The 72,089-nt window shown below is 44.7% G+C and overlaps 1 protein-coding gene across 1 annotated transcript; it reads left to right on the top strand.

Annotated features, from left to right (window-relative positions):
- The first annotated feature begins 18,170 nt into the window (after positions 1-18,170).
- LOC125374908 lies at positions 18,171-57,381 on the top strand. The gene is made up of 7 exons (XM_048386675.1): positions 18,171-18,858; positions 23,331-24,416; positions 44,172-44,274; positions 47,891-48,036; positions 48,496-48,689; positions 54,523-54,793; positions 55,054-57,381. Exons 2-7 carry the CDS (start codon positions 24,284-24,286, stop codon positions 55,500-55,502), a joined length of 1,296 nt encoding a protein of 431 aa, XP_048242632.1. The 5' UTR covers positions 18,171-18,858; positions 23,331-24,283; the 3' UTR covers positions 55,503-57,381.
- The last annotated feature ends 14,708 nt before the right edge of the window (positions 57,382-72,089 follow it).

Here is a 72,089-nt window from a genome sequence, read left to right as displayed (position 1 = left end):
ATGGCGAACTAGCCCTAACCCTAACGCTAACCCTTATGAAGGTATAAGTTGCATTTCTTACGGGCCCGAACCCTAACCCTTATAAAGGTATAAGATGCATGACGAACTAGCCTTAAACCTAACCCTTAAAAAGGTATAAGATGCATGGCGAACTAGCCCTAACCCTAACGCTAACCCTTATGAAGGTATAAGATGCATGACGAACTAGCCCTAACCCTAACCCTTATAAAGGTATAAGATGCATGACGAACTAGCCCTAATCCTAACCCTTAAAAAGGTATGATGCATGACGAACTAGCCCTAACCCTAACGTTAGCCCGACTGAAATGCAGAAATGCTTTAGTGATAATTATGTTCTGGTTAGTGTTTGTTAGGAGACACGATTCAGACGGCACAATCCCCCCATAGAAACTCCACCCATGTTCTGGTTAGTGTTTGTTAGGAGACACGATTCAGACGGCACAATCCCCCCATAGAAACTCCACCCATGTTCTGGTTAGTGTTTGTCAGGAGACACGATTCAGACGGCACAATCCCCCATAGAAACTCCACCCATGTTCTGGTTAGTGTTTGTTAGGAGACACGATTCAGACGGCACAATCCCCCATAGAACTCCACCCATGTTCTGGTTAGTGTGTGTTAGGAGACACGATTCAGACGGCACAATCCCCCCATAGAAACTCCACCCATGTTCTGGTTAGTGTTTGTCAGGAGACACGATTCAGACGGCACAATCCCCCATAGAAACTCCACCCATGTTCTGGTTAGTGTTTGTTAGGAGACACGATTCAGACGGCACAATCCCCCATAGAAACTCCACCCATGTTCTGGTTAGTGTTTGTTAGGAGACACGATTCAGACGGCACAATCCCCCCATAGAAACTCCACCCATGTTGTGGTTAGTGTTTGTTAGGAGACACGATTCAGACGGCACAATCCCCCATAGAAACTCCACCCATGTTGTGGTTAGTGTTTGTCAGGAGACACGATTCAGACGGCACAATCCCCCCATAGAAACTCCACCCATGTTGTGGTTAGTGTTTGTTAGGAGACACGATTCAGACGGCACAATCCCCCATAGAAACTCCACCCATGTTCTGGTTAGTGTGTGTTAGGAGACACGATTCAGACGGCACAATCCCCCCATAGAAACTCCACCCATGTTGTGGTTAGTGTGTGTTAGGAGACACGATTCAGACGGCACAATCCCCCCATAGAAACTCCACCCATGTTGTGGTTAGTGTTTGTTAGGAGACACGATTCAGACGGCGAAATCCCCCATAGAAACTCCACCCATGTTCTGGTTAGTGTGTGTTAGGAGACACGATTCAGACGGCACAATCCCCCATAGAAACTCCACCCATGTTCTGGTTAGTGTTTGTCAGGAGATACGATTCAGACGGCACAATCCCCCCATAGAAACTCCACCCATGTTGTGGTTAGTGTTTGTCAGGAGACACGATTCAGACGGCACAATCCCCCCATAGAAACTCCACCCATGTTCTGGTTAGTGTTTGTTAGGAGACACGATTCAGACGGCACAATCCCCCCATAGAAACTCCACCCATGTTCTGGTAAGTGTTTGTTAGGAGACACGATTCAGACGGCACAATCCCCCATAGAAACTCCACCCATGTTCTGGTTAGTGTGTGTTAGGAGACACGATTCAGACGGCACAATCCCCCATAGAAACTCCACCCATGTTCTGGTTAGTGTTTGTCAGGAGATACGATTCAGACGGCACAATCCCCCCATAGAAACTCCACCCATGTTGTGGTTAGTGTTTGTTAGGAGACACGATTCAGACGGCAAAATCCCCATAGAAACTCCACCCATGTTGTGGTTAGTGTTTGTTAGGAGACACGATTCAGACGGCACAATCCCCCATAGAAACTCCACCCATGTTTTGGTTAGTGTTTGTTAGGAGACACGATTCAGACGGCACAATCCCCCCACAGAAACTCCACCCATGTTGTGGTTAGTGTGTGTTAGGAGACACGATTCAGACGGCACAATCCCCCATAGAAACTCCACCCATATTCAGGTTAGTGTTTGTTAGGAGACACGATTCAGACGGCACAATTCCCCATAGAAACTCCACCCATGTTCTGGTTAGTGTTTGTTAGGAGACACGATTCAGACGGCACAATCCCCCATAGAACTCCACCCATGTTCTGGTTAGTGTGTGTTAGGAGACACGATTCAGACGGCACAATCCCCCCATAGAAACTCCACCCATGTTCTGGTTAGTGTTTGTCAGGAGACACGATTCAGACGGCACAATCCCCATAGAAACTCCACCCATGTTCTGGTTAGTGTTTGTTAGGAGACACGATTCAGACGGCACAATCCCCCATAGAAACTCCACCCATATTCCGGTTAGTGTTTGTTAGGAGACACGATTCAGACGGCACAATCCCCCATAGAAACTCCACCCATGTTCTGGTTAGTGTTTGTTAGGAGACACGATTCAGACGGCACAATCCCCCATAGAACTCCACCCATGTTCTGGTTAGTGTGTGTTAGGAGACACGATTCAGACGGCACAATCCCCCCATAGAAACTCCACCCATGTTCTGGTTAGTGTTTGTCAGGAGACACGATTCAGACGGCACAATCCCCCATAGAAACTCCACCCATGTTCTGGTTAGTGTTTGTTAGGAGACACGATTCAGACGGCACAATCCCCCATAGAAACTCCACCCATGTTCTGGTTAGTGTTTGTTAGAAGACACGATTCAGACGGCACAATCCCCCCATAGAAACTCCACCCATGTTGTGGTTAGTGTTTGTTAGGAGACACGATTCAGACGGCACAATCCCCCATAGAAACTCCACCCATGTTGTGGTTAGTGTTTGTCAGGAGACACGATTCAGACGGCACAATCCCCCCATAGAAACTCCACCCATGTTCTGGTTAGTGTTTGTTAGGAGACACGATTCAGACGGCACAATCCCCCATAGAAACTCCACCCATGTTCTGGTTAGTGTGTGTTAGGAGACACGATTCAGGCGGCACAATCCCCCCATAGAAACTCCACCCATGTTCTGGTAAGTGTTTGTTAGGAGACACGATTCAGACGGCACAATCCCCCATAGAAACTCCACCCATGTTCTGGTTAGTGTGTGTTAGGAGACACGATTCAGACGGCACAATCCCCCCATAGAAACTCCACCCATGTTCTGGTTAGTGTTTGTCAGGAGATACGATTCAGACGGCACAATCCCCCCATAGAAACTCCACCCATGTTGTGGTTAGTGTTTGTTAGGAGACACGATTCAGACGGCACAATCCCCCATAGAAACTCCACCCATGTTCTGGTTAGTGTTTGTTAGGAGACACGATTCAGACGGCACAATCCCCCATAGAAACTCCACCCATGTTTTGGTTAGTGTTTGTTAGGAGACACGATTCAGACGGCACAATCCCCCCATAGAAACTCCACCCATGTTGTGGTTAGTGTGTGTTAGGAGACACGATTCAGACGGCACAATCCCCCATAGAAACTCCACCCATGTTCTGGTTAGTGTTTGTAAGGAAACACGATTCAGACGGCACAATCCCCCATAGAAACTCCACCCATGTTCTGGTTAGTGTTTGTTAGGAGACACGATTCAGACGGCACAATTCCCCATAGAAACTCCACCCATGTTCTGGTTAGTGTTTGTCAGGAGACACGATTCAGGCGGCACAATCCCCCCATAGAAACTCCACCCATGTTGTGGTTAGTGTGTGTTAGGAGACACGATTCAGACGGCACAATCCCCCATAGAAACTCCACCCATGTTCTGGTTAGTGTTTGTTAGGAGACACGATTCAGACGGCACAATTCCCCATAGAAACTCCACCCATGTTCTGGTTAGTGTCTGTTAGGAGACACGATTCAGACGGCACAATCCCCCCATAGAAACTCCACCCATGTTGTGGGTAGTGTGTGTTAGGAGACACGATTCAGACGGCACAATCCCCCATAGAAACTCCACCCATGTTGTGGGTAGTGTGTGTTAGGAGACACGATTCAGACGGCACAATTCCCCATAGAAACTCCACCCATGTTCTGGTTAGTGTTTGTTAGGAGACACGATTCAGACGGCACAATCCCCCATAGAACTCCACCCATGTTCTGGTTAGTGTTTGTTAGGAGACACGATTCAGACGGCACAATCCCCCATAGAAACTCCACCCATGTTCTGGTTAGTGTTTGTTAGGAGACACGATTCAGACGGCACAATCCCCCCATAGAAACTCCACCCATGTTCTGGTTAGTGTTTGTCAGGAGACACGATTCAGACGGCACAATCCCCCATAGAAACTCCACCCATGTTCTCTGGTTAGTGTTTGTCAGGAGACACGATTCAGACGGCACAATTCCCCATAGAAACTCCACCCATGTTGTGGTTAGTGTTTGTCAGGAGACACGATTCAGACGGCACAATCCCCCATAGAAACTCCACCCATGTTCAGGAAACAGAAATAGAAATGTGCACAACTTGAGAAGTTTCTCAGCTTTGAGCGTGATCTTGATCAATACCAACGGTTCAAGTCATGGCTGCTGGCGCCGGTTTGAAGATTTCAAAACAGTTTACCGGTTAAGTCGCTCTCAGTTCTAATATGGTATAGTTGGGGTTAAAAAGTTCCCAGGGCTGTGAATATATCAATAATGTATGACGTCAACGCACCCGCTTGTACTGCATTATTCAATTAACTGCTTATTACAGATTGTAGAATGAATTTACTTAAAGATGTATCCGTGTCTTTTTGAAATTATGACAGTTATATTTAATAGTACATCTATAATGGCAGATAATAATGGTTCTGTTGCAAGTTGGATCTATGATATGATTGGTAATCAATGGCGCGGGGCGGGGCGGGGCGGGGCGGGGCGGGGCGGGGCGGGGCGGGGCGGGGCGGGGCGGGGCGGGGTGATTTGGTAAGTAAGCTGGCACAGTGTTCGCTCATGACTCCAAAGATTCGTGTTCGGTTCCCACTTCGGTAAGATTCGTGACGACTGTTGTCTCCCCGTCGTGATGTTGCTGGAATATTGCTTCACCAAGCGTACAACGCACACACGTGGCAATAACATCAGGAGATAGGTGAAGCCTCTGCCAGTGGTCGAAAATGCAGGTTGTCAGTTCCATGACAACCGGGGGTTCAAATCTCTTATTGATTGCGACAGCAGTTCTCAAATAGTAAACGTCTAATTCTCTTTCTCTTTTGGCCGCCAAAGCGGTGCTGTTCCCAACTCACTCGCCGCCTCTAAGTCTGTTTCACATTGAATGTTGTTGTACGTTCATGAAAAGCGACCAACGCGTTTACCGTTAGAGTCGAGGACACCTGGTGCCTCAATGGTCTGCAGTGACATCTGTTACATTGTTGGCTCACTTAGATATTGTCCGCCGCCCGTCCGTTTGCTGACCTAGACAGCGCCAATGTGAGTTTATGTGATAGGTCTTCGTCCGCCGCCCGTCCGTTAGCTCATCTAGACAGCGCCAATGTGAGTTTATGTGATGGGTCTTCGTCCGCCGTCTGTCCGTTAGCTGACCTAGACAGCGCCAATGTGAGTTTATGTGATAGGTCTTCGTCTGCCGTCGGTTCGCTAGCTGACCTAGACAGCGCCAATGTGAGTTCATGTGATAGGTCTTCGTCTGCCGTCGGTTCGCTTGCTGACCTAGACAGCGCCATTGTGAGTTTATGTGATAGGTCTTCGTCCGCCGTCCGACCGTTAGCTCACCAAGACAGCGCCAATGTGGGTTGACCTATAGGACCTAAATACACGGTGTGACCATGGGTAAAAACCCACTTCAAAAGCAAATATCTGATAGTATTAGCTCAACTATGTTGTTACAGTCACATCTTACAAGTTTCTCGTGTCACCAATGGGACAGGACACGTTCACCTTTTCGCGAACACCCGGTGTCATCATCATTGGAATAATATAAACGGAATCTACAATGGAAAGGATTTTGTCGCTTTCATTTCTATGTATAGAGACAGACCAAACTTGGAAGAACGTAATTCCCCTTCTGGTCCCTCTGTCAAGCATCCCCTCAAATCCACTTCCCTGGAATCAGCCACATGTGAGCTGTCGACGTGTTTGATCCTGTAGAGATGGTCAAGTCAAACCAGATGTTTCTCCGTCACTGCGGCTCCGTCTTTGATCTCCGCGACACATGTTGGATTCAAATCGTTGCCTATCGGTGCAATCCTTGGGGAGTGATCTTTGGGTTAATAACATAACACGCTGGTACACGCGTATGTTTTGTTGAACTCTATATACAGCTACAAACGAGGCTTTTGTGGCAGGGTTACACGTTGGCTTGAGTGATAACGATTTTTAGTCAGCATACGAATAGTTCTTTAGGCACAGTGTTGATTGAGAGTGACTGGATTACCGTCCTTTTTGAACATTATTTAATGTATATCGCGGCTGTCAATTTAATGTAGGGGAAAGCACATGGGAAGATGTGGATGTGACTGACACTGATGGTTTACCTAACTGGAAGTGACTCACACTGATGGTTTACCTAACTGGAAGTGACTCACACTGATGGTTTACCTAACTGGAAGTGACTCACGGTGATGGTTTACCTAACTGGATGTGACTCACACTGATGGTTTACCTAACTGGATGTGACTCACGGTGATGGTTTACTTGGCTTGATGTGATTCATACTGATGGTTTATATTCCCGGATATGACTCAGACTGATGGTTTATTTGGTTTGATGTAACTCACTCTGATGGTTTACTTGGATTGATGTGACTCACACTGATGGTTTACTTGGCTTGATGTGTCTCAAACTGATCGTTTACTTGGTTTGATGTGACTCAGCTGATGTTTTACTTAGCTTGATGTGACTCACACTGATGTTTTACTTGGCTGCACGTGACAAACACTGATTGTTTACTTGGATTGATTTGACTCACACTGATGGTTTATGTGGCTGGAAGTGAGTCACACTGAAGATTTACTCGGCTGGAAGTGACTCACTCTGATGGATTACTTGGCCGGATGTGACTCACTCTGATGGTTTACTTGGCCGAATGTGACTCACGCTGATGGATTACTTTGCTTGATGTGATTCACGCTGATGGTTTACTTGGCTTGATGTGACTCAAACTTATGGTTTAAATGGCTTGATGTGACTCACACTTATGGTTTGCATGGCTTGATTTTACCCGCGCGGACGGTTTACTTGGCTAATTGACTCACACTTATAGTTTACTTAGCTGGATGTTACTCGCACTGATGGCTTACCTGGCTGGATGTGGCTCACACTGATTGTTGACTTGGCTTGATGTGACTCACACTGATGGTTTATATTACTGGATGTGGCTCACACTGATTATTTACTTGGCTTGACTTGACTCACACTGATTTTTTACTTGGCTTGACTTGACTAACACTGATTGTTTTTGTGGCTTGACTTGACTCACACTGATTGTTTACTTGGCTTGATGTGACTCACACTGATGGCTTACTTGGCTTGATGTGACTCACACTGATGGTTTATATTCCTGGATGTGGCTCACACTGATGGTTAACTTGGCTTGATTTGACTCACACTGATTGTTTACATGGCTTGACGTGTCTCACACTGATGGTTTACTTGGCTTGATGTGACTCTCACTGATGGCTTACATGGCTTGACTTGACTCACACTGATGGCTTACATGGCTGGATGTGACTCCCACTGAGGGTTTATTCGACTTGAAATGACTCACGCTGATGGTTTACTTGGCTGGGTGTGACTCAAACTGATCGTTTACTTGGATTGATGTGACTCACTCTGATGGTTTACTTGGCCGAATGTGACTCACTCTGATGGTTTACTTGGCCGAATGTGACTCACGCTGATGGATCACTTTGCTTGATGTGATTCACGCTGATGGTTTACTTGGCTTGATGTGACTCAAACTTATGGTTTAAATGGCTTGATGTGACTCACACTTATGGTTTGCATGGCTTGATTTTACCCGCGCGGACGGTTTACTTGGCTAATTAACTCACACTTATAGTTTACTTAGCTGGATGTTACTCGCACTGATGGCTTACCTGGCTGGATGTGGCTCACACTGATGGTTTACTTGGCTTGATGTGACTCACACTGATGGTTTATATTACTGGATGTGGCTCACACTGATTATTTACTTGGCTTGACTTGACTCACACTGATTGTTTATGTGGCTTGACTTGACTCACACTGATTGTTTACTTGGCTTGATGTGACTCACACTGATGGTTTACTTGGCTTGATGTGACTCACACTGATGGTTTACATTCCTGGATGTGGCTCACACTGATGGTTAACTTGGCTTGATTTGACTCACACTGATTGTTTACATGGCTTGACGTGTCTCACACTGATGGTTTACTTGGCTTGATGTGACTCTCATTGATGGCTTACATGGCTTGACTTGACTCACACTGATGGCTTACATGGCTGGATGTGACTCCCACTGAGGGTTTATTCGACTTGAAATGACTCACGCTGATGGTTTACTTGGCTGGGTGTGACTCAAACTGATCGTTTACTTGGATTGATGTGACTCACACTGATGGTTTACTTGGATTGATGTGACTCACATTGATGGTTTACTTGCATTGATGTGACTCACTCTGATGGTTTACTTGGCCGGATGTGACTCACGCGGATGGTTTACTTGGCCGGATGTGACTCACTCTCATGGTTTATTTGGCCGAATGTGACTTACACTGATGGTTTACTTGGCTTGATTTGACTAACGCTGAGGGTTTACTTGGCCGGATATGACTCACTCTGATGGTTTACTAGGATTGACATGACTCAAACTTATGGTTTACATGGCTTGACGTTACTCACTCTGATTGATTACTTTGCTTGATGTGACTCACGCTAATGGTTTACTTGTCTTGATGTGACTCACGCTAATGGTTTACTTGGCTTAAGTGACTCATGTTGATGGTTTACTCAAAGTTACGGTTTACATGGCTTGATCAGACTCACACTTATGGTTTGCATGGCTTGATTTTACCCGCGCGGACGGTTTACTTGGCTAATTGTCTCACACTTATAGTTTACTTAGCTGGATGTTACTCGCACTGATGGCTTACCTGGCTGAATGTGGCTCACACTGATTGTTGACTTGGCTTGATGTGACTCACACTGATGGTTTATATTACTGGATGTGGCTCACACTGATTGTTTACTTGGTTTGACTTGACTCACACTGATTGTTTACTTGGCTTGACTTGACTCACACTGATTGTTTATGTGGCTTGACGTGACTCACACTGATTGTTTACTTGGCTTGATGTGACTCACACTGATGGCTTACTTGGCTTGATGTGACTCACACTGATGGTTTATATTCCTGGATGTGGCTCACACTGATTGTTTACTTGGCTTGACTTGACTCACACTGATTGTTTACTTGGCCGGATGTGACTCACTCTGATGGATTATATTCCTGGATGTGACTCACACTAAAGGTTTACTTGGCTTGACTTGACTCACACTGATGGTTGACTTGGCTTGATGTGACTCACACTGATGGTTTATATTCCTGGATGTGGCTCACACTGATTGTTTACTTGGCTTGACTTGACTCACACTGATTGTTTACTTGGATTGATTTGACTCAAACTGATGGTTAATATGGCTGGAAGTGAGTCACACTGAAGATTTACTCGGCTGGAAGTGACTCACTCTGATGGATTACTTGGCTTGGTGTGACTCACGCTGATGGTTTACTTGGCTTGTTATCTCACACTAATGGTTATCATGTCTGGAAGCGTCTCACACTGATGGTTTACTTGGCTTGATGTGACTCACACTGATAGTTTACTTGGCTTGGTGTGATTCACGCTGATGGTTTACTTGGCTTGTTATCTCACACTAATGGTTATCATGTCTGGAAGCGTCTCACACTGATGGTTTACTTGGCTTGATGTGACTCACAATGATAGTTTACTTGGCTTGGTGTGACTCACGCTGATGGTTTACTTGGCTTGTTGACTCACACTAATGGTTATCATGGCTGGAAGCGTCTCACGCTGATGGATTACTTGGCTTGATGTGACTCACACTGATGGTTTACTTGGCTTGGTGTGACTCACACTGATGGTTTACTTGGCTTGGTGTGACTCACGCTGATGGTTTACTTGGCTTGATGTGACTCACGCTGATGGTTTACTTGGCTTGGTGTGACTCACGCTGATGGTTTACTTGGCTTGTTATCTCACACTAATGGTTATCATGTCTGGAAGCGTCTCACACTGATGGATTACTTGGCTTGATGTGACTCACACTGATGGTTTACTTGGCTTGATGTGACTCACACTGATGGTTTACTTGGCTTGGTGTGACTCACGCTGATTGTTTACTTGGCTTGTTATCTCACACTAATGGTTATCATGTCTGGAAGCGTCTCATACTGATGGTTTACTTGGCTTGATGTGACTCACACTGATGGTTTACTTGGCTTGGTGTGACTCACGCTGATGGTTTACATGGCTTGATGTGACTCACACTGATGGTTTACTTGGCTTGGTGTGACTCACGCTGATGGTTTACTTGGCTGGAAGTGGCTCTAACTGATGGTTTACTAGGCTTGATGTGACTCACATTGATGGTTTACTTGTTCTAAACATATTATACTGCTGAAGTAACAATTCACGAAGGACATTACAGTGAATAAGTAACATACTGGTTGTATATACGTTTAGAACACAAAAATGAAGAACTGAATGAAGGTATTCACAATTCAATGAAAATTGTCTATTAAGTGAATTTCGTATCCGTTGTCTTTAATAAACCTTTCATCACTATAATATTAGTTCCGCTGACATAGATATGAATAAAGTACATAAACTCTATATTTTATTATTAACAATATTATGAAAATTAATCCTTTCACCACATTTCCTGAGCTGCACACAGCGTCAGCAGAACAGGGACACATACGTGCACAGGGACGACATAGATACATTCTGATGTAAACTGCTTCATACGTCCGAGGCGGTGGGGTAGCCTTCGTCACGCAGAAGGCCCGGGTTCGATTCCAAACATGTGTAAAATGGGTGAAGCCCATTTCTGGCGTTCCCGCCGTGATATTGCTGGAATATTGCCAACACGGCGTAAAACAATACTCACTTACACACACCCTCTGTCGCATAAGGACACACTGCCGACTTGCTATCGATCCGTTCAAAGTAATTAAAGATGTTTTGCTCGGTAGTAATAAAAAGGAGGCCCAATCAAGGACACTATCGTCTTAAAAGTTTTTATACAGCTCAAAGAACACTTTCTTCAAGCCCTTGGCATTAGCTTTCGTTTCTCAAAGACAAAGGCTGTATTTTCACCGTGCCACTATAAAGTATATATGTATTGGAGGTCGATAACAATCAGAAGCTATATCGTAAGAGGACACCAGTTGACAATGTGGTCAGGTGTCAAGAGTGCGCATGCGTGGATGTTTATGCTTGCGTGTGTGAGTGTTGGTGTTGCTGTGTGCCTTCGTTATATCTGCATATACCTTTGTGTTTTGTCCATTAGTTTTGTTTCCATCGGTTTTATGTCCATCAGTTAGTATCATGTCCATCAGTTAGTATCATGTCCATCAGTAAGTATCATGTCCATCAGTAAGTATCATGTCCATCAGTTACTCGTAGTTTTGTTTCCGTAAGTTTGTTTCGTTTTGTTTTGTTGGAAGGGGTCGCCAAGTAGTCTTTGGCATTGGTCGTTTCCAGGATGGTACTGGTTATACCTCCTGGTTACACTACCTGGTTGTACCGTACTGTTTATGCCTCCTGATTATACTTCATGATTATATCTCCTGGTTATACCGTACTGATTATACCTCCGGTTATACCCCCTGGTTATACCACCTGAGTATACCTCCTGATTATACCTCGTAATACCTCCTGATTTTACCTCCAGATTATTTCTCCTGGTTATACCTCCTGATTATATCTCCTGGTTATACCGTACTGATTATACCTCCGTATTATACCACCTGGTTATACCACCTGAGTATACCTCCTGATTATACCTTGTAATACCTCCTGATTTTACCTCCAGATTATTTCTCCTGGTTATACCGTACTGATTATACCTCCTGATTATACCTCCTGATTATATCTCCTGGTTATACCGTACTGATTATACCTCCTGATTATATCCCCTGGTTATACCACCTGAGTATACCTCCTGATTATACCTCGTAATACCTCCTGATTTTACCTCCAGATTATTTCTCCTGGTTATACCGTACTGATTATACTTCCTGATTATACCCCCTGGTTATACCCCCTGATTATATCTCCTGATTATACCTCGTTATACCTCCTGATTATACCTCCTGATTATATCTCCTGGTTATACCGTACTGATTATACCTCCGTATTATACCACCTGGTTATACCTCCTGATTATACCCCCTGATTATACCTCCTGATTATACCTCGTTATACCTCCTGATTATACCCCCTGATTATACCTCCTGATTATACCTCGTTATACCTCCTGATTATACCTCCTGATTATACCCCCTGGTTATACCCCCTGATTATACCCCCTGATTATACCTCCTGATTATCCCTCGTTACACCTCCTGATTATACCCCCTGATTATACCCCCTGGTTATACCTCCTGATTATACCTCCTGATTATACCTCGTTATACCTCCTGATTATACCCCCTGATTATACCCCCTGGTTATACCTCCTGATTATACCTCGTTATACCTCCTGATTATACTTTGTTATACCTCCTGATTATACCTCCTGATTATACCCCTGATTATACCTCCTGGTTATACCCCCTGGTTATACCTCCTGATTATACCTCCTGGTTATACCGTACTGATTATACCTCCTGATTATACCCCCTGGTTATACCTCGTTATACCTCCTGATTATACCCCCTGGTTATGCCTCCTGATTATACCTCCTGGTTATACCCCCTGATTATACCTCCTGATTATACCTCCTGATTATACCCCCTGGTTATACCTCCTGGTTATACCCCCAGATTATACCGCCTGGTTTGTCGGCACCATGTCACGTGGGAAATATATTGGACCTGTATCACTTAGCGCTGTCATCCCATATCAATTCAACATTGCGTTCAAAGCCACTTTAAGCCCACAGTAGGGACAATATGACATTTGGAGGGAAAAGAACATTTTGGCTTCAGATTTAGTGAAAGTATAGTGAGTCAAATTAAAAACTTCACATTTTTTGATATACAACGGACAAATGTAGCAGAGAAGGTAATTTTTCATCATTAATGTCCAAAGAAGGATACTAATGAACGGTGGTAACCATAATTTGTTCGGTATTCGGTAATAACATCAACAGTTTAAATCATAAGTCCCAAGCACGAGACTCTGATGGCACACAAGTTCAGTGGCATGTATGGCCACCATGTGCGTTGACAACTGCCACACAACGCCTCCGCATGGACCTTGTGATGCTTGTGAACACATGATTGGGAAGACGAGGCCATTGTTGCTGCAAAATGGTGCCAAGATCTTGCAAATTCTGTGGTTGGTTCTGGAGAGTGCGCAGACTTCTGCCAAGAACATCCCAGACGTGTTCGATGGGATTGAGGTCGGGAGACCTTGACGGCCAGTCCATGACGTTGACTCCCGCATTCTGAAGGAAATTCCTTGTCAAAATTGCTGTGTGGAGTCTGGCATTGTCGTGCTGGAAGATCAAACCGGGTCCATGTGCTGCCATAAAAGGCAGAAGTTCTGGTGCCAGTACCTGGTCGCGGTAAGCAGCAGCGTTGAGGTTGCCACGGATGACAAGAAGCCTGGAACGTGCATTGCCACAGAAAGCACCCCACACTTCCGCCTTGAAATCTGTCAACTTCCTGTACACAACACTGGGCGTAACGTTCATGACGGCGCCTCCACACCCTCGCCCTACCATCAGCAAATCGAAGATTAAATCGGGATTCATCACTGAAGACGACTTGATTCCAATTCCTCTGAGTCCATCGTAAGTGTCGCTGTGCCCACAATAGACGATGACGTCTGTGTAATTGAGTCAGAATCGGCCCGCAGTATGGCTGTCGTGCTTGAAGGTGAGCAGTTCTCAGACGGTTTCGAACAGTTTGCGCACTCAGTCTACCCCTAAACAGTTCATTTCTAGTTGATGTAGCCGTCAAAAATCGGTTACGGAGGTGACGTAAGACAATCTGACGATCCTCTGCATGTGACGTCACACGTGGTCGACCTGGCCGAGGGCGATCAGCGGTGGTACCCGTTTGCTGTAGACGCGTCTGTAAATCATAAACAGTCCGTCGACTACAACCCATCGTCCTTGCGACTTCAGCTACGGACGTTCCCGTCTGCAACATGCCGATGGCACGTTCACGTTGCACATTTGAAAGGCGTGGCATGACAAATGGCCGTAAAGACTTTTGTTTTCTTGTGTTTTTCTTTTTTGGTTAATGACTGCTAACAAGTATGGCTGAAAACACGTGCGGTATTATGGCCACATGACCAGTTGCACGTGAAAAACCACTTTTGCCACTATAGTGCTGTGCACATGATTTTGATCGATTCACCTGCACAAAAACGGGTGTTATCTGAAGACAATACGTGGCCATTACTGTTTAAATACACAGTAAGGGCCCACAATGATAACTGGTCAAAATGTTAAAATTTTAGGATTGTGCAGTTTTTAATTTGGTTCAGTATATAATCATTGTTCAATGGCCCCTCCTTTCAAAGCATAACATTTGTATGTCTCTGCGCGCTGTCCAAAGGCAATGTCGTGTCTCCTTAAACAGTTACTAGGACACTAGGTCATATCAATTTGTCTTTTTGTTGACAGTTTCTACCACGAATATGAACGAGAAGGTGAGATGTGTTTCTGTGTTCATCACTGCAAGTGTTAGGCGCTGTGGTGTTGCTGAATTGTCTGGTCCATCACGGGATTGTCTGGTCGATTCTTTACAAGCCGCCTTCGTATGGCAGTTGTACTGAGGGGAACTGCTGTGTACTGCTATGTATTGCTGTGTATTGCTGTGTACTGTTGTGTATTGCTGTGTACCGTTGTGTACTGCTGTGTACTGTTGGGTACTGCTGTGTATTGCTGTGTACTGTTGTGTACTGCTGTGTATTGCTGTGTATTGCTGTGCATTGCTGTGTACTGCTGTGTACTGTTGTGTACCGTTGTGTACTGCTGTGTACTGCTGTGTACTGTTGTGTACTGCTGTGTATTGCTGTGTACTGTTGTGTACTGCTGTGTATTGCTGTGTACTGCAGTGTATTGCTGTGTACTGTTGTGTACTGCTGTGTATTACAGTGTATTGCTGTGTACTGATGTGTATTGCTGTGTACTGATCTGTATTGCTGTGAACTCATGTGTACTGCTGTGTATTCTGTGTACTGCTGTGTAATAATGTGTACTGCTGTGTACTGCTGTGTATTGCTGTGTACTGATCTGTATTGCTGTGTACTGCTGTGTACTGCTGTGTATTGTTGTGTACTGATGTGTAATAATGTGTACTGCTGTGTACTGCTGTGTACTGCTGTGTACTGCTGTGTACTGCTGTGTATTCTGTGTACTGCTGTGTACGGCAGTGTATTTCTCTGTACTGCTGTGTACTGATGTGTACTGCTCTGTACAGCTGTGTATTGCTGTGTACTGCAGTGTATTGCTGTGTACTGTTGTGTCCTGCTGTGTACTGATGTGTACTGCTCTGTACTGCTGTGTATTGCTGTGTACTGCAGTGTATTGCTGTGTACTGTTGTGTCCTGCTGTGTACTGATGTGTTCTGATGTCTACTGCTGTGTATTGCTGTGTACTGTTGTGTACTGCTGTGTATTGCAGTGTACTGCAGTGTATTGCTGTGTACTGTTGTGTACCGCTGTGTATTACAGTGTATTGCTGTGTACTGATGTGTACTGCAGTGTATTGCTGTGTACTGTTTTGTACTGTTGTGTATTGCTGTGTACTGCTGTGTATTGCTGTGTACTGTTGTGTATTGCTGTGTACTGCAGTGTATTGCTGTGTACTGTTGTGTACTGCTGTGTATTACAATGTATTGCTGTGTACTGCAGTGTATTGCTGTGTAATGCAGTGTATTGCTGTGTACTGCAGTGTATTGCTGTGTACTGCAGTGTATTGCTGTGTACTGCTGTGTACTGCAGTGTATTGCTGTGTATTGCTGTGTACTCCAGTGTACTGCTGTGTACTGCTGTGTACTGCTGTGTACTGCAGTGTATTGCTGTGTACTGCAGTGTACTCCAGTGTACTGCTGTGTACTGCAGTGTACTGCTGTGTACTGCTGTGTACTGCTGTGTACTGCTGTGTATTCCTATGTACTGTTGTGTACTGCTGTGTATTGCTGTGTACTGTTGTGTACTGCTGTGTATTGCTGTGTACTGCTGTGTACTGCTGTGTACTGCAGTGTATGGCTGTGTACTGCAGTGTATTGCTGTGTACTACAGTGTATTGCTGTGCACTGCTGTGTACTGCAGTGTACTGCTGTGTACTCCTGTGTACTGCAGTGTACTCCAGTGTACTGCTGTGTACTGCAGTGTACTGCTGTGTACTGCTGTGTATTGTTGTGTACTGCTGTGTACTGCTGTGTACTGTTGTGTACTGCTGTGTATTGCTGTGTACTGCTGTGTACTGTTGTGTACTGCTGTGTACTGTTGGGTACTGCTGTGTATTGCTGTGTACTGTTGTGTACTGCTGTGTATTGCTGTGTACTGCTGTGTACTGCTGTGTACTGTTGTGTACTGCTGTGTACCGTTGTGTACTGCTGTGTATTGCTGTGTACTGTTGTGTACTACTGTGTATTGCTGTGTACTGCAGTGTACTGCTGTGTATTGCTGTGTACTGTTGTGTACTGCTGTGTACTGTTGGGTACTGCTGTGTATTGCTGTGTACTGTTGTGTACTGCTGTGTATTGCTGTGCACTGCTGTGTATTGCTGTGTACTGCTGTGTACCGTTGTGTACTGCTGTGTATTGCTGTGTACTGCTGTGTACTGTTGTGTATTGCTGTGTACTGCAATGTATTGCTGTGTATTGCTGTGTACTGCAGTGTATTGCTGTGTACTGCTGTGTACTGCAGTGTATTGCTGTGTACTGCTGTGTACTGTTGTGTATTGCTGTGTACTGCAATGTATTGCTGTGTATTGCTGTGTACTGCAGTGTATTGCTGTGTACTGCTGTGTACTGCAGTGTATTGCTGTGTATTGCTATGTACTGTTGTGTACTGTTGTGTACTGTTCTGTACTGCTGTGTATTACAGTGTATTGCTGTGTACTGATGTGTACTGCAGTGTATTGCTCTGTACTGTTGTGTACTGCTGTGTATTGCTGTGTACTATTGTGTACTGCTGTGTACTGCTGTGTATTGCTGTGTACTGTTGTGTACTGCTGTGTATTGCTGTGTACTGTTGTGTACTGCTGTGTATTGCTGTGTACTGCTGTGTACTGCAGTGTATTGCTGTGTACTGTTGTGTACTGCTGTGTATTACAGTGTATTGCTGTGTACTGCTGTGTACTGCAGTGTACTGCTATGTAGTGTTGTGTATTGCTGTGTACTGCTGTGTAGTGTTGTGTATTGCTGTGTAGTGTTGTGTACTGCTGTGTACTTCTGTGTATTGCTGTGTACTGCTGTGCGGCGTTAAGCAACACTTACTTTTTCTGCAGATTGTGTGGGTTGCGGATGCTACCGTGGAGTAGGACAGGCTCACCTTTTCGCGAACACCTGGTGTCATCACTGAAATTAAGTGGTCTATTCATATAATTGTTCACCACTATTTTGCCTTTTACACCCTTTGGAATCGGAAGATAACCAAGGCTGAATTATTCTCTGGCGTTGACGATAAATATTTACGACATCAAAGCTCTAATTTTGACGAAGATATTGTATGGCTGCCTGCAGCTCGAGTCATCCCACAAAAAGTAATCGATTGTTACCTTGTTAATATGACATTAAGTGGATATATCTAGCACCTAACAAGTTTCAAAACTCGTTCATCATTAATCATAAGCGACAGTTACGTGGCCTCTCACAGCGTCGGCGGTGTCGTCGTAACATAACGCCGATGATGTTCACAGCGCACGCTGCCATCTCCAACAGCCGACAGTTACCACGAAGCCCCAGTATCGCAAGCTGCCCATCGATTCCCGGACCGAGCAGTGGTAAGTCGTTACACCTCAACACTGAGGTACCGCAGACGACAACTGCAAGCGGACGACATCTATGAGCAGACGACACACACGGCGAACAAGCGGCGGGAGCAGGTGACGACAAGTAGGATTCGAGCGAAGCTCGGACTTTGCCTGCGTTCTATTTGGTTCCGAACAGGGGCATCGATCTTCCGATCCCGAGGCGGAATCGGGGTTCTGGCAATTCGTGGCAAATATGTGCCTCCTGTGGATTTCTATTTCAAGGAACTTGTTTAAAGTCGTTGATTTGCGTCGTAGTCGTTCGAGAGTTTTCTCTGAAAAGGCCAACAATACTTGTTAATTAGATGGGGACAAGACATCGAACCTGACTTAAGGTTTTCGAGTTTTTCTTCTTACTTGAGGGATTTCCAAACCCTAATGTGACACTCTACAGGTCAGTGGATATCAATTCAGAAAGTGAATGTCCCTATACATTGTGGAAGTTCATGCTGAACAGTCATTCATCAAACTTACAAAGTTACTTCTCAAGATCGGGTGTAACCTTTTCAGCCTCGGATATTCGTGACATGCAAATGTCGGATATAAGTTCCTATAAACAGCAACAGCTTGTGTGCGCTTGGATATGGCTTGCAATTAAATGTGGATTATGGTCAATGATAATCAAATTTGATTGATTCAGTGGACCTGTGGCTGAGGTGTCGTCCAGCAGGAGGTAAGTGCAGTGGTCAAACACCGTGGTCAAACACAGTGGTCAAACACAGTGGTCAAACACAGTGGTCTGTTCTATAAGGTCACTCATGTTTTATGGTCAGCGTAAAATGAAACCGTGAATGTTTAACATCCAATGGCGGAGAATTCTAATGTGTCTACAGTGAGAATGAGAGAGCGAAACTAAACTCACTCGTGTTCCAAATATGGTTTCCAACTTCATTGTTATTGACAGTTTTGAAGCAGTTGGGTTGAAAAAGATACGAAAAGAGATTAGAAAAATAAATGTAGCTGATTCCACCATATACTGAGTAAATAAGATTGAAGACATCACTGGCTGCTAAATGAAGGCTCTAAAACACGTTACTGCCGCGATAAATAAGAATCTTCACCTCTTCCATCTCCCGGAGCAGGAAATCTAAGACACAACCGAGAAACACCATCAGGGTCTCTGCGTAGACAATTCAAAATGATGGCAGTTGCTGTACCAATCTTTTCGACAAAAGGGAAGATTTTTTGTCTTTTTTTCCAATCATGAATTTCCCATTCATAACCAGCAAAATACCATCACTGAATTTTCTGATCCTGACTCAGTCGGTTACTCAATTAGTGCGGCATTAGACCACAAACAAATAGTTCAGTTTCGGCAGATTTTCACGGTAATTATTCTCTGTCGATGATGTTGTAAATTTAGCAACAAAAGACCCCGAATTCTTACTTACTGAAGTATAAAGATCCAATATGCTACTGCCCTCCGAATATTTGCCTTAACTCTTACTGTCTACTGAATAACGGCCTTAATTCTCACTGCCAACTAAGCCCTAATTCTCACTGCCTTCTGAATAAATGTCAAACATATTACTGCCAACTAACTATAAGCCCTAACTCTTACTGTCTACAGAATAACGGCCTTAATTCGTACTGCCAACTAAATATAAGCCTTAATTCTTACTGTCTACAGAATAACGGCCTTAATTCGTACTGCCAACTAAATATAAGCCCTAATTCTTACTGTCTACAGAATAACGGCCTTAATTCGTACTGCCAACTAAATATAAGCCCTAACTCTTACTGTCTACAGAATAACGGCCTTAATTCGTACTGCCAACTAAATATAAGCCCTAATTCTTACTGTCTACAGAATAACGGCCTTTATTCGTACTGCCAACTAAATATAAGCCCTAATTCTTACTGTCTACAGAATAACAGCCTTAATTCGTACTGCCAACTAAATATAAGCCTTAGCTCTTACTGTCTACTGAATAACGGCCTTAATTCATACTGCCAACTAAGCCCTAATTCTCACTGCTTTCTGAATAAATGTCAAACATATTACTGCCAACTAAATATAAGCCCTAAACCTTACTGACGACAGCATAAATGTCCTACATATTGCTGCCACTGAATGAAGGTCCTTAAACCTTACTGACGACAGCATAAATGTCCTACATATTGCTGCCACTGAATGAAGGCCCTTAAACCTTACTGACGACAGCATAAATGTCCTACATATTGCTGCCACTGAATGAAGGCCCTTAAACCTTACTGACGACAGCATAAATGTCCTACATATTGCTGCCACTGAATGAAGGCCCTTAAACCTTACTGACGACAGCATAAATGTCAAACAAATATCAGCCACTGAATGAAGGCCCTAAACCTTACTGACGACAGCATAAATGTCCTACATATTGCTGCCACTGAATGAAGGCCCTAAACCTTACTGACGACAGCATAAATGTCCTACATATTGCAGCCACTGAATGAAGGCCCTTAAACCTTACTGACGACAGCATAAATGTCCTACATATTGCTGCCACTGAATGAAGGCCCTAAACCTTACTGACGACAGCATAAATGTCCTACATATTGCTGCCACTGAATGAAGGCCCTTAAACCTTACTGACGACAGCATAAATGTCCTACATATTGCTGCCACTGAATGAAGGCCCTTAAACCTTACTGACGACAGCATAAATGTCCTACATATTGCTGCCACTGAATGAAGGCCCTTAAACCTTACTGACGACAGCATAAATGTCCTACATATTGCTGCCACTGAATGAAGGCCCTTAAACCTTACTGACGACAGCATAAATGTCAAACAAATATCTGCCACTGAATGAAGGCCCTAAACCTTACTGACGACAGCATAAATGTCCTACATATTGCTGCCACTGAATGAAGGCCCTAAACCTTACTGACGACAGCATAAATGTCCTACATATTGCTGCCACTGAATGAAGGCCCTTAAACCTTACTGACGACAGCATAAATGTCCTACATATTGCTGCCACTGAATGAAGGCCCTAAACCTTACTGACGACAGCATAAATGTCCTACATATTGCTGCCACTGAATGAAGGCCCTTAAACCTTACTGACGACAGCATAAATGTCCTACATATTGCTGCCACTGAATGAAGGCCCTTTAACCTTACTGACGACAGCATAAATGTCCTACATATTGCTGCCACTGAATGAAGGCCCTTAAACCTTACTGACGACAGCATAAATGTCCTACATATTGCTGCCACTGAATGAAGGCCCTAAACCTTACTGACGACAGCATAAATGTCCTACATATTGCTGCCACTGAATGAAGGCCCTTAAACCTTACTGACGACAGCATAAATGTCCTACATATTGCTGCCACTGAATGAAGGCCCTTAAACCTTACTGACGACAGCATAAATGTCCTACATATTGCTGCCACTGAATGAAGGCCCTAAACCTTAATGACGACAGCATAAATGTCCTACATATTGCTGCCACTGAATGAAGGCCCTAAACCTTACTGACGACAGCATAAATGTCCTACATATTGCTGCCACTGAATGAAGGCCCTAAACCTTACTGACGACAGCATAAATGTCCTACATATTGCTGCCACTGAATGAAGGCCCTAAACCTTACTGACGACAGCATAAATGTCCTACATATTGCAGCCACTGAATGAAGGCCCTTAAACCTTACTGACGACAGCATAAATGTCCTACATATTGCTGCCACTGAATGAAGGCCCTAAACCTTACTGACGACAGCATAAATGTCCTACATATTGCTGCCATTGAATGAAGGCCCTAAACCTTACTGACGACAGCATAAATGTCCTACATATTGCTGCCACTGAATGAAGGCCCTTAAACCTTACTGACGACAGCATAAATGTCCTACATATTGCTGCCACTGAATGAAGGCCCTAAACCTTACTGACGACAGCATAAATGTCCTACATATTGCTGCCACTGAATGAAGGCCCTAAACCTTACTGACGACAGCATAAATGTCCTACATATTGCTGCCACTGAATGAAGGCCCTTAAACCTTACTGACGACAGCATAAATGTCCTACATATTGCTGCCACTGAATGAAGGCCCTAAACCTTACTGACGACAGCATAAATGTCCTACATATTGCTGCCACTGAATGAAGGCCCTTAAACCTTACTGACGACAGCATAAATGTCCTACATATTGCTGCCACTGAATGAAGGCCCTTAAACCTTACTGACGACAGCATAAATGTTCTACATATTGCTGCCACTGAATGAAGGCCCTAAACCTTACTGACGACAGCATAAATGTCCTACATATTGCTGCCACTGAATGAAGGCCCTAAACCTTACTGACGACAGCATAAATGTCCTACATATTGCTGCCACTGAATGAAGGCCCTTAAACCTTACTGACGACAGCATAAATGTCCTACATATTGCTGCCACTGAATGAAGGCCCTTAAACCTTACTGACGACAGCATAAAGGTCCTACGTATTGCTGCCACTGAATGAAGGCCCTAAACCTTACTGACGAGAGCATAAATGTCCTACGTATTGCTGCCACTGAATGAAGGCCCTAAACCTTACTGACGACAGCATAAATGTCCTACATATTGCTGCCACTGAATGAAGGCCCTAAACCTTACTGACGACAGCATAAATGTCCTACATATTGCTGCCACTGAATGAAGGCCCTAAACCTTACTGACGACAGCATAAAGGTCCTACGTATTGCTGCCACTGAATGAAGGCCCTAAACCTTACTGACGACAGCATAAATGTCCTACGTATTGCTGCCACTGATTGAAGGCCCTAAATGTTACTGACGAGAGCATAAAGGTCCTACCAGAGACCATATAATCTATTATATGGTCTCTGGTCCTACGTATTGCTGCCACTGAATGAAGGCCCTAAATGCTAAAGGTTAACAATCACAACATATGAAATCCATTCCTGGTTTTATCCCCGGACTGACACCCTTTAGTGCAAAGTCTCGTCACAACACTTATTCAAACTCAACAACTCAAATGTAATCCCAAACTCCCCACAAAAAACATTTCTTCATCCAGATACACAATTACCCGCCGTCTTAGTTGAAGTAATTGGAATGTGGTGCTTATGTCCAGGTTAGAACGATTTATTCCGACACTGGGTTAACAGGATTCACGGGGATAACAATCTCAACTTTTATTTCCAGTAACAGCGTGTGATCTGGTTTCAATCCCCGTCCCGCAGTTAATCACTGACAGCATGAAGATCTCCCCCAGGATGCCTGAAGACTCCCAAGATCTCCTGGTGCTCAGTGTGAATAGACGGAACCAATGACCTTGACTCGCGTCAAGTCTCTTCATTGAAATAGCATCGACTGTATAATCTCCGTAATCAGCAACTTGAGGATTAATTAAATGGACATGAGGGTGATTAGCATGGGAAGATACCCTAATTCAATAGGGACTGCGATGCAGATAAAGACGATCACGCACTGAAGCCCAGCCGACTGCCCAGTAATCACGTGTGGTGAGGTTTATAGAGATAGTCGTTGGATGCCTGCCATACCCAGATGCCCCAGCTGTGACCTTGACTCGATGTGGATGCCGTTACCTGAGTCGACCAGTGACTTTCGTCACTACCTGTGTTGGGCGAGCTGTGTTGGGCGAGCTGTGTTGGGCGAGCTGTGTAGGGCTAGGTGTTCAAATTTAGTATTGTTACTAAGAAACCAGCATCCATGATAGCGATGTAAATGTTCAGTCCGATCATTAATCAGTGGGAATACGGCAACTTGCACCATGGGACTAAAAATAAAGAAAACAAATTTATAAATCAAGTTAAATTACTAGAAACAGTGCCTCTTTACTCGAGATCCGAGACCAAAGCCGAAGGTCCCTGAATCTCAGTGATTCTCTATGGTTTTAATCTGGCGATGAGAGGGTAGGGATGATGTCAGGTCCAGCAGTTGGGAACCACCCAACACTTACTCTCAAGTTGATAAACACACACGTGAATGAACAGATCAACGTTAGCCTTTTTCTTCAGTTTTTTAAAAGGGCAAATTAAAGATAATCAAATCACCAAGAGCTAGTGCTCTTCTTCACGAGAGCCGTGGTTCGGAGAAGGGACGTGTGCTGATCATTCCTGGGATCTCATTGTGACATGTCTGACTTGGAGATGGGGCGACTCCGTGGACCAGTGCCAGACACGTGTTCCCTGCTGCGAGTCCTGACCTACGCCAGTGTGTGCACATGCCTGCTGAACTTGTCCGTCCTGGTGGTCTGTTTGTCTGCAGGTGAGTTGTGACTACTTCACCACAGGTATATAATATACAGTAAACCACGGTTATAACGAACACAAAGGGGACACTAAGTTTAGTTCCTTATAACTGTCGTTCGTTATAAACATATGTACAGCATATGTACTGAGACAAAAAAATATGTTCGTTATATCCGTCAGTTCGTTATAAGCATGTTCGTTATAAACGTAGTTTACTGTACCTAGTATAATACCTAATATACAAAGCTTTACTTATTATCCATTGATTTATACAATGATGTATAACAAATGTTATCGGCGAATCGTTTTAAGCATTTTTTATGTTATGCTTTATGACCCATTGCACTGTTTGATGCAAGGTGCACACAATTCATTTATATTTTATTGCATCAATTAGTTATTTAGAGCCCACCTTTGTATGAATAGGGTATACATATCTGTTGTGAGTTTTAGTATTGATTCAAAAGATAAGTGTTTTTATTTTTAAAAATTGATAGAATTTCCTTGACTGCTCTGTTCATATACATTCGAGTAGCTGTCCATCTCTCAGAAATAGAATTAGTTTGGCCTTCGCTGTTGCATCTCTTGGCCTTAGGAGATCTGCGACATATAGCGGATCTAACTGCAATTCTTGTTTTAACCGAACTTGGGCTGGGGCATGGTCTTGATATTCCAGTAACAAATGAGCAATGGATTCAGGTTCATTGCAAGATGGGCATTACCTTGTCAAAGTGCTTTTTGTGACCGTCTGAGGCGTGAGAGACACATAGTCATGGAGACACGGAGCAATGGAGTCAGGTTCATTGCAAGATGGGCATTACCTTGTCAAAGTGCTTTTTGTGACCGTCTGAGGCGTGAGATGGCAAAACTTCACACTCCACTCCAAATCTGTGTTATGTTCATCCGTACTCCAGTTATACTGCTCCGAGCATTTAGTCACAGTTCTTAGTTACAAAAAACTGTAATTAAAAAGTTTGAATCTATTATCTGCCAGTAATCTCTATATAGTCACACAATCTTAGTTCCCCTGTATTTCTTAATGGAAAGAAAACAAACATTTAATTAATCGTATCCTATTACAAAGTATTTGGATAAATACACTGCCATAATCTTTATATGGTAGCACTATCTTAGGTTGTCCCAACCCAAACACCCCTATGTCCATTGATAGACTCTCCTAAACAGATAATACGGGCCTAAACACTACACAGATTACTCTGAGTCATGGAGACACAGAGTCATGGAGACACAGAGTCATGGAGACACTGAGCCATGGAGACACAGAGTCATGGAGACACTGAGTCATGGAGACACAGAGTCATGGAGGCACTGAGTCATGGAGACACAGAGTCATGGAGACATAGAGTCATGGAGACATAGAGTCATGGAGACACAGAGTCATGGAGACACTGAGCCATGGAGACACAGAGTCATGGAGACACTGAGTCATGGAGACACAGAGTCATGGAGACATAGAGTCATGGAGACACTGAGCCATGGAGACACAGAGTCATGGAGACACTGAGTCATGGAGACATAGAGTCATGGAGACACAGAGTCATGGAGACATAGAGTCATGGAGACACAGAGTCATTGAGACATAGAGTCATGGAGACACTGAGCCATGGAGACACAGAGTCATGGAGCCACAGAGTCATGGAGACATAGAGTCATGGAGACATAGAGTCATGGAGACACAGAGTCATGGACACACAGAGCCATGGAGACACAGAGTCATGGAGACACTGAGTCATGGAGACATAGAGTCATGGAGACACAGAGTCATGGAGACATAGAGTCATGGAGACACTGAGTCATGGAGACACAGAGTCATGGAGACACTGAGCCATGGAGACACAGAGTCATGGAGACACAGAGTCATGGAGACACAGAGTCATGGAGACATAGAGTCATGGAGACACAGAGTCATGGAGACACTGAGTCATGGAGGCACTGAATCATGGAGACACTGAGTCATGGAGACACTGAGTCATGGAGACACCACTCATGAAGTCTTCGAATGTCATTTAGAAGTGATACACATAAGGAAGAGAGAATTTATGGATGTCAACTTCTGTATTATGAGGAACACAGCGTTCCGGAGTACATACTTACTCCTTCATCAGGTGAATTAACGCTATGAGGCAGAGAGCATATACATGTACATGTAAGAACAACAAAAGTAATAAGACAGCAAAGGTGGAACCTAACAAGGGAAGCCAACAGATAATTGGCGCTGATAGGTGATTAGCAATAGACAGTGGAAGCCAACACTTTACAGTAATTAGCGCTGATAGTTGATAGCAATGGACAACTGGAAGCCAGAACCTAAATTATCACTGATGGTAATTGGCAATGGACAATGGGCAAACGGAAGGCCGGGGTAAATTAGCACTGATAGGTAATAGAATGGAAATGGCAATGGACAGATGGAAGCCAGCTGGATAATTAGCACCGATAATACTCGACAGTGATCAAAGCAATAAGTCCAAGCACTAGGCAGATAGGTTCCCTGGTCACGGTTCATGGCTGGCTGGTGTCTCTTGTAGTTTTCTTTGTCGCCAGTTGTTGTTGTTGGTAGACGGCGTTAGTGGCTTCCCACATGGTATTATGGTCTTGGTACTTGAGGATGTGTTCGGAAATAGCGCATTTCAGGTTTCGTTTGTTGACAGTCTGATGTTCTTTGAGTCTGGCGTTGAGGGGTCTGAGGGTTTCTCCCGTATATTAGCCACCAATACATTTCAATCAGGTTATACAATCCAATATATGTGGTATCAGCTTATTCTTATACTTGTAACCGCTTAAAGGTTAGCGCTTCTAAACTTGGTCTTTTGTATTGTTGATGCATCATTCAGCAGGTTGCAGTGAAAAAACTAAATGTTCGTAACATCTAGTATGTGCTTACTTCTAGATACATATATGTGCTTACTTCTAGATACATATATGTGCTTACTTCAAGATACATGTATGTGCTTACTTCTAGATACATATATGGGATTACTTCAAGATATATGTATGTGCTTATTTCTAGATAAATATATGTACTTACTTCCAGGTACATGTGTGTGCTTACGTCTAGGTACATGCACGTGCTTACTTCTAGGTATATGTATGTGCTTTCTTCTAGGTACAAACATGTGCTTTCTTCTAAGTACATACATGTGCTTACTTCTAGGTACATACACGTGCTTTCTTCTAGGTACATACACGTGCTTTCTTCTAGGTACATGCATGTGCTTACTTCTAGGTACATACATGTGCTTTCTTCGAGATACATGCATGTGCTTACTTCTAGGTACACACATGTGCTTTCTTCTAGGTATATGTATGTGCTTTCTTCTAGGTACATACATGTGCTTTCTTCTAGGTACATGCATGTGCTTACTTCTAGGTACATGCATGTGCTTACTTCTAGGTACATGCATGTGCTTACTTCTAGGTATATGTATGTGCTTTCTTCTAGGTACATGCATGTGCTTTCTTCTAGGTACATGCATGTGCTTACTTCTAGGTACATGCATGCGCTTACTTCTAGGTATATGTGCTTACGTCTAGGTACATGCATGTGCTTTCTTCTAGGCACATGTACGTGCTTACTTCTAGGTACATGTGCTTACTTCTAGGTACATGTGCTTACTACTAGGTACATGTATGTGCTGACTTCTGTACATATCTATGTGCCTTCCTCTAGGTACGTGTGGTTACTTCTAGGTACATATATGTGCCTACTCCTAGGTACATTTCTGCACTTACTTTTAGGTACATGTATGTGCTTACTTCTAGGTACATGGTAATCGGATGGTAATCGCCACACACCAAACTTTTCTGAATTCAGTTTATTGACTTTAAAAGATTCTTTGGACCATTTCCGTTTTGGAAACTGAAGCACTATTATTTCCTTCACAGGCAAGTAGATTATTTTCGCTGGAATGACTCGGGATGCTGGGAACCCGCTGCAAGGGGAGTAATTCAGCGGGGCAGCTATGGGGAAGAACTGAGTGATTATTTCAGTTACCCGCGTCTGGGGTGCACGGGTGGTCCAGTCGTCTCAGGCGCTGCAATTCTTGGGAATTGCGTCCCTTAGGCATGCCAGACACCTATGGTTTTGGGTTCAAATCGCGGTTTGCCCCAATTCTCACTCACTCACTCACTCAACCACTCACTCACTCACTCACTCACTTACTCAACCACTCACTCACCCACTCACCCACCCACTCACTCACTCACTCACCCATCCATTCACCCACTCACCCATCCACCCACCGTCAGCGCTGTGCCGTGCCCGTGGGTTTCACCAATATGGTAAACGTCCGAGACCTGTACACAATTCCTCCAACATTAAGCTGACACGCTGTGATAAAACTGGGAAACTGTTCAAAGCAGCGTTACATCCATCTCACTCACTCATTCCTAGTACCGCTCCAAGATCAAATTTCCTTATATCGCCCTTAAAGACACTCGCGGCAGTGCCTGGTTAGATTCGGCTTTGGACGACTGGTGCATAATTTGAAAGGGAATTAGTGTCCCAGTGATTTCAAACCTACTAACTGTGATGAAGGAGACAGAGTTCACTTATTAGAGGACGGAGAATGCCTTCTCCATTGATCTACCCTAGAAAGGAAGCAGCGAGAATCGAAAGGATTTGTACCAGCACCTGTGGGATTACGAATCCCTCGTCTTAAGGTCAACACTGACCACCACCACGATTTAATAACAAATAAGACATTCCATTCGCTGGTCATCTGGCTTTTGGGCACACCTACTGTAATATATACTGGAATATATTATGATGGATGCATTGATTGGCGCAATATTCTGCTGACATGAAGCAATTTGTTGGTATATTTTGCAGTAATACTGAAACAAATTAAAAACGGAAAGGTTGTATTTCCTTCGTTATAATCTTTCTGATAGCAGATCCATCACTAGCCTGAGTGATAGAGAGACGTGTTGTGGTGTTGTGATAGAGATACGTGTTGTGGTGTTGAGTGATAGAGAGATGTGTTGTAGTGTTGTGATAGAGAGACGTGTTGTGGTGTTGTGATAGAGAGACGTGTTGTAGTGTTGAGTGATAGAGAGACGTGTTGTGGTGTTGTGATAGAGAGGCGTGTTGTGGTGTTGTGATAGAGAGACGTGTTGTGGTGTTGTGATAGAGAGACGTGTTGTGGTGTTGAGTGATAGAGAGACGTGTTGTGGTGTTGTGATAGAGAGGCGTGTTGTGGTGTTGTGATAGAGAGACGTGTTGTGGTGTTGTGATAGAGAGACGTGTTGTGGTGTTGTGATAGAGAGACGTGTTGTGGTGTTGAGTGATAGAGAGACGTGTTGTGGTGTTGAGTGATAGAGAGACGTGTTGTGGTGTTGTGATAGAGAGACGTGTTGTGGTGTTGTGAGAGAGAGACGTGTTGTGGTGTTGAGTGATAGGGAGACGTGTTGTGGTGTTGAGTGATAGAGAGACGTGTTGTGGTGTTGTGATAGAGAGGCGTGTTGTGGTGTTGTGAGAGAGAGGCGTGTTGTGGTGTTGAGTGATAGAGAGACGTGTTGTGGTGTTGTGATAGAGAGACGTGTTGTGGTGTTGAGTGATAGAGAGACGTGTTGTGGTGTTGTGATAGAGAGGCGTGTTGTGGTGTTGTGATAGAGAGGCGTGTTGTGGTGTAGTGATAGAGAGACGTGTTGTGGTGTTGTGATAGATAGACGTGTTGTGGTGTTGTGATAGAGAGACGTTTTGTTGTGTTGTGATAGAGAGGCGTGTTGTGGTGTTGTGATAGAGAGACGTGTTGTGGTGTTGAGTGATAGAGAGGCGTGTTGTTGTGTTGTGATAGAGAGACGTGTTGTGGTGTTGTGATAGAGAGACGTGTTGTGGTGTTGAGTGATAGAGAGACGTGTTGTGGTGTTGTGATAGAGAGGCGTGTTGTGGTGTTGTGATAGAGAGACGTGTTGTGGTGTTGTGATAGAGAGGCGTGTTGTGGTGTTGTGATAGAGAGACGTGTTGTGGTGTTGTGATAGAGAGGCGTGTTGTGGTGTTGTGATAGAGAGACGTGTTGTGGTGTTGTGATACAGAAACGTGTTGTGGTGTTGTCATGGAGAGACGTGTTGTGGTGTTGTGATAGAGAGGCGTGTTGTGGTGTTGTGATAGAGAGACGAGTTGTGGTGTTGTGATAGAGAGACGAGTTGTGGTGTTGTGATAGAGAGGCGTGTTGTGGTGTTGTGATAGAGAGGCGTGTTGTGGTGTTGTGATAGAGAGACGCGTTGTGGTGTTGTGATAGAGAGGCGTGTTGTGGTGTTGTGATAGAGAGACGTGTTGTGGTGTTGAGTGAAAGAGAGGCGTGTTGTGGTGTTGTGATAGAGAGGCGTGTTGTGGTGTTGTGATAGAGAGACCTTTTGTTTTGTTGTGATAGAGAGGCGTGTTGTGGTGTTGTGATAGAGAGACGTGTTGTGGTGTTGTGTGAAGAGGCGTGTTGTGGTGTTGTGATAGATAGACGTGTTGTGGTGTTGATTGATAGAGAGACGTGTTGTGGTGTTTTGATAGAGAGGCGTGCTGTGGTGTTGTGATAGAGAGACGTGTTGTGGTGTTGTGATAGAGAGGCGTGTTGTGGTGTTGTGATACATATACGTGTTGTGGTGTTGTGATAGAGAGACGTGTTGTGGTGTTGTGATAGAGAGGTGTGTTGTGGTGTTGTGATAGAGAGGCGTGTTGTGGTGTTGTGATAGAGAGACGTGTTGTGGTGTTGTGATAGAGAGAGGTGTTGTGGTGTTGTGATAGAAAGACGTTTTGTGGTGTTGTGATAGAGACGCGTGTTGTGGTGTTGTGATAGAGAGACGTGTTGTGGTGTTGAGTGATAGAGAGGCGTGTTGTTGTGTTGTGATAGAGACGTGTTGTGGTGTTGTGATAGAGAGACGTGTTGTGGTGTTGTGATAGAGAGACGTGTTGTGGTGTTGTGATAGAGAGGCGTGTTGTGGTGTTGTGATAGAGAGACGTGTTGTGGTGTTGTGATAGAGAGACGTGTTGTGGTGTTGTGATAGAGAGACGTGTTGTGGTGTTGTGATAGAGAGACGTGTTGTGGTGTTGTGTGAAGAGGCGTGTTGTGGTGTTGTGATAGATAGACGTGTTGTGGTGTTGATTGATAGAGAGACGTGTTGTGGTGTTGTGTGAAGAGGCGTGTTGTGGTGTTGTGATAGATAGACGTGTTGTGGTGTTGATTGATAGAGAGACGTGTTGTGGTGTTGTGATAGAGAGGCGTGCTGTGGTGTTGTGATAGAGAGACGTGTTGTGGTGTTGTGATAGAGAGGCGTGTTGTGGTGTTGTGATACATATACGTGTTGTGGTGTTGTGATAGAGAGACGTGTTGTGGTGTTGTGATAGAGAGGTGTGTTGTGGTGTTGTGATAGAGAGGCGTGTTGTGGTGTTGTGATAGAGAGACGTGTTGTGGTGTTGTGATAGAGAGAGGTGTTGTGGTGTTGTGATAGAAAGACGTTTTGTGGTGTTGTGATAGAGAGGCGTGTTGTGGTGTTGTGATAGAGAGACGTGTTGTGGTGTTGAGTGATAGAGAGGCGTGTTGTTGTGTTGTGATAGAGACGTGTTGTGGTGTTGTGATAGAGAGACGTGTTGTGGTGTTGTGATAGAGAGACGTGTTGTGGTGTTGTGATAGAGAGGCGTGTTGTGGTGTTGTGATAGAGAGACGTGTTGTGGTGTTGTGATAGAGAGACGTGTTGTGGTGTTGTGATAGAGAGACGTGTTGTGGTGTTGTGATGGAGAGACGTGTTGTGGTGTTGTGATAGAGAAACGTGTTGTGGTGTTGAGTGATAGAGGGACGTGTTGTGGTGTTGTGATAGAGGGACGTTTTGTTGTGTAAAGTGATATAGAGACCACAGTACATCACAATACATCACCATTCATCACAATGCATCACAGTACATCACAGTACATCACAGTACATCATAGTCCATCACAGTACATCATAGTACATCACAGTACATCACAGTTCATCACAAAAACATCACACTACATCAGCAGCGGACAAACTGAATCATGTTAACGTTTGTTGCTTACAATCAGTAGCTCCCGTGAAGTATGTATACCATACTAAAATAACAAGAGTTGTTTGACTTCTTGCTGACAAGTGCTTTCAGTTATTGCGATTTCAAACAAAACCGAAAAAAAATCTTCCATTGTTTTAAGTTCTGAAGTTGTCTGTTGTCTGAAAGTCGACACAGACGCACAGACACACAAAACATGAACGTGTCGCCACAACATTCCAACATTTTAGTATGTCAATGAGTCACCTACCGGGATATTGCTGACTGTCAGAAGGGAAAGAAGATCTCCCCCACTGATTGGGTTTGTGTATGTCAATGAGTCACCTACAACGATATTGCTGACTGTTAGAGGGGAAAGAAGATCTCCCCCACTGATTGGGTTTGTGTATGTCAATGAGTCCCCTACCGGGATATTGCTGACTGTTAGAGGGGAAAGAAGATCTCCCCCACTGATTGGGTTTGTGTATGTCAATGAGTCACCTACCGGGATATTGCTGACTGTTAGAGGGGAAAGAAGATCTCCCTCACTGATTGGGTTTGTGTATGTCAATGAGTCACCTACCGGGATATTGCTGACAGTTAGAGGGGAAAGAAGATCTCCCCCACTGATTGGGTTTGTGTATGTCAATGAGTCACCTACCGGGGTATTGCTGACTGTTAGAGGGGAAAGAAGATCTCCCCCACTGATTGGGTTTGTGTAAGTCAATGAGTCACCTACCGGGATATTGCTGACTGTTAGAGGGGAAAGAAGACCTCCCTCACTGATTGGGTTTTTAGTATATCAATGAGTCACCTACCGGGATATTGCTGACTGTTAGAGGGAAAAGAAGATCTCCCCCACTGATTGGGTTTGTGTATGTCAATGAGTCACCTACCGGGATATTGCTGACTGTTAGAGGGGAAAGAAGATCTCCCCCACTGATTGGGTTTGTGTATGTCAATGAGTCACCTACCGGGATATTGCTGACTGTTAGAGGGGAAAGAAGATCTGCCCCACTGATTGGGTTTTTAGTATGTCAATGAGTCACCTACCGGGATATTGCTGACTGTTAGAGGGGAAAGAAGATCTCCCCCACTGATTGGGTTTGTGTATATCAATGAGTCACCTACAACGATATTGCTGACTGTTAGAGGGGAAAGAAGATCTCCCTCACTGATTGGGTTTGTGTAAGTCAATGAGTCACCTACCGGGATATTGCTGACTGTTAGAGGGGAAAGAAGATCTCCCCCACTGATTGGGTTTGTGTATGTCAATGAGTCACCTACCGGGATATTGCTGACTGTTCAGAGCGGAAAGAACATCTCCCCCACTGATTGGGTTTGTGTATGTCAATGAGTCACCTACCGGGATATTGCTGACTGTTAGAGGGGAAAGAAGATCTGCCCCACTGATTGGATTTGTGTATGTCAATGAGTCACCTACCGGGATATTGCTGACTGTTAGAGGGGAAAGAAGATCTCCCCCACTGATTGGGTTTGTGTAAGTCAATGAGTCACCTACCGGGATATTGCTGACTGTTAGAGGGGAAAGAAGATCTCCCTCACTGATTGGGTTTGTGTATGTCAATGAGTCACCTACCGGGATATTGCTGACTGTTAGAGGGGAAAGAAGATCTCCCCCACTGATTGGGTTTGTGTAAGTCAATGAGTCACCTACCGGGATATTGCTGACTGTTAGAGGGGAAAGAAGACCTCCCTCACTGATTGGGTTTTTAGTATATCAATGAGTCACCTACCGGGATATTGCTGACTGTTAGAGGGAAAAGAAGATCTCCCCCGCTGATTGGGTTTGTGTATGTCAATGAGTCACCTACCGGGATATTGCTGACTGTTAGAAGGGAAAGAAGATCTCCCCCACTGATTGGGTTTGTGTATGTCAATGAGTCACCTACCGGGATATTGCTGACTGTTAGAGGGGAAAGAAGATCTCCCTCACTGATTGGGTTTGTGTATGTCAATGAGTCACCTACCGGGATATTGCTGACTGTTAGAGGGGAAAGAAGATCTCCCCCACTGATTGGGTTTGTGTATGTCAATGAGTCACCTACCGGGATATTGCTGACTGTTAGAGGGGAAAGAAGACCTCCCTCACTGATTGAGTTTTTAGTATATCAATGAGTCACCTACCGGGATATTGCTGACTGTTAGAGGGAAAAGAAGATCTCCCCCGCTGATTGGATTTGTGTATATCAATGAGTCACCTACCGGGATATTGCTGACAGTTAGAGGGGAAAGAAGATCTCCCCCACTGATTGGGTTTGTGTATGTCAATGAGTCACCTACCGGGATATTGCTGACTGTTAGAGGGGAAAGAAGACCTCCCCCACTGATTGGGTTTGTGTAAGTCAATGAGTCACCTACCGGGATATTGCTGACTGTTAGAGGGGAAAGAAGACCTCCGTTACTGATTGGGTTTTTAGTATATCAATGAGTCACCTACCGGGATATTGCTGACTGTTAGAGGGAAAAGAAGATCTCCCCCGCTGATTGGGTTTGTGTATGTCAATGAGTCACCTACAACGATATTGCTGACTGTTAGAGGGGAAAGAAGATCTCCCCCACTGATTGGGTTTGTGTATGTCAATGAGTCACCTACCTGGATATTGCTGACTGTTAGAGGGGAAAGAAGATCTCCCCCACTGATTGGGTTTGTGTATGTCAATGAGTTACATACCGGGATATTGCTGACTGTTAGAGGGGAAAGAAGATCTCCCCCACTGATTGGGTTTGTATATGTGAATGAGTCACCTGCCGGGATATTGCTGACTGTTAGAGGGGAAAGAAGATCTCCCCCACTGATTGGGTTTGTGTATGGCAATGAGTCACCTACCGGGATATTGCTGACTGTTAGAGGGGAAAGAAGATCTCCACCACTGATTGGGTTTGTGTATGTCAATGAGTCACCTACCGGGATATTGCTGACTGTTAGAGGGGAAAGAAGATCTCCCCCACTGATTGGGTTTGTGTAAGTCAATGAGTCACCTACCGGGATATTGCTGACTGTTAGAGGGGAAAGAAGACCTCCCTCACTGATTGGGTTTTTAGTATATCAATGAGTCACCTACCGGGATATTGCTGACTGTTAGAGGGAAAAGAAGATCTCCCCCGCTGATTGGGTTTGTGTATGTCAATGAGTCACCTACCGGGATATTGCTGACTGTTAGAAGGGAAAGAAGATCTCCCCCACTGATTGGGTTTGTGTATGTCAATGAGTCACCTACCGGGATATTGCTGACTGTTAGAGGGGAAAGAAGATCTCCCCCGATGATTGGGTTTGTGTATGTCAATGAGTCACCTACCTGGATATTGCTGACTGTTAGAGGGGAAAGAAGATCTCCCCCACTGATTGGGTTTGTGTATGTCAATGAGTCACCTACCGGGATATTGCTGACTGTTAGAGGGGAAAGAAGATCTGCCCCACTGATTGGGTTTGTGTATGTCAATGAGTCACCTACCGGGATATTGCTGACTGTTAGAGGGGAAAGAAGATCTCCCCCACTGATTGGGTTTGTGTAAGTCAATGAGTCACCTACCGGGATATTGCTGACTGTTAGAGGGGAAAGAAGATCTCCCCCACTGATTGGGTTTGTGTATGTCAATGAGTCACCTACCGGGATATTGCTGACTGTTCAGAGGGGAAAGAACATCTCCCCCGATCATTGGGTTTGTGTATGTCAATGAGTCACCTACCGGGATATTGCTGACTGTTAGAGGGGAAAGAAGACCTCCGTCACTGATTGGGTTTTTAGTATATCAATGAGTCACCTACCGGGATATTGCTGACTGTTAGAGGGAAAAGAAGATCTCCCCCACTGATTGGGTTTGTGTATGTCAATGAGTCACCTACCGGGATATTGCTGACTGTTAGAAGGGAAAGAGGATCTCCCCCACTGATTGGGTTTGTGTATGTCAATGAGTCACCTACCGGGATATTGCTGACTGTTAGAGGGGAAAGAAGATCTCCCCCACTGATTGGGTTTGTGTATGTCAATGAGTCACCTACCGGGATATTGCTGACTGTTAGAGGGGAAAGAAGATCTCCCCCACTGATTGGGTTTGTGTATGTCAATGAGTCACCTACCGGGATATTGCTGACTGTTAGAGGGGAAAGAAGATCTCCCCCACTGATTGGGTTTGTGTATGTCAATGAGTCACCTACCGGGATATTGCTGACTGTTAGAGGGGAAAGAAGACCTCCCTCACTGATTGGGTTTTTAGTATATCAATGAGTCACCTACCGGGATATTGCTGACTGTTAGAGGGAAAAGAAGATCTCCCCCGCTGATTGGGTTTGTGTATGTCAATGAGTCACCTACCGGGATATTGCTGACTGTTAGAGGGGAAAGAAGATCTCCCCCACTGATTGGGTTTGTGTAAGTCAATGAGTCACCTACCGGGATATTGCTGACTGTTACAGGGGAAAGAAGACCTCCGTCACTGATTGGGTTTTTAGTATATCAATGAGTCACCTACCGGGATATTGCTGACTGTTAGAGGGGAAAGAAGATCTCCCCCACTGATTGGGTTTGTGTATGTCAAATAGTCACCTACCGGGATATTGCTGACTGTTAGAGGGGAAAGAAGATCTCCCCCACTGATTGGGTTTGTGTATGTCAATGAGTCACCTACCGGGATATTGCTGACTGTTAGAGGGGAAAGAAGATCTCCCCCACTGATTGGGTTTGTATATGTGAATGAGTCACCTGCCGGGATATTGCTGACTGTTAGAGGGGAAAGAAGATGTCCCCCACTGATTGGGTTTGTGTATGTCAAATAGTCACCTACCGGGATATTGCTGACAGTTAGAGGGGAAAGAAGATCTCCCCCACTGATTGGGTTTTTAGTATATCAATGAGTCACCTACCGGGATATTGCTGACTGTTAGAGGGGAAAGAAGATCTCCCCCTCTGATTGGGTTTGTGTATGTCAATGAGTCACCTACCGGGATATTGCTGACTGTTAGAAGGGAAAGAAGATCTCCCCCACTGATTGGGTTTGTGTATGTCAATGAGTCACCTACCGGGATATTGCTGACTGTTAGAGGGGAAAGAAGATCTCCCCCACTGATTGGGTTTGTGTATGTCAATGAGTCACCTACCGGGATATTGCTGACTGTTAGAGGGGAAAGAAGACCTCCCTCACTGATTGGGTTTTTAGTATATCAATGAGTCACCTACCGGGATATTGCTGACTGTTAGAGGGAAAAGAAGATCTCCCCCGCTGATTGGGTTTGTGTATGTCAATGAGTCACCTACCGGGATATTGCTGACTGTTAGAGGGGAAAGAAGATCTCCCCCACTGATTGGGTTTGTGTAAGTCAATGAGTCACCTACCGGGATATTGCTGACTGTTACAGGGGAAAGAAGACCTCCGTCACTGATTGGGTTTTTAGTATATCAATGAGTCACCTACCGGGATATTGCTGACTGTTAGAGGGGAAAGAAGATCTCCCCCACTGATTGGGTTTGTGTATGTCAATGAGTCACCTACCGGGATATTGCTGACTGTTAGAGGGGAAAGAAGATCTCCCCCACTGATTGGGTTTGTGTATGTCAATGAGTCACCTACCGGGATATTGCTGACTGTTAGAGGGGAAAGAAGATCTCCCCCACTGATTGGGTTTGCATATGTGAATGAGTCACCTGCCGGGATATTGCTGACTGTTAGAGGGGAAAGAAGATGTCCCCCACTGATTGGGTTTGTGTATGTCAAATAGTCACCTACCGGGATATTGCTGACTGTTAGAGGGGAAAGAAGATCTCCCCCACTGATTGGGTTTTTAGTATGTCAATGAGTCACCTACCGGGATATTGCTGACTGTTAGAGGGGAAAGAAGATCTCCACCACTGATTGGGTTTGTGTATGTCAATGAGTCACCTACCGGGATATTGCTGACTGTTAGAGGGGAAAGAAGATCTCCCCCACTGATTGGGTTTGTGTAAGTCAATGAGTCACCTGCCGGGATATTGCTGACTGTTAGAGGGGAAAGAAGATGTCCCCCACTGATTGGGTTTGTGTATGTCAAATAGTCACCTACCGGGATATTGCTGACAGTTAGAGGGGAAAGAAGATCTCCCCCACTGATTGGGTTTTTAGTATATCAATGAGTCACCTACCGGGATATTGCTGACTGTTAGAGGGGAAAGAAGATCTCCCCCTCTGATTGGGTTTGTGTATGTCAATGAGTCACCTACCGGGATATTGCTGACTGTTAGAAGGGAAAGAAGATCTCCCCCACTGATTGGGTTTGTGTATGTCAATGAGTCACCTACCGGGATATTGCTGACTGTTAGAGGGGAAAGAAGATCTCCCCCACTGATTGGGTTTGTGTATGTCAATGAGTCACCTACCGGGATATTGCTGACTGTTAGAGGGGAAAGAAGACCTCCCTCACTGATTGGGTTTTTAGTATATCAATGAGTCACCTACCGGGATATTGCTGACTGTTAGAGGGAAAAGAAGATCTCCCCCGCTGATTGGGTTTGTGTATGTCAATGAGTCACCTACCGGGATATTGCTGACTGTTAGAGGGGAAAGAAGATCTCCCCCACTGATTGGGTTTGTGTAAGTCAATGAGTCACCTACCGGGATATTGCTGACTGTTACAGGGGAAAGAAGACCTCCGTCACTGATTGGGTTTTTAGTATATCAATGAGTCACCTACCGGGATATTGCTGACTGTTAGAGGGGAAAGAAGATCTCCCCCACTGATTGGGTTTGTGTATGTCAATGAGTCACCTACCGGGATATTGCTGACTGTTAGAGGGGAAAGAAGATCTCCCCCACTGATTGGGTTTGTGTATGTCAATGAGTCACCTACCGGGATATTGCTGACTGTTAGAGGGGAAAGAAGATCTCCCCCACTGATTGGGTTTGCATATGTGAATGAGTCACCTGCCGGGATATTGCTGACTGTTAGAGGGGAAAGAAGATGTCCCCCACTGATTGGGTTTGTGTATGTCAAATAGTCACCTACCGGGATATTGCTGACTGTTAGAGGGGAAAGAAGATCTCCCCCACTGATTGGGTTTTTAGTATGTCAATGAGTCACCTACCGGGATATTGCTGACTGTTAGAGGGGAAAGAAGATCTCCACCACTGATTGGGTTTGTGTATGTCAATGAGTCACCTACCGGGATATTGCTGACTGTTAGAGGGGAAAGAAGATCTCCCCCACTGATTGGGTTTGTGTAAGTCAATGAGTCACCTACCGGGATATTGCTGACTGTTAGAGGGGAAAGAAGACCTCCCTCACTGATTGGGTTTTTAGTATATCAATGAGTCACCTACCGGGATATTGCTGACTGTTAGAGGGAAAAGAAGATCTCCCCCGCTGATTGGGTTTGTGTATGTCAATGAGTCACCTACCGGGATATTGCTGACTGTTAGAAGGGAAAGAAGATCTCCCCCACTGATTGGGTTTGTGTATGTCAATGAGTCACCTACCGGGATATTGCTGACTGTTAGAGGGGAAAGAAGATCTCCCCCGATGATTGGGTTTTTAGTATGTCAATGAGTCACCTACCTGGATATTGCTGACTGTTAGAGGGGAAAGAAGATCTCCCCCACTGATTGGGTTTGTGTATGTCAATGAGTCACCTACCGGGATATTGCTGACTGTTAGAGGGGAAAGAAGATCTCCCCCACTGATTGGGTTTGTGTATGTCAATGAGTCACCTACCGGGATATTGCTGACTGTTAGAGGGGAAAGAAGATCTCCCCCACTGATTGGGTTTGTGTAAGTCAATGAGTCACCTACCGGGATATTGCTGACTGTTAGAGGGGAAAGAAGACCTCCGTCACTGATTGGGTTTTTAGTATATCAATGAGTCACCTACCGGGATATTGCTGACTGTTAGAGGGAAAAGAAGATCTCCCCCGATGATTGGGTTTGTGTATGTCAATGAGTCACCTACCGGGATATTGCTGACTGTTAGAGGGGAAAGAAGATCTCCCCCACTGATTGGGTTTGTGTATGTCAATGAGTCACCTACCGGGATATTGCTGACTGTTAGAGGGGAAAGAAGATCTCCCCCACTGATTGGGTTTGTGTATGTCAATGAGTCACCTACCGGGATATTGCTGACTGTTAGAGGGGAAAGAAGATCTCCCCCACTGATTGGGTTTGTGTATGTCAATGAGTCACCTACCGGGATATTGCTGACTGTTAGAGGGGAAAGAAGATCTCCCCCACTGATTGGGTTTGTGTATGTCAATGAGTCACCTACCGGGATATTGCTGACTGTTAGAGGGGAAAGAAGATCTCCCCCACTGATTGGGTTTGTGTATGTCAATGAGTCACCTACCGGGATATTGCTGACTGTTAGAGGGGAAAGAAGATCTCCCCCACTGATTGGGTTTGTGTATGTCAATGAGTCACCTACCGGGATATTGCTGACTGTTAGAGGGGAAAGAAGATCTCCCCCACTGATTGGGTTTGTGTATGTCAATGAGTCACCTACCGGGATATTGCTGACTGTTAGAGGGGAAAGAAGATCTCCCCCACTGATTGGGTTTGTGTATGTCAATGAGTCACCTACCGGGATATTGCTGACTGTTAGAGGGGAAAGAAGATCTCCCCCACTGATTGGGTTTGTGTATGTCAATGAGTCACCTACCGGGATATTGCTGACTGTTAGAAGGGAAAGAAGATCTCCCCCACTGATTGGGTTTGTATATGTGAATGAGTCACCTACCGGGATATTGCTGACTGTTAGAGGGGAAAGAAGATCTCCCCCACTGATTGGGTTTGTGTATGTCAAATAGTCACCTACCGGGATATTGCTGACTGTTAGAGGGGAAAGAAGATCTCCCCCACTGATTGGGTTTGTGTATGTCAATGAGTCACCTACCGGGATATTGCTGACTGTTAGAGGGGAAAGAAGATCTCCCCCACTGATTGGGTTTGTGTATGTCAATGAGTCACCTACCGGGATATTGCTGACTGTTAGAGGGGAAAGAAGATCTCCCTCACTGATTGGGTTTGTGTATGTCAATGAGTCACCTACCGGGATATTGCTGACTGTTAGAGGGGAAAGAAGATCTCCCCCACTGATTGGGTTTGTGTATGTCAATGAGTCACCTACCGGGATATTGCTGCCTGTTAGAGGGGAAAGAAGATCTCCCCCACTGATTGGGTTTGTGTATGTCAATGAGTCACCTACCTGGATATTGCTGACTGTTAGAGGGGAAAGAAGATCTCCCCCACTGATTGGGTTTGTGTATGTCAATGAGTCACCTACCGGGATATTGCTGACTGTTAGAGGGGAAAGAAGATCTCCCCCACTGATTGGGTTTGTGTATGTCAATGAGTCACCTACCGGGATATTGCTGACTGTTAGAGGGGAAAGAAGATCTCCCCCACTGATTGGGTTTGTGTATGTCAATGAGTCACCTACCGGGATATTGCTGCCTGTTAGAGGGGAAAGAAGATCTCCCCCACTGATTGGGTTTGTGTATGTCAATGAGTCACCTACCGGGATATTGCTGACTGTTAGAAGGGAAAGAAGATCTCCCCGTCTGATTGGGTTTGTATATGTGAATGAGTCACCTGCCGGGATATTGCTGACTGTTAGAGGGGAAAGAAGATCTCCCCCACTGATTGGATTTGTGTATGTCAAATAGTCACCTACCGGGATATTGCTGACTGTTAGAGGGGAAAGATCTCCCCCACTGATTGGGTTTTTAGTATGTCAATGAGTCACCTACCGGGATATTGCTGACTGTTAGAGGGGAAAGAAGATCTCCCCCACTGATTGGGTTGGTGTATGTCAATGAGTCACCTACCGGGATATTGCTAACTGTTCAGAGGGGAAAGAAGATCTCCCCCACTGATTGGGTTTGTGTATATCAATGAGTCACCTACCGGGATATTGCTGACTGTTAGAGGGGAAAGAAGATCTCCCCCACTGATTGGGTTTGTGTATGTCAATGAGTCACCTACCGGGATATTGCTGACTGTTCAGAGGGGAAAGAAGATCTCCCCCACTGATTGGGTTTGTGTATGTCAATGAGTCACCTACCGGGATATTGCTGACTGATAGAGGGGACAGAAGATCTCCCCCACTGATTGGGTTTGTGTATGTCAATGAGTCACCTACCGGGATATTGCTAACTGTTCAGAGGGGAAAGAAGATCTCCCCCGTTGATTGGGTTTGTGTATGTCAATGAGTCACCTACCGGGATATTGCTGACTGTTAGAGGGGAAAGAAGATCTCCCCCGCTGATTGGGTTTGTGTATGTCAATGAGTCACCTACCGGGATATTGCTGACTGTTAGAGGGGAAAGAAGATCTCCCCCGCTGATTGGGTTTGTGTATGTCAATGAGTCACCTACCGGGATATTGCTGACTGTTAGAGGGGAAAGAAGATCTCTCCCACTGATTGGGTTTGTGTATGTCAATGAGTCACCTACCGGGATATTGCTGACTGTTAGAGGGGAAAGAAGATCTCCCCCGCTGATTGGGTTTGTGTATGTCAATACCTCAGCGTAGACTATTTATGTCTCTTGGGGCACGGCTTGTACAGTCGTCTAAGGCGCCGCGATTCGCTGTGCAGAGTTGTGTCCCTTGGGCACGCCAGAAACCTATGATTTTTGGTTCGAAAACTGGTTAGCCCCGATGATGTTTCAAGGTTTGTCAGCACCATACCCGTGCTCGTGGGTTTCACCGAAGTGGTAAACGTCTGAGACCCGCATCAGTTCGGGCTTTCCTCCCGCATTAAGCTGACACGCCGTGATGTAACTGGAATACTGTTAGAAGCGACGTTAAACCCAACTCACTCACTCAGTGTTAATGTCTCTACGTCTCTTACACAAGCGTTAGGTAATATATCAGTAAACACTTGTCTTGTTGAAATGGAAAAGTACCCTGTTGTCAGTTCCGCCTAGATCATTTTGCATACGACACAGGTGTAGTTTAACTTGAAGAGTACAAGCCAGTGTATGTGAAACCAGTGTCACTCAATTTGTGTACGTCTTTCAGATTGTGTGATGGCGTGTTGAAAGAGTGGATGAGTGTTAGTCATTAACATCCGAATGTCAGATGTGGATTTGAATGTCGTTCGTTTATCAGTTCGTGAACATTGCTTTCATGATGCATACTTCTTAAATTTAACGTGACTACACATGATGCTGTCCATCAGGCTGACTCGCTTCATCATTAATGCGGACAACGAACTACGGCGGTATTTGTGCTTTCCTTTAGTAGCTAACTCAGTCGGAGTATAATCAGCTAATTTATGAAACACTACAAAATCTCTTCCCGGTACAAACGCCCCCCAAACCTAGTACTTATACGAACATAAAGAGTGTTATTTTGGTCTTTACAAAGACCAATATGAATAAATTCTGGTCGGTTACCATGGGAACGTCTCATTTCCCTGGCGTTTACTTCATGACTAAACTTGACAAGTCCAGGAACTAGCACGGAGTAGGAAGTACACCACAAACTGCCACTGGAGTCTAAAGTGGGATGTATTGTGCATTCATCCTGCAAGATCTTAACTCCACCGAGACCGCATGTTATCCATTATCACTGCATCGTGTGCAGCTGTTAAACTAGTTTACTACCTTTGCTAATTTGGTTGCATGCGTTCTAGCCACATTTACTCAAGGTGCTTCAAAGCAGTTTTTCAAAATCTGTTTAATATTCTTTGCTGTCTCCCTTAACAGCGACAATCCACTGGGATTGCTTTACTGCAACCCGGATATGTAATCCTTCCTAATCCCTTTCTTCCAGGCCGATGGGTGTTTGGGGAGGCGGTGTGTCAAGTTTTTGCATTCGTCAGTCACGTGACCGTGGGGGGTTCGGCGTGGCTCCTTGCCCTGACGGGGCTAGAAAGGTAATGTACAATGGATTACTTTTGTAAAGGAAATAGTTTAATTGGAATGTTAGAAATTGATTTTTTACTTGGATATTTCCTAGGTTTGACATCAGAGTATGAGAGATGGTTTTCTTTCGACAGCTATTCTTTCATGGATCAAGACTGCCTGGCGCTAATTCTGTCGCCTCTCGGGGCCATGCTGCTTTCTGGTACAAAGAAACAATTCATACTCATGTTGCGTGTGAGAACAAAACTAAAGTTTTTTTCAGAAATCAGTTATAGTTACATGATCTATCGTTATATATTATTTTTCAGCAAATATTAATACCACGAAAGGCATTTACGTTGTCATTACTATTCGTATCAAGTGTACGTCATTTCCCAAGGACAACTTTAATTTCTAACGGAAAAAGGCTGGACGTGTAAAGGAATCAGACTGGAACTGTTTTCTATCAGTGAATGAGGCAACAGAGCAAATTTAAGAGAAGAATTTATTTATTTATCAGTTTGAATTTAATCAAAGCGCGTGCAATATGCACATTAACAGAAAATCATCCATTTCCACGCAATTGTTCTTCGTGTATTAAAAGTTCAAACTAAAGTATTTATATTGAAACCTCATTAGTCAGGACCCCGTTAGTCAGGACACTGTTAGTCAGGACACTGTCAGTCAGGACCCCGTTAGTTAGGACCTCGTTATTCAGGATCCCATTAGTCAGAACACTGTTAGTCAGGACCCCGTTAGTCAGGACCCCGTTAGTCAGGACCCCGTTTGTTAGGACCCAGTTAGTCAGGACACTGTGAGTGAGGACGCTGTTAGTCAGGACCCCGTTAGTTAGGACCCCGTTAGTCAGGAGCCCGTTAGTCAGGAGCCCGTTAGTCAGGACACTGTTAGTCAGGACACTGTTAGTCAGGACACTGTTAGTCAGGACACTGTCAGTCAGGACACTGTTTGTCAGGACCCCGTTAGTGAGGACACTGTTAGTCAGGACCCCGTTAGTCAGGACCCCGTTTGTTAGGACCCCGTTTGTTAGGACCCAGTTAGTCAGGACACTGTTAGTCAGGACACTGTTAGTCAGGGCACTGTTCGTCAGGACACTGTCAGTCAGGACACTGTTAGTCAGGACCCCGTTAGTGAGGACACTGTTAGTCAGGACCCTGTTGGTCAGAACCCGTTAGTCAGAACACTGTTAGTCAGGACACCGTTAGTCAGGACACTGTTAGTCAGGACACTGTTAGTCAGGACCCTGTTGGTCAGGACCCCGTCTGCCAGGACCCCATTAGTCAGGGCACTGTTAGTCAGGACACTGTAAGTCAGGACACTGTTAGTCAGGGCACTGTTCGTCAGGACACTGTCATTCAGGCCCCCGTTAGTCAGGACACTGTTGGTCATGACCCCGTTAGTCAGGACACTGTTAGTCAGGACACTGTTAGTCAGGACCCCATTAGTCAGGACCCCGTTAGTCAGGAAACTGTTAGTCAGGACCCCGTTAGTCAGGACCCCGTTTGTTAGGACCCAGTCAGTCAGGACACTGTTAGTCAGGACCCTCTTAGTCAGGACACTGTTAGTCAGGATCCCGTTAGTCAGGACCCCGTTAGTCAGGAAACTGTAAGTCAGGACCCCGTTAGTCAGGACACTGTTAGTCAGGACCCCGTTAGTCAGGACACTGTTAGTGAGGACCCCGTTAGTTAGGACCCCGTTAGTCAGGAGCCCGTTAGTCAGGACCCCGTTTGTTAGGACCAAGTTAGTCAGGACACTGTTAGTCAGGACCCCGTTAGTCAGGACACTGTTAGTCAGGACCCCGTTAGTCAGGACACTGTTAGTCAGGACACCGTTAGTCAAGACACTGTTAGTCAGGACAGTGTTGGTCAGGGCACTGTTCGTCAGGACACTGTCAGTCAGGACACTGTTAGTCAGGACCCCGTTAGTCAGGACACTGTTAGTCAGGACCCCGTTAGTCAGGACCCTGTTGGTCAGGACCCTTTTGGTAAGAACCCGTTAGTCAGAACACTGTTAGTCAGGACCCTCTTAGTCAGGACACCGTTAGTCAAGACCCTGTTAGTCAGGACAGTGTTGGTCAGGGCACTGTTCGTCAGGACACTGTCAGTCAGGCCCCCGTTAGTCAGGACACTGTTGGTCATGACCCCGTTAGTCAGGACACTGTTAGTCAGGACACTGTTAGTCAGGACCCCATTAGTCAGGACCCCGTTAGTCAGGAAACTGTTAGTCAGGACCCCGTTAGTCAGGACACTGTTAGTCAGGACCCCGTTAGTCAGGACCCCGTTTGTTAGGACCCAGTTAGTCAGGACACTGTTAGTCAGGACACTGTTAGTCAGGGCACTGTTCGCCAGGACACTGTCAGTCAGGACACTGTTAGTCAGGACCCTCTTAGTCAGGACACTGTTAGTCAGGACACCGTTAGTTAGGACCCCGTTAGTCAGGACACTGTTAGTCAGGACACTGTTAGTCAGGGCACTGTTCGCCAGGACACTGTCAGTCAGGACACTGTTAGTCAGGACCCCGTTAGTGAGGACACTGTTAGTCAGGACCCCGTTAGTCAGGACCCTGTTGGTCAGGACACTGTCAGTCAGAAACCGTTAGTCAGGACCCCGTTAGTCAGGACCCCGTTAGTCAGGACCCCGTTAGTCAGGACCCTGTTGGTCAGGACCCCGTTAGTCAGGACCCCGTTAGTCAGGACTCCGTTAGTCAGGACCCTGTTGGTCAGGGTTCTGTAAGTTGGACCCCGTTAGTCATCTTCTTTGACATTAACACCCGCATCTCATAAACAGCCAATCACTCTCTTTATCTCTGATACTACAAGTTGTTCTTGCCAGCAGAGCATCAGTGCATCTTCTGTGACATTAAAACCCGCATCTCATAAACAGCCAATCACTCTCTTTATCTCAGATACTAAAAGTTGTTCCTGCCAGCGGAACGCCAGTGCATCTTCTGTGATATTAACACCCGCATCTCATAAACAGCCAATGGCTGTATTTATCTCAGATACTACAAGTTGTTCCTGCCAGCGGAGCACCAGTGCATCTTCTGTGACATTAAAAAACGCATCTCATAAACAGCCAATGGCTGTATTTAGCTCAAATACTACACGTTGTTCCTACCAGCGGAACACCAGTGCATCTTCTGTGACATTAAAAACCGCATCTCATAAACAGCCAATGGCTGTATTTAGCTCAAATACTACAAGTTGTTCCTACCAGCGGAACACCAGTGCATCTTCTGTAACATTAAAAACCGCATCTCATAAACAGCCAATGGCTGTATTTAGCTCAAATACTACAAGTTGTTCCTACCAGCGGAACACCAGTGCTATTGTCTGTTTATGAGATGCGGGTGTTAATGTCACAGAAGATGCACTGGTGCTCTGCTGGCAGCAACAACTTGTAGTATCTGAGATAAAGAGAGGTATTGTCTTTATCTCAGATACTCCAAGTTGTTGCTGCCAGCGGAGCACCAGTGCATCTTCTGTGACATTAACACCCGCATCTCATAAACTGTCAATGCCTCTCTTTATCTCAGATACTCCAAGTTGTTGCTGCCAGCGGAGCACCAGTGCATTTTCTGTGACATTAACACCCGCATCTCATAAACAGCCAATGCCTCTCTTTATCTCAGATACTACAAGTTGTTCCTGCCAGCGGAGCACCAGTGTATTTTCTCCGACATCAACACCCGCATCTTGGTGATCGGCATCTATCTGCTCGTGGCTGTCATCGTCACCAGTCCCTTGTACGGCTGGGGCGAATACACGGAGTTCAGGGGTGAGTTAAGTATTGTCGGAATCGTAAAATGGAATCTTCCGTCAGTTGATATTTCTTATGATTATATCGGTAAGTTTGTGGCCTTTATTTACATGTCACTCAAGCCGTCGGAGTACGATGACACACAATCAACTTAGTCGCCTAGCCTGACCTCAGATCGCCACGTGCAACACGTTGGTAGCTGGTAGCTGGTAGCTGGTGACCTCCCCCCCCCCCCCCCCCCCCCCCCCCCGTGTGACTCCAGTGTACAGTGATGAAACAATAAGTTGGTGATACGGGTGATGCAACTATGACGGTGTGACATTAAACTCACTCACTCACTCACTCACTGGGGCATGTAGTGTGCCACTAATAAGCAATACTGTTTTTAATCACTGGAGAACCAACTATGAATAATATCGCCCCACTTTAAAAATAATGCAAAAGACTACATCTTCCATCAACTTTCACTATTTACAGGATATTTTCATCTGACGATTTCCCTGAGTGAGGCAGGTAGTGAGGACCAGACCTCTCTGTCATCCAACACCCCGGTCTCCAACACAAGCCAGTCCAACCTGACCACCAGTAACACCACGGCCTACTGTATGCTGACAGACACCAGCCCTGGGGCGCTGCCAGTGGACGAGCTGAACATCACAGAATTCACGCAGGTACACAAAGTTCAACATGTGTCGTAATCGTAACTAGCAGTGCTTCTAAAACTGTTGGACACCAGGGGTGCGGTTGTCTTGTTGTCTGTAAGGTGCTGTGCATAGTTACCTCCCTTGGCTGTCAGGATCCGCTGGTTCATGGGTGCGACTATGATCCTTGATCCTTTGCTCGCTTCGTACCGTGTTTCATGGCTTCAGATCTGCGTCACCTCCTCTCACAGGAAGCCAATACGCAGAAACTGACAAACTCTTCAAAGTAGTAGTCCAGGAGCCAGGGGTCATTTATCTGCATGAAATGAGAGAGTCTTTCATTGGTATTTCTGAAAGGGGTATCCCATGGGGTAAACAGAACTGCTTGAATGGCACAGCCGGGGCATTTAGCCAGAATTAACCCTTTTCTCTCATTTTGCCGGTATGGACTATCTGGCGAAAACGTGGGATGGGGCAACTTCAAAATTGAAATGCGCTCTTATTAATGGACCTATAAAAGAGATCTAGGTGTCAAAATGAACATCGTGGTGAGCTCCATTGGATCCAATCATGAAATATGCAAATTGACCTTTTTACAGGTCAGTAGGGGTCAAAGGTCACGTGACGACCCTTGAGCTAAAAATTCCGCCTTTTTTCTTATCCAAGCCCAGTTTAGTAGGAAAGACAACAAATATTTTTATAAAGTGAATATGTTTTATTAGATAAGATGCCAGGTAAGTTTTTAAAACCATTTTTGAAGCAATATCTTGAGGTTAGGCTAGCCCACAGCACTGTAGATAATGTGCATTTTTAGCTCTCAGCCCAGATATGTCTCAAAAGTTTTCACCACCAGATGGCACTTCCATACGAATCCACAAATGCAGTGGAAATGTTGTAGCCAAGTTATTTTGAATACAGGATGATATTATGATAAACTGCGAAGTAGGCCTATGGTAATCTTTTCTTTGGTAACCAAAGGTTCAAGGGTCAAGGGTCCAACAAGGGGGCAAACGTCTGATGGTATGCCAAAAAATTGCATCCACTTGTAATGAATTTATGCAAGCAATGAACAAATATGGCCTACATTACCAGGGCAACTTGAAAGACCATATATGGTCTTCTGCCCTAAATAAAGGATCAAGAACAACAATAGATCAGGTTAATCTTGGTACACCCAAATTACCCATTTGCCATCTCTAATGCCACTATATGAGGATCTGATATTCCGGTATCAAAACTTATTTACCAGACAATGAGTCATCTCTATAAAACCGTAGTTACATGCAGTTATCATGTTGTTGACTTTAATGATACTATTCATCATCAGACTCCTCTTCATCTGAAGAAAGGCTTGGGGTCAGCATACCGTCATCTTCATCGTCATCATTCAAGTCCAAATCATCCACCGACAAGTTTCGAGGCACCTGAGGGCACTCAAACCACACCATACCCAGCCTGTTATTGTCATCCACTTTCCAACCATGCCTGATGGGACCAAATCCTACTGGGTCTGCACTGCATGCATACTTCCAGATAAATGCCACATGGTTGGTTCGCTATAGTTTTTCTTCAAGAACTGCTCTGCATGGTGGTAGGCAGCATGGATCAGAGGACTTGATTTTCTCTAATGGGTCTGACTGCTTCTTTGGTGCATACATTTTTTGGAAGAGTTGCAGTCTTGCATCGTTGGTCCTTTGAGCATCCTTCAACCCGTACATGCAGCAGACGTATTCCTCGAGTGTGGCCGCAACATCCACATCAATCGTATCCGAGGTTCCTAGCATGGATAATGCCTTAACAAATAATTCATTCTTAACCATAATTTCATATGGTTTCGACTTCGCCTTCCTCCTAAATGCTGCAGTGAAGTCACAGCCTGTGAAGGCATTGAAGCCGGGCAGTGCTTCACATACCACAGGCCAGATATGTCAATGAGGCGCCGTGTATTCTTCGAATTCACTCCTGCATCCATCCACAACTTCGCATTGATATATTTCGCATGGCATAGCAGAAGAATGAATACATCCGTATCGATGCTGTGGACCATCACTCCTGGCATCTCCTCAGAGGCAGCAACGAAGTTTGCACGAAACACCAGCCTCGTGTCAGCCTCCTCATGGGTACACCCGAGGTCGTTAACTGTTATCCTCTCTACCTGTCTACCATTTGATGTGAAGAGGAAGCATTCCTGTCCAGTTGCAAAATACAGCTTGTGGCCCTCCAGAATACTTGCATAACTTGAACTGAGCCACTCATCTTTCAAAAAGGAAAGCAATTCCCGTTTGAAATCAGCAGATTTCAAGGCATTTTGGAGATCAGCTTGTCTTTTCTGTAGAGGACCGGTGATCTTGTAACAATGCATCAGCGAACAACCACGATTGTCATGCTCCTGATCTTTGATTGATGGTCCATCCGGATATGTATCACAGATGAGATGAACTGTTTTGGCATTAGTACAGACGCGCTGAAAGATTGACCTGGCTACACCGCCGGAAGAAGATGGCAAGGGAGGACGAGTGATGCCATTCTGAACCTTTCTCTTGCAATTGCAGAAGATCATCCTTGACAGTGTCAGAGGCAGCCTTTCCGGTCGCGAGACAATACAGTTTGTCATCACCAGGAATGAATGGGTTCTGGGTGCCTTCGATTTCTCTGATGAGATAATGGAGATGAGAATTGTCTTTCTCAATTCTGGCTGGCGTCAATTCTCTGGACACTTCTCCTGGGGCTGTTAATCCTGCCATTTCTAACAGACAACTCACCACTGCACCTCAAAATGAACGTGTAACTGTCCAGCGCTTGCGTGCATTTACATTTTGCGTAAATGCAGCAATACCCGCATGCCTTGAAGCAGCATCTTTATTGACGGTCTGCTCTAGGGTTAAATCGACCGCACTTCTAGCAATGACTTGCCGGTTCGACGGATGGATAGGGCACAAGCATCAAACACATCTCTTATACCAGGATGAGTATGCTCCATGTTCAGGAGGTTGAGGTGATAGCGTGATATCCATCTTGCGTAGTTTGGACGATGTGTGGCGAAGAACATGGGTATCATCTCACCAAGATGAACAGAGTTATGTCATTAGTTCTACATGCCCGGTCGAGGAGGAGGTACAGGTGAACTAGATCAATATACAGCATCCAGTACTGTGCAGTAGGACCATGACGTCCGGCTCTCGGTTCGTCGCAGTATTGCGCATATCTCCCAAGCAAATTCACAATGGCAGAGGAATCGTGATCAATGAGAGTAGACAACGATCCAGGGCTCGATGCTTGCAAAAAAGGCAATGCCATGCATTCATCAGATATGTGTCCATGGGACTCCAGGAATTGCTTGGAGTGAATGATTTGCAATGCTGTCACAAACAGGGGAGGCAGACGCTTACACCCGTTGAAGTGTTTCCCGCGAATGAAGCCACGCATGGAACCAGAAGCTAGCACATCAGAACCACATAGTATTTCCGGTCTCCAGATGATTCCAAGAAGTAGCCTAAGCAAGCAAAATATGTCATGAAGATATGGAAAGCTCCAAAGCATTATCAAAGAGGGGAGATTCCTGAGCCTGTATCTGCAGGGCTGGCTTTGCAATCGCTAAGTCGTACGTCACCACTGCATACTTATCACCGCATTCTGATGCAACCTTCTGTGATCTGGCCTTCGTTTCCCTTACAACATCTAACCTGGTCGGGGGCAGCTCTATGTTCTCCATGTAGCCTATGACGAATAGTATCATTGAAGTCAACAACATGATAACTGCACGTCACTGCGGTTTAATAGTGATGACTTATTGTCTGGTAATTAAGTTTTAATACCGGAATATCAGATCCTCATATAGTGGCATTAGAGATGGCAAATGGGTGAAAATCGTAACTTTTGAGACATATCTGGGCTGAGAGCTAAAAATGCACATTATCTACAGTGCTGTGGGGTAGCCTAACCTCAAGATATTGCTTCAAAAATGGTCCATTAATAAGAGCGCATTTCAATTTTGAAGTTGCCACACCCCACGTTTTCGCCAGATAGTCCATACCGGAAAAATGAGAGAAAAGGGTAAATTCTGGCTAAATGCCCCGGCTGTGCCTTTCAAGCAGTTCTGTTTCGGATACCCCATGGGTTACCCCTTTCAGAAATACCAATGAAAGACTCTCATTTCATGCAGATAAATGACCCCTGGCTCCTGGACTATAGCGTCAAACCAACTCCCTCCCTAAAACTGTGGGTGAGGGCTGTGTATGCTTTACGACAGTCAAGCGTAGACCCAACAAAATGAACCCGGTAAACAAAAGACTAATGAGGACACAGGGAAAAGCACGTCCGATTCGCACGTCAATCCCCCTCAGGAGTAATGATAAAGTGAGTTGATTTCACCACGGCCTCCCTACACGGTGTCATGCTAACAGCGCTACAGTCACTACAACTAATACTCGCGAAAAGGGAGATATTTGAACATATACAAAGTGGGGGAGCTTTATATTCAGAGGTAGTCCGTTTCACAATTCTGTGTAGAGACACTGAATGATATTTATTCCATAATTTGTGCGTTTGTGAGGTGGAATTGACAAAAGACGCCGCTTTGCCGAGCACAGTGACCCCTGAGACTTGCAGTTGTCCGGTAGGTCGTCCAAATAAGGTGGTGCCAAGCTATGCTGACTCCGTGAGGCCGAGTACTTGAACTTTATTCTTTATACTGCATATAGTCTGTCTTACAGACCCTGATACAAATATATATCAAATACAGCCTATGCAAGTCTATAATGTTTGGCAAGTCTAGATCACTGCAGTATCAGGAAATGAAGAGAGTCACTGGGCTCCTTTTTTATTATATTTTTATTAAGATAACTGAACAACTGTTTTTTTATGTACGATATGTTCATTTCAGAGACTAGATGTTAGTCTATACTGCATATTCTAATACCTTTATATTCTCTCTACTGTATAATCCAACACATTATATATTCTCTCTACTGTATAATCCAACACATTATATATTCTCTCTACTGTATAATCCAACACATTATATATTCTCTCTATTGTGTAATCCAACACATTATATATTCTCTCTACTGTATAATCCAACACAGTATATATTCTCTCTACTGTATAATCCAACACATTATATATTCTCTCTACTGTATAATCCAACACATTATATATTCTCTCTACTGTATAATCCAACACATTATATATTCTCTCTACTGTATAATCCAACACATTATATATTCTCTCTACTGTATAATCCAACACATTATATATTCTCTCTACTGTGTAATCCAACACATTATATATTCTCTCTACTGTATAATCCAACACATTATATATTCTCTCTACTGTATAATCCAACACATTATATATTCTCTCTACTGTATAATCCAACACATTATATATTCTTTATACTGTATAATCCAACACATTATAATTCTCTCTACTGTATAATCCAACACATTATATATTCTCTCTACTGTATAATCCAACACATTATATATTCTCTCTACTGTATAATCCAACACATTATATATTCTCTCTACTGTATAATCCAACACATTATATATTCTCTCTACTGTATAATCCAACACATTATATATTCTCTCTACTGTATAATCCAACACATTATATATTCTCTCTACTGTGTAATCCAACACATTATATATTCTCTCTACTGTATAATCCAACACATTATATATTCTCTCTACTGTATAATCCAACACATTATATATTCCTTTAAGTTTTGGGAAGATATACAATTATTACATAATCATGATGAGTTAATCCAGGTATTTATCAAGATGACGTCACTGTCTTAACGGGTCATCACAACCATCAGGACTGACAAGGTTTCACTAACACAGCTGATCTTTGACAGATAATACAGTCAAGTCTCAAGATGCGGTGGGGTATCCAAGCTCGTCTGTGGTCATTCGGACCCAATCTGACGTACCTGCTCCGAGCACAGTCCACGTCCAGCCTGCAAACCTTCATCCGGAGCTACCACGACAGCAGCGTCAGCGGCCACCTCCTCGCTGCCGCCTACACCGACTGCGACTGTCAGTCACAAGGCAGGTTTCTGTGTGAGAGTATCCATGTCAACCTGACAGAAGTGGAGGAGTACCGGTCCATCTTCCTACCTTTTCAAAGTAAGCAACGGATGGGTGTTCATTCTTCTCATACATCAAACTATGAAAGCAGTTTAAACCTTATTTTATTTCCATGAAAGAAAACCTGGATTAGCCAACAGCCTATTTGAAGATAAATCAAGCATATATATATGTCTGATATGATTTCCAGAACAACACATTCACTTACTGTGGAAAGTAGCAGTAGCACAACACGAAGTCTGTGGTGTTTATATTGGAATAATCTATGTATGTGTAATGTCATAATGTTTCTATTGCAGGTCCTATGATATGTTCAATAGACTTCACAACAGTCAACAAGGCGGGAGCCGGGTGGTTGGCCTTCTTCGTCTTGACCACCGCCGTCATGCCGTTTGGGTTCATGATCGTCATGGCGACAGTTATCATGGTCCAGTGGCGCCATATTCCCCTGGACGTATCGCGGAGTGACTGTGTGCGGACTGGCCGCCTCCTGGTGGGGTCGGGGATATGTGCACTGTTATATTCTCCTTATTTCGTTGTGAACATTGTCAACTCTTTAAAAGTTTACATATCACCTCCTATCCACGAGATTGCACTCTTCATCTATTACTCGTGTTTCATCGTGCCTTGTATCATGTGTGGTGATAAGAGCTGTTTGAGGAGATCGTCCACAAACCGCTCACCGCCATCCCAAAAAGGAAGTATGGAGGATATAGAGTTCCAGTTACTCCAGACAGCACAGATATGATTCGTGCACAGAAGTGGTTTGATTTAAAGACTCGTGGTCCATTCGGGGATACTACCCGCGTCGGGCACACACTTAGCATGGTCACCAGGTGCGGCTTCCCTGGCCGCCGAGGTCCGGTGCGGTGTCATCGATCACAGGACGAAGGAGCGAGGTTCGAAAATATTCAACTGTTCAAAGCCTGACAAACATCGTTTCATGTTATGAAACCAATACCAATTGTGAAAGGTGTGAGAATATTCCGCCAGTTTTCTCGTCATCTAAGTAGATGTTAGTGAAAGCCAATGGTAAGAGGGAATTTCGGCATAGGACTCTCTGGTCAGAAGTGTTTAAGGTCTGGAAACAGGCCGAAGTTAGTTTGTGCTTATTAGAACGGAAACGTAACGAGGTGACAGTGGATGTTCGCGGGTCTGGCACAATGAGGACGAAAAGCCTTGGAATTTCAGCAAACTGCCATGATTTTCATGTGTGTGTTATGAAGCTGTTTCTTACTTGTGAAACCGAGGCATACACTAATGTATAATCGCCTTGGACCGAATGACGTTGGTTTGCATTAATTGGAAGAGACAAAATGATCTTATTGTTTCCCTCGAATTATTTGGAACCATATTTTGATATTGAACCACTTGGTATCGTGTGTATTATGTCGTGAACAAAGTGGAACCCATGTATGGTGACCTGAGCTAAATTTAGCCGAGGTATGGTGACCTAAACTAAACTGAACCGAGGTTTAGTGTTATGAACCAAGTGGACCCGAAGACTGTGACCACATTCATGTGCGCACCAAGTCAGAACCTCTGTCAGGATGGTTCCACCATTGGGAATTGCAAGATGGGTGTTCTGATATAACATCACTTGCACCCGTCAAAGGATGTTCGTGTACCGACTGTGCCAATTGCCGAAGTTCTGGTGTAAAACTGAACTGAACCCATTGTATAATATTACGACATGAACCTGAAGGGAGCGTACTGTATGAACCCATTGTAACGAGTGAGCCCTCTTCCAAACTGGATTCCCCCATTGCCATGATGACCTGTGGGGTTGCCAGGTGCACCAGGTTTGGAAACACGGAACTACAGAAGAAGAGTGACAAGCGTTGTGTCCTCACTTCAACACCAAAGGCATTGCCAGGACACGTTACTTGTGTCGGACATTCTATCAACACAATAGAAACATAATCAGGCCTATAGCATGAAAACCTAAACAGCACTAGTTTTCCAGAGGCCAAACATTAAAGGGAAATATATAGGATGTATTCTTGGTATCGTTTAGACGAAACAGATAACCTCATTACTAGAACCCAATGACTGAAATAGTGCTGAACTGCAATGTGTCCTATATATGATTTTAATGACATTGGTATCACGTCGGTGTATCATGTGTTGACCCTGGTCAGAGTTAGGCATCATCTGGAGCATCACATTCATGTCAGCCGGAGATCTTGGACTGGGCAGACATGGCCGGTCACATGCTCGTAAATATAGAAATACAATTACAATAATGAAGATCGATTGATGAACAGACAGCGGGAGATGAGGCACCTGTGACCGACACACGACCCGTGCTGAAACTACGTACACAGGCACCCTGCAGACGTAATGTCCATGGTGGTGCAGTATAGGTACATGGTGGTGCAGTATAGGTACATGGTGGTGCAGTATAGGTACATGGTGGCTCAGTATATGTACATGCTGCAGTATAGGTACATGATGGCGCAGTATAGGTACATGGTGGTGCAGTATAGGTACATGGTGGCGCAGTATATGTACATGCTGCAGTATAGGTATATGATGCAGTATAGGTACATGATGCAAAATAGGTACATGATGGAGCAGTATATGTACATGATGGTGCAGTATATGTACATGCTGCAGTATAGGTACATGATGGCGCAGTATATGTAAATGATGCTGAAGTAAATGTACATGATGGTGCATTATATGTACATGTTGCAGTATATAAAAATGGTGATGCAGTATATGTACAAGATGGTGCAGTATATGTACATGATGTTGCAGTATATGTACATGATGGTGCATTATATGTACATGATGGTGCAGTATATAAAAATGGTGGTGCAGTATATGTACATGATGTTGCAGTATATGTACATGATGGTGCATTATATGTACATGATGGTGCAGTATATAAAAATGGTGGTACAGTATATGTTCATGATGGTGCAGTATATGTACATGGCGATGCAGTATATGTACATGGTGGTGCAGTATATGTACATGGTGGTGCAGTATATGTACATGATGGTGCAGTATATGTACATGATGGTGCAGTATATGTACATGATGGTGCAGTATATGTACATGATGGTGCAGTATATGTACATGGTGATGCAGTATATGTACATGGTGGTGCAGTATATGTACATGGTGGTGCAGTATATGTACAAGATGGTGCAGTATATGTACATGATGGTGCAGTATATGTACATGATGGTGCAGTATATGTACAAGATGGTGCAGTATATGTTCATGATAGTGCAGTATATGTACATGATGGTGCAGTATATGTACATGGTGGTGCAGTATATGTACATGATGGTGCAGTATATGTACATGATGGTGCAGTATATGTACATGGTGGTGCAGTATATGTACATGATGGTGCAGTATATGTACATGGTAATGCAGTATATGTACATGGTGGTGCAGGATATGTACATGCTGTAGTATATGTACATGATGGTGCAGTATATGTACAAGATGGTGCAGTATATGTACATGGTAATGCAGTATATGTACATGGTGGTGCAGTATATGTACATGATGGTGCAGTATATGTACATGGTGGTGCAGTATATGTACATGGTGGTGCAGTATATGTACATGGTAATGCAGTATATGTACATGGTGGTGCAGTATATGTACATGATGGTGCAGTATATGTACATGATGGTGCAGTATATGTACATGATGGTGCAGTATATGTACATGGTGGTGCAGTATATGTACATGGTGGTGCAGTATATGTACATGGTAATGCAGTATATGTACATGGTGGTGCAGTATATGTACATGGTAATGCAGTATATGTACATGGTGGTGCAGTATCTGTACATGATGGTGCAGTATATGTACATGATGGTGCAGTATATGTACATGATTGTGCAGTATATGCACATGATGGTGCAGTATATGTACATGATGGTGCAGTATATGTACATGATGATGCAGTATATGTACATGATGGTGCAGTATATGTACATGCTGCAGTATATGTACATGATGGTGCAGTATATGTACATGGTGGTGCAGTATATGTACATGATGATGCAGTATATGTACATGATGGTGCAGTATATGTACATGATGGTGCAGTATATGTACATGATGGTGCAGTATATGTACATGTTGGTGCAGTATATGTACATGATGGTGCAGTATATGTACATGATGTTGCAGTATATGTAGATGATGTTGCAGTATATGAACATGATGGTGCAGTATATGCACATGATGGTGCAGTATATGTACATGATGGTGCAGTATATGTACATGCTGCAGTATATGTAGATGATGGTGCAGTATATGTACATGCTGCAGTATATGTAGATGATGGTGCAGTATATGTACAATGTATATGATGCTCTAGGTAAATACGGCCAAGAAATGTTCTTCTTGTGTTATGCTATTATCTGTTTACTATGAAACATTGCTGTAAAAAATAAATATTTCGAAAGGTTTTGTTTTGAAGATGATATTTATTTACTTGTGTTGTTTCTTCTGGTGCAGTATACATTGCAGGGTGAGCTTCGTGACGTGTGGTGAGGCTAGGTGAAGTTGGGTGTAGTTTGCTGTATGGTGTTTGTGTGGAGTTTGGGTTGGGTGGTGTGTTCTGTATGGTGTATATCTGGAGATTGGGTTGGGTGGTGTGTTCTGTATGGTGTATATGTGGAGTTTGGGTTGGGTGGTGGGTGCTGTATGGTGTAGATGTGGAGTTTGGGTTGGGTGGTGGGTGCTGTAAGGTGTAGATGTAGAGTTTGGGTTGGGTGGTGTGTGCTGTATGGTGTAGATGTAGAGTTTGGGTTGGGTGGTGTGTGCTGTATGGTGTAGATGTAGAGTTTGGGTTGGGTGGTGTGAGCTGTATGGTGTAGATGTGGAGTTTGGGTTGGGTGGTGTGTGCTGTATGGTGTAGATGTGGAGTTTGGGTTGGGTGGTGTGAGCTGTATGGTGTAGATGTAGAGTTTGGGTTGGGTGGTGGGTGCTGTATGGTGTAGATGTGGAGTTTGGGTTGGGTGGTGGGTGCTGTAAGGTGTAGATGTGGAGTTTGGGTTGGGTGGTATGTGCTGTATGGTGTAGATGTGGAGTTTGGGTTTGGTGGTGTGTTCTGTATGGTGTAGATGTGGAGTTTGGGTTGGGTGGTATGTGCTGTATGGTGTAGATGTGGAGTTTGGGTTTGGTGGTGTGTTCTGTATGGTGTAGATGTGGAGTTTGGGTTGGGTGGTGTGTGCTGTAAGGTGTAGATGTGGAGTTTGGGTTGGGTGGTATGTGCTGTATGGTGTAGATGTGGAGTTTGGGTTGGGTGGTGTGTGCTGTATGGTGTAGATGTGGAGTTTGGGTTGGGTGGTGTGTGCTGTATGGTGTAGATGTGGAGTTTGGGTTATGTGGTGTGTGCTGTATGGTGTAGATGTGGAGTTTGGGTTGGGTGGTATGTGCTGTATGGTGTAGATGTGGAGTTTGGGTTGGGTGGTATGTGCTGTATGGTGTAGATGTGGAGTTTGGGTTGGGTGGTGTGTGCTGTATGGTGTAGATGTGGAGTTTGGGTTGGGTGGTGTGAGCTGTATGGTGTAGATGTGGAGTTTGGGTTGGGTGGTATGTGCTGTATGGTGTAGATGTGGAGTTTGGGTTATGTGGTGTGTGCTGTATGGTGTAGATGTGGAGTTTGGGTTGGGTGGTGTGTGCTGTAAGGTGTAGATGTGGAGTTTGGGTTTGGTGGTGTGTTCTGTATGGTGTAGATGTGGAGTTTGGGTTGGGTGGTGTGAGCTGTATGGTGTAGATGTGGAGTTTGGGTTGGGTGGTATGTGCTGTATGGTGTAGATGTGGAGTTTGGGTTATGTGGTGTGTGCTGTATGGTGTAGATGTGGAGTTTGGGTTGGGTGGTGTGTGCTGTAAGGTGTAGATGTGGAGTTTGGGTTTGGTGGTGTGTTCTGTATGGTGTAGATGTGGAGTTTGGGTTGGGTGGTATGTGCTGTATGGTGTAGATGTGGAGTGTGGGTTATGTGGTATGTGCTGTATGGTGTAGATGTGGAGTTTGGATTTGGTGGTGTGTTCTGTATGGTGTAGATGTGGAGTTTGGGTTATGTGGTGTGTGCTGTATGGTGTAGATGTGGAGTTTGGGTTTGGTGGTGTGTTCTGTATGGTGTAGATGTGGAGTTTGGGTTATGTGGTGTGTGCTGTATGGTGTAGATGTGGAGTTTGGGTTTGGTGGTGTGTTCTGTATGGTGTAGATGTGGAGTGTGGGTTATGTGGTGTGTGCTGTATGGTGTAGATGTGGAGTTTGGGTTTGGTGGTGTGTTCTGTATGGTGTAGATGTGGAGTTTGGGTTGGGTGGTATGTGCTGTATGGTGTAGATGTGGAGTTTGGGTTGGGTGGTGTGTTCTGTATGGTGTAGATGTGGAGTTTGGGTTGGGTGGTATGTGCTGTAAGGTGTATATGTAGAGTTTGGGTTAGGTGGTATGTGCTGTATGGTGTAGATGTGGAGTTTGGGTTGGGTGGTGTGTGCTGTAAGGTGTATATGTAGAGTTTGGGTTAGGTGGTGTGTTCTGTATGGTGTAGATGTGGAGTTTGGGTTGGGTGGTGTGTGCTGTAAGGTGTAGATGTGGAGTTTGGGTTGGGTGGTATGTGCTGTATGGTGTAGATGTGGAGTTTGGGTTTGGTGGTGTGTTCTGTATGGTGTAGATGTGGAGTTTGGGTTGGGTGGTGTGTGCTGTATGGTGTAGATGTGGAGTTTGGGTTTGGTGGTATGTGCTGTATGGTGTAGATGTGGAGTTTGGGTTTGGTGGTGTGTTCTGTATGGTGTAGATGTGGAGTTTGGGTTGGGTGGTATGTGCTGTATGGTGTAGATGTGGAGTTTGGGTTTGGTGGTGTGTTCTGTATGGTGTAGATGTGGAGTTTGGGTTGGGTGGTGTGTGCTGTATGGTGTAGATGTGGAGTTTGGGTTTGGTGGTATGTGCTGTATGGTGTAGATGTGGAGTTTGGGTTTGGTGGTGTGTTCTGTATGGTGTAGATGTGGAGTTTGGGTTGGGTGGTGTGTTCTGTATGGTGTAGATGTGGAGTTTGGGTTTGGTGGTGTGTTCTGTATGGTGTAGATGTGGAGTTTGGGTTTGGTGGTGTGTTCTGTATGGTGTAGATGTGGAGTTTGGGTTTGGTGGTGTGTTCTGTATGGTGTAGATGTGGAGTTTGGGTTGGGTGGTATGTGCTGTATGGTGTAGATGTGGAGTTTGGGTTTGGTGGTGTGTTCTGTATGGTGTAGATGTGGAGTTTGGGTTGGGTGGTGTGTGCTGTATGGTGTAGATGTGGAGTTTGGGTTGGGTGGTATGTGCTGTATGGTGTAGATGTGGAGTTTGGGTTTGGTGGTGTGTTCTGTATGGTGTAGATGTGGAGTTTTGGTTGGGTGGTGTGTGCTGTATGGTGTAGATGTGGAGTTTGGGTTTGGTGGTGGGTGCTGTATGGTGTAGATGTGGAGTTTGGGTTGGGTGGTGTGTGCTGTATGGTGTAGATGTAGAGTTTGGGTTGGGTGGTATGTGCTGTATGGTGTAGATGTGGAGTTTGGGTTAGATGATGTGTGCTGTATGGTGTAGAATTAGAGTTTGGGTTGGGTGGTGTGTGCTGTATGGTGTACAAGATGTGAAGTTTGGGTTGGGTGGTGTGTGTTGTATGGTGTAGAGGTGGAGTTTGGGTTATGTGGTGTGTGCTGTATGGTGTAGATGTGAAGTTTGGGTTATGTGGTGTGTGCTGTATGGTGTAGATGTTGAGTTTAGGTTTGGTGGTATGTTCTCTATGGTGTAGATGTGGAGTGTGGGTTGGATGTTGTATGCTGTATGGTGAAGATGTGGAGTTTGGGTTGGGTGGTGTGTGCTGTATGGTGTAGATGTGGAGTTTGGGTTGGGTGGTGTGTGCTGTATGGTGTAGATGTAGAGTTTAGGTTGGGTGGTGTGTGCTGTATGGTGTAGATGTGGAGTTTGGGTTGGGTGGTGTCTGCTGTATGGTGTAGATGTGGAGTTTGGGTTGGGTGGTGTGAGCTGTATGGTGTAGATGTAGAGTTTGGGTTTGGTGGTGTGTGCTGTATGGTGTAGATGTGGAGTTTGGGTTGGGTGGTGTGAGCTGTATGGTGTAGATGTGGAGTTTGGGTTGGGTGGTGTGTGCTGTTTGGTGTAGATTTGGAGTTTGGGTTATGTGGTGTGTTCTGTATGGTGTAGATGTGGAGTTTGGGTTGGGTGGTGTGTGGTGTTTGGTATAGATGTGAAGTTTGGGTTATGTGGTGTGAGCAGGGTTAGGTTAGATTAGGGTTAGGGTTAGGGTTAGATGGTGGAGTATGGTGTAGCTGTGGAGTTTTGGTTATGTGGTGTGTGCTATATGGTGTAGATGTGGACTGTGGGTTTGGTGGTGTGTTCTGTATGATGTATATGTTGAGTTTGGGTTGAGTGGTGTGTGCTGTATGGTGTAGATGTGGAGTTTTGGTTTGGTGATGTGTGCTGTATGGTGTAGATGTGGACTGTGGGTTTGGTGGTGTGTTCTGTATGATGTATATGTTGAGTTTGGGTTGAGTGGTGTGTGCTGTATGGTGTAGATGTGGAGTTTGGGTTGGGTGATGTGTGCTGTATGGTGTAGATGTGGAGTTTGGGTTGGGTGATGTGTTCTGTATAGTGTATATGTGGAGGTTTGAGTGGTGTGTTCTGTACGGTGTATATGTGGAGTTTGGGTTGTGTGGTTTGTGCTGTATGGTGTAGATGTGGAGGTTTGAGTTTTGTGTTCTGTATGGTGTATATGTAGAGTTTGGGTTGGGTGGTGTGTGCTGTATGGTATAGATGTGGAGTTTGGGTTGGGTGGTATGTGCTGTATGGTGTAGATGTAGAGTTTGGGTTGGGTGGTATGTGCTCTATAGTGTAGATGTGGAGTTTGGGTTGGGTGGTTTGTGCTGTATAGTGTAGATGTGGAGTTTGGGTTGGGTGGTGTGTGATGTATAGTGTAGATGTCGAGTGTGGGTTTTAAGTGGTACGTGCTGTATAGTGTAGATGTGGAGTTTGGGTTGGGTGGTGTGTGTTGTATGGTGTAGATGTGGAGTTTGGGTTAGGTGGTGTGTACTGTATGGTGTAGATGTAGAGTTTGGGTTTGGTGGTGTGTACTGTATGGTGTAGATGTGGAGTTTGGGTTAGGTGGTGTGTTCTTTATGGTGTAGATGTGGAGTTTGGGTTGGGTGGTATGTGCTGTATAGTGCAGATGTAGAGTTTGGGTTGGGTGGTATGTGCTGTATAGTGTAGATGTGGAGTTTAGGTTTGGTGGTGTGTTCTGTATGGTGTAGATGTAGAGTTTGGGTTGGGTGGTGTGTACTGTATGGTGTAGATGTGGAGTTTGGGTTAGGTGGTGTGTGCTGTATATATGGTGTAGATGTGGAGTTTGGGTTGGGTGGTGTGTGCTGTATGGTGTAGATGTGGAAGCATTGACCATGTTAGCATTGACCACCATATTTGACCTAAATCTTATGTGCATAGAACTCCCCATTTAGAGGAGCAGCAGAGGCCTTAAAAGTGGCTTAGTTTTTGAGATACCCAAACCAGCATTACCACATTGTCTTATGTGGTTAGAATTGATGCTCTATCCCTACTGTTAATGAAAAAACTATGATGGCATTCCAAAAAATCATGGCGTTTTAGGAAAATGCTACTTTCTTACCACTAATCCCAAGCAGGTTACGCGTTTATGTGTGTGTTCGACATGAATCTATCGGAATGTATTTGTCTCCACAGATTATTTAACATTGTTAATGGTTTTCCCATTCACGAGGGGGTACACATGAATACTTTCTGTTATTTTGGAATAGCATTATGCATTATTGTATATTTTATGGTGATTTTATACAGAAAAACGCTAAAAATAGGACATTTTTGCAACTTTTGTACATATTTCTATTTTCTTAAATCTTTTTTTTTGTGTGGGACATACATGTATTGTATAGCGCATATAATTTTGAAAATTTATTAGATTTTAGCCAAATTATACATGTTTTCCAATTATATCTGCAAAACACAAAATGCAACTTGAAATAAGCAAAACATCAATAAGGCTCAAATTTTCTTCAGCAAAGAAGCCACAAAATACTGTTCCCTCGTGGGGTCTGTACCAAGTTTGAATACAGGCAGAGAGCTCACCTGTAGTTTTAACTGTGGCATTCAACCCTATCCCAATAGCCACCAACTGATCCATCCACTGTGTACACTACACTTAAGAGAACAAAGGAAGCCATCAAATCCCTAGGTCAGCACTACGACCCAGGGTATTTTGATATGGGACTGCTCACCAAGGCCTATGAACTAGTTTGGTCCAAACCAGATGACTTAAGAGGTGTCATACCATGTGAAGGCGGGATGCACCTATTGATGCCAGTCTTTTCAGCAAATATTTACCTGTATGGGGATGCTGGCTTGAAACAGCTTCTACACGAATCTGGGGTGTATGCTGCAGGCAGTGTGGAGCACATGCTATCGGGAAAAGATTTCATCGAAAACTTTTTATCAAGAACCGATGGCTGATGTCATCACACGGATCACAACCAGACTATAATCACTCATTCAGGTCCACATCACCCACTTTCAAAGTCTGGGATGACATCTTGGTGAAAGTGATGCTTCCATTGAAGGTCTTTTGGAGCAAAACCAGGAATGGACTTTGGCATGAGAACCAGGATATAAAAACCGAGTTCTTGCCCCTCTTGTTTGCAACCAACCGTACAAACTACTCCCACTACTTGCCCGTCTCACTGCTGATGATGAACAGGCTACCACCAGAGGTGGTAGCAGGAATTGAGATGGAGAATTTATTGCAAAGATGTCTCGTGGAAAGTTTAATTCTGCCTGGATGGACTATACTCTGGAGACAACAGAAAACAAGGCTCTGAAAGGGGAACGAGGGATTATTTGCTTGACGCTTAGAGGTCCAGCACTTGAGAGATTTTGTCTGGCTCGTCCCATGACTGCACAGTACTTCACAAGGTTCCCGATATGTTATCTGTCATGCTGGCCAGGTTGACACAATCAAGCAGCTTCAGCACCATGCAGGTGGAAGAGCTGCACAGAAGACGTGGAATACAGATATTTGATGGAGCCTACATTGATCCATGGAGCTATCTGCAGAGACTTCTACTCATCTGGTGAACTTTGCAGCTGGAGCAGTGGCACCACCACCAATCGAGGACAGCATGTGCAATGCCGTATCAAGGGTGCCACCATGGTATCAACTTTCATTGTTGATCGCTTCATATCACTTGAAGGAGATGGTGTTCCCAAGCAGTACCTATATGATGCAATCCCAAGGTCAAGACCATGTCAGACATGCGGCATAAAGGGATAGTACATCACAACGATGTGACTGTCGTTGGAGAGGTGATGTACCCCAGACTGCTTGCTGTGAATGCAAAAAAGAAGGTGCCTCTCAAGTGAGTTCTGTCCTTTGAAAATGCTCCAGTGCCATTGAGCCTATGTAGAGGATGGTATCAAAAGATGTAGCTGTCCCTCAAAACTTGAAAAAGTTCACAAGTAAGGGTCAAAACAAAACAAACTTGAAACAATACTTCATTGAGTATATGATGGAATGTGCTCCAGCACTATTGAAGAAAGGGCAGATTAGGTGTGTCAGTGGCGGTCAGGATGGGAAATGTATATCTATCACACAAGAAGGCGTGATAGAGGTTGACTCCCTGATCTCTTACCAGGAAGAAGCAGATACAAGGATACTCCATGCAATAGCTGCAGTAGAAGATGGTGCTCAGGCAATTGTGATGCATGTCCTTGTCGTATTGGTACACCGTCGGCTAGCCATCAATACGAAAGAAGTCGTCTTCTTGACAGGTCGTGATGGGAAACACACCCAATTGACACGCTATATCCCTGTGCACACAATATATGATCTGCTCTGCATGGATCAACAGAAGATCCTACAATCAGTCGACTGTCTGACTGGATGTGTTACTGTGAGCTCTTTCTTTGGACATGGAAAGTGTTCTGCCTGTCGCCTAATGGTGCAGAAGGCTGGTAAGTTTCAATCTCTTGCTCTGTTGGACCTTGAGGAAGGCTTGATCCCACAAGAAGGAACACAATCAGCCATGAAATTTGTGTGTGCCATGTATGGCAAGGCAAACGGTGCTTCGCTAAATGCACTACGTTGTGAAAAGACAGCCAAGAAGAACATTCTGAGAAAGAAACTTCCACCAATTCGAGATGCCTTCCATCTGCATCTCCTTGTTCTTATCAGCTTCTGGTACGCTGGCCGCCGTACCCGTGTCACCACTTCCTCATGCTACTACACATGGTCGTCACTATATGGCTGAAATATTGCTCTCTCACTCACTACTACACATGGTCGTCACTATATGGCTGAAATATTGCTCTCTCACTCACTAATACACATGGTCGTCACTATATGGCTGAAATATTGCTCTCTCACTCACTACTACACATGGTCGTCACTATATGGCTGAAATATTGCTCTCTCACTCACTTCTACACATGGTCGTCACTATATGGCTGAAATATTGCTCTCTCACTCACTTCTACACATGGTCGTCACTATATGGCTGAAATATTGCTCTCTCACTCACTACTACACATGGTCGTCACTATATGGCTGAAATATTGCTCTCTCACTCACTACTACACGTGGTCGTCACTATATGGCTGAAATATTGCTCTCTCACTCACTTCTACACATGGTCGTCACTATATGGCTGAAATATTGCTCTCTCACTCACTTCTACACATAGTCGTCACTATATGGCTGAAATATTGCTCTCTCACTCACTACTACACATGGTCGTCACTATATGGCTGAAATATTGCTCTCTCACTCACTACTACACATGGATATGAAAGAAGCCCCGATGGCCCTGGACTCCAGCCGACAATGATGACTCAGTCACCAGCTGCCGCAGAGCTGCTACATGTGTGCGAGGGCCATCCAGATGGATGTGGAGCAGAATGTTCATGCTTGGACAATGGCCGACCATGTACTGCGACCTGTAACTGTACATCCCTGGTGGATGAAGAAGGATTGTTCTGGGTAAATCCCCTGACACGTTCTGCAATAGATGGCGACCCAGTGTAGGGCCAGGTTCACACAGTGCCGATTAGGGTTCCCGTTTGAGGTCAGACAGCGCTACGACACGAAAAGCGAAAAAGTCAGATTTCTATCCTCAATGATCTGGAATGTCCTATCATTGTCTGAAAGCAGTCGTATTCGTTCGTAACAGAGTCCGACGGATCGGGAAAGGTCCAGAGAGGTCGGCCAAGCACTCCCGACAGTATGGTGCGTCCCGTAACATTCGGGAAACTCAGTCGATTTTGTCTAGTCGGATTACAGTCGTGACTATGTCGTGACAGATTCTGATGTATCAGATAAAAATCGTAACAAAGTACTGTGTAGTCTGGACGGTGTCCTATGCATCGGAACGCTGTCGTGATGAACGAGCATGAATTGTTCATCGATTGAGTCCAGATTGCGTCGAGATCTTGCCGAAAGCGAACCGTCTTTGTCGGTTCACTGTCCGGTCACTGTCTGATTTCTCTGTCGGATCACAATTGGGAGAATCGGGACGCTGTCGGAACTGATTTGGTCGTTTTTTACCCTGCGGAAGATACAAATCGGATCAGATTCGGATTGAGAACGGGAGAAGCGGGACGAATTCGCCTGGAAACGGCTGAATCGGGACGCTTCCTGAGCAATATCTGATTGTTTGTGAATTTCCGGCCACGAATCACAGTATCTTGATCAGACTTTTGACAAATTTCAATTGGGAATGGTCCTATCAAAGACGGCAGTAAAAATCCTGAATGTGTGACTGAGCCCTTAATCGTGATAGCATGCGCCTGATGCCAGCATTCATTATCTGGCACAAGGATGGTTCACAGATGTTTGTTGTGGTTGATATATAAACTGCAAAAAAATTAACAAAATGTCTCTAAGATGTGAGTTTGGGAGGAACAGGAAATAAAACATTGCATGTATTGAACACTGATATCTGTGGTTAACCAAACCATGTTTTCCTTTTGTGAATTAAATATCTAATAATAGATTTAAATGTTTTAGTCTGTTCTAATATCGTTCAAGTATAACTATATATATTTTGCTAACTGATCTTTAAATTACCTGGTAAGATTATCTTGCACTGCTGCTTCATGAGTAAACCCAATAAATGATGTAAATACTGATATGCCCATCTAAAACATTGACAAAACGACCCATAACCAGCTATGAGGGGGAGGGGTAAATTTTTTTATTTTTTTCAAAATGACATCATGGGTTTTCAGAATTAGTAATAATGGGGCATCAAATATTACCACACCGTTTTATGCTGGTTTGGCCCCCTGAACCCGGGTCTTCGGCGTGACGAGCGAACGCTTTAACCACTGGCTACCCGACCGCCCCACCCCCTTCAATAGGTGACACCTGCTGCTCGATTAATTGGAGATCGCATCTTTTAAATATACTTTTAAAAGGGAATCTTCCACAGGTGTATCGTCCGGTCCTTATTGCCTACACATATATAGGAAATTGTTTTTCCATTTCTTAAGAGTGAGTGAGTGAGTTCTGTTTTACGCCGCTTTCAGCAGTATTCCAGCAATATCATGGCGTACAAGTTTGATGTGGGGGGGGGGGGGGGGGAAGCCCTACCATTAGGCTTCCAATCTAACGGGGTTCCCGGTATAACGAGGCTTCAAATCTTACGGGGTTTCCGGTATAACGAGGCTTCCAATCTTACGGGGTTCCCGGAATAACGAAGCTTCCAATCTTACGGGGTTCCCAGAATAACGGCGTTTCCTGATTAAGGGGGCTTCCGGGTTAACGACGTTTGAGTGAGTGAGTATGGTTTTACGCCGCTTTTAGCAATATTCCAGCAATATCACGGCGGGGGACACCAGAAATGGGCTTCACACATTGTACCCATGTCGGGAATCGAACCCGGGTCTCCGTCGCGACGAGCGAACGCTTTAACCACTAGGCTACCCGACCGCCCCTAACAACGTTTGAATGTAAGTCAAGTCCTATCCAGATGCCCACAGAGCGAACTGACTTTGTAAACAGTGGACAGTTGGGTGTAAAATACTTGCTGTACACCGTGGATGGTTGTAAAAACGGCGCCAATTAGCCGTCTCATGCCAACATTCGCTGCTGTACACATAAAATAAACACATAGGAATGGGATCTCACACACGTGCACAGTGACGGCAATGTTGAGACGGGAACGTGTGCATTAAGTGAACAAGTGTGATAAACAAAAACGTTCCCTCAATCATAACAATCATAAGAGTCCATTTTACGATTCCGATTTTATCATACGCATGTTCATTAATCATTATAAAACAGTTTAATTGCCACAGACTGGTTTTTGGTTTCGAATCCAAGATTTGCGCTGTGTGTGGTTTTCTATGGTACTTGGTTTGTCAGAGCCATGACCGGGAGTTCCATCAAACCGGTAATTGTCTACGAAATGTATAATATCTGGCTTTCCACGAATATTACGCTTAAGTGAACTAAGTTCTGTTTAATCTCATCATAAAAAACCTTAACGTCAGAAATATTACAACTATAATACGGCATGTGTATCAATGCTATAATCTCACACTAGTGATCGATGCTATGAACAATGCCCCACGTCGGCAACCACGTGATCAATGATCTCGTGAACAATATGTGATCGGAGGAACTCACAACCTTTCTACCACCAAACAAGACGCGACGCATTGATAACTACGGGACTGTCTGTGTTGTATCACCAAACGCGGACAGTAGACGTACCATGTCATCTCCTTCCTGGGAAGTCTTGACAACATAGAAGGTTATTGACAATAAATGAGCCCTTTGTATGATAGTCTGATCATATGACCACCTGTGTCTATGTGGGAGTCCTAAAATAAATATGCGTTACAATAGCTGGGGCAAGTGCTGTTGAAGCGCTTCAAGGAGTCGAATGGGTATCAGACTCAATAGAGCTAAGACAATACTCGCACGAAAAGGTCATGTATCAAGTGTCTGCATGGAATAAATATATCATTGCTAGGACAATCATATTGAGGTTTGTACACACAAAGAAATATACTGAACAACAAAAGTTCCTGTGACATTGAATAAAGTTTAATGCAAAGTTATGTTTTTTACCAAATCTGAAACAAGTTCGGTTTGCAGCAGATAAAAGACTCCCGCATGTGTTCAAATGGTTTAATTTGCCATACTGACTTCAGAAAATGCGTTATTTCATAAAAAAAAAAACATGAACATGCCAAAATGTCAATTTACAAATCAATATCGTGTGTGTCCACCCCTGGTTGCGATGGAAGCAACACATCTTCGTCTCATGGAATGGACCAGGCGTCGCACAAAGTCCTGTTGGATATCTGTCCATATCTGCTGTAGCATGTTTCGAAGTTCCTGGAGTGTCTGTGGAACACGTGGTTGACGTCGAAGGCGTCGATCCATCTCATCCCACATGTGCTCGATTGGTGAGAGATCAGGGGAGCGTGCCGGCCAGGGGATGACATTCAGATTGTTTTGTTGAAGGGAATCCTGAACAAGTCGAGCAATATGAGGCAGGGTTTGTCATGTTGAAAGGTAATGCCTTGGCCATGACGACGCACAAACGGTAGAACAACAGGGACGATGATCTCGTCGCGGTAGCGCTGTTCATTGAGATTTCCATCAAACGGGTCCTCTGTCTTGCTGTTATCCCACCCCATACCATAACGCTGCCCCCCCCCCCCCCCCCCCCCCCCCCCCTCAATACACACACACCCGAACCGATCGATCTTCTTCCATGACACACGTAACGTTCACCTCGACGTCGGTACACTCGAATCCGTCCATCGCTGTGGCTGAGGTGAAAACGAGACTCGTCAGTGAATAGAACTTGTCCCCACAGTATGGCCGTCCAGCGTAGACGCTGTCTGCACCACTGTAGACATGCTTGACGGTGGTTTCCTGTCGAAATGGGACGTCTGGCGAGTCGTCTGGCGACAATCCCTGCACATCTGAGGCGACGACGTACGGTTTGTGAAAATATTCGACGAAGGCCAGTGGGGCTACTTGTAGTCACTGTTGCTGGCTGGAATCGATTTCGTAGGTGTGTTGTTTGAATCCAGTTGTTTTGTCTATTATTGGTTACGCGTGGCCTGTCACTCTGAGGATCGTCTCTGACTGCTTCGTATGTTGCCAACGTTGCCATAAACACGAAAAGGTGTTTCTGTGGATGTTAAATTGTCTTGCAACATCACATTGACTCGATCCTGCTTTGAGCATACCAATGGCTCGCAGACGCTCATTTTCGGACAGGGGTGGCATTTCGTAATGTTGAATAATTGCGTAATTTTTT

This window comes from Haliotis rufescens, unplaced genomic scaffold (genome assembly GCF_023055435.1).
Source record: "Haliotis rufescens isolate VD_foot unplaced genomic scaffold, xgHalRufe1.0.p SCAF_6, whole genome shotgun sequence".
NCBI classification, from domain to species: domain Eukaryota; kingdom Metazoa; phylum Mollusca; class Gastropoda; order Lepetellida; family Haliotidae; genus Haliotis; species Haliotis rufescens.
Note: the sequence above shows the minus strand (reverse complement) of the source record. Positions and strands in the feature narration are given on the sequence as shown.

Coding starts and splice junctions, on each gene's coding strand:
- LOC125374908 (XM_048386675.1), top strand. CDS start 24,284: ATGTCTGACTTGGAGATGGGGCGACTCCGTGGACCAGTGCCAGACACG. Junction 24,417..44,171: donor GGTGGTCTGTTTGTCTGCAG/GTGAGTTGTGAC, acceptor CCTTTCTTCCAG/GCCGATGGGTGTTTGGGGAG. Junction 54,794..55,053: donor CATCTTCCTACCTTTTCAAA/GTAAGCAACGGA, acceptor TTTCTATTGCAG/GTCCTATGATATGTTCAATA.